General features: G+C 46.2%; 5 protein-coding genes across 6 annotated transcripts in view; 3 read left to right on the forward strand and 2 right to left on the reverse strand.

The window, feature by feature from the left end:
• Window positions 1-8803: 8803 nt before the first annotated feature.
• LOC138661648 (uncharacterized) lies at window positions 8804-13020 on the forward strand. Its single transcript, XM_069746485.1, has 6 exons — window positions 8804-10053; window positions 10209-10523; window positions 10754-10886; window positions 12131-12162; window positions 12376-12449; window positions 12557-13020. Exons 1-6 carry the CDS (start codon window positions 9984-9986, stop codon window positions 12650-12652), a joined length of 720 nt encoding a protein of 239 aa, XP_069602586.1. The 5' UTR covers window positions 8804-9983; the 3' UTR covers window positions 12653-13020.
• Window positions 13021-15331: 2311 nt separating this feature from the next.
• On the reverse strand, window positions 15332-24174 carry DDAH2 (DDAH family member 2, ADMA-independent). Its single transcript, XM_069746486.1, has 7 exons — window positions 24038-24174; window positions 22559-22975; window positions 22349-22448; window positions 21718-21791; window positions 18311-18430; window positions 18043-18186; window positions 15332-17329 (listed from the first exon to the last, which is right to left on the reverse strand). The coding sequence occupies exons 2-7, from the start codon at window positions 22820-22822 to the stop codon at window positions 17213-17215; spliced, it is 819 nt and encodes a 272-aa protein (XP_069602587.1). The 5' UTR covers window positions 22823-22975; window positions 24038-24174; the 3' UTR covers window positions 15332-17212.
• A 5519-nt stretch (window positions 24175-29693) lies between these two features.
• Window positions 29694-43428, forward strand: LOC138661650 (CCN family member 1-like). 2 transcript variants are annotated; one of them, XM_069746488.1, is made up of 6 exons: window positions 29694-29831; window positions 29911-30115; window positions 31220-31399; window positions 31735-31887; window positions 33013-33212; window positions 42912-43428. In XM_069746488.1, exons 1-6 carry the CDS (start codon window positions 29766-29768, stop codon window positions 43230-43232), a joined length of 1125 nt encoding a protein of 374 aa, XP_069602589.1. In that variant the 5' UTR covers window positions 29694-29765; the 3' UTR covers window positions 43233-43428. The 2 variants fall into 2 exon arrangements, with proteins under 2 accessions (XP_069602589.1, XP_069602588.1); XM_069746487.1 differs by having other exon boundaries at window positions 31735-31890; window positions 42912-43361.
• A 3548-nt stretch (window positions 43429-46976) lies between these two features.
• LOC138661653 (ly6/PLAUR domain-containing protein 2-like) lies at window positions 46977-51539 on the forward strand. Its single transcript, XM_069746490.1, has 3 exons — window positions 46977-47089; window positions 50877-50999; window positions 51169-51539. The coding sequence occupies exons 1-3, from the start codon at window positions 46999-47001 to the stop codon at window positions 51366-51368; spliced, it is 414 nt and encodes a 137-aa protein (XP_069602591.1). The 5' UTR covers window positions 46977-46998; the 3' UTR covers window positions 51369-51539.
• Window positions 51540-52970: 1431 nt separating this feature from the next.
• Window positions 52971-70737, reverse strand: part of CLIC1 (chloride intracellular channel 1) — a 35740-nt gene continuing 17973 nt past the window's right edge. The window contains exons 2-6 of the mRNA XM_069746489.1: window positions 70437-70546; window positions 62068-62193; window positions 60356-60462; window positions 56661-56842; window positions 52971-55363 (exon numbers count right to left, since the gene is read on the reverse strand). Coding sequence (XP_069602590.1) covers window positions 55202-55363; window positions 56661-56842; window positions 60356-60462; window positions 62068-62193; window positions 70437-70546 — 687 coding nt within the window. The 3' untranslated portion in view covers window positions 52971-55201. The remainder of the gene's footprint in view (window positions 55364-56660; window positions 56843-60355; window positions 60463-62067; window positions 62194-70436; window positions 70547-70737) is intronic.

The following is a 70737-nucleotide window of genomic DNA, read 5'->3' on the forward strand; positions in this document are numbered from 1 at the left end:
CAAAGCTTGTACCACGCTTACCAGCCCCTCTCCCCCCGACCCTGATGACCCACCTTCCTCCAGCTGGGCACTGTTCACTGACCCCTCGGGAACATAGGCTGATTTCTCTTCCCTTTCCACTGCAGCTCGGTAAATCTGCCAGAAAGATAACTCTGGTGCAACCCGGGCCATTTCCAACAGTTTGTCCCGGAGAAGTCTATTGGCTAAACCGGTGATGAATTGGTCCCGGAGCAAGCGGTCTACCTCCCGGAACGCCCCCATGGCCCCCGGGTCTAGTCGCTGCATCTCATTCAACATCTCTTGCAAAATATTAGAGTACTGCATCAGGGACTCACACTCTCTCTGGGGACGATTAAAGAATAGGGACCGAAGCTGGGCCACACGCGCTCGGCCCCCCAAACTCCCCTCTAACAGTTCCAAAATCTTTTCTAATGTATCCCTCTCTGATTCTGGGCGCACCATCACCATACGCCTAATATCACCCTCCAGTGCATTTAATGCCAGCTCAGCGCGTAACGCGGGGGTCAAATTACACATGCGCAGAATACTCCGGATTCTCTCAGCCCAATCTTGCAACGCCATATTGCGCCCATCGTATTTCGGCATGTGCTGAAGTAAAGCCCCTACAGGCACATACCCTCCCGGGGTCGCCGCGGCTGCCAGGGGAACCCCAACCCCCGAGGAGGATGCGGATACAGCGGGGTCATTTCCACCCTCGCCCTCGTCCATGACAAACACTGGATCCTGCCGACTACGCCAAAAATGTAATGACCAGAGGTCCGAATATGATCCAGTGAGTCACAAACCAAGACCAAGGCAGAAATCTCCAACGGTATTTACTCAAAGGCAAAATAATCAAGGTAATATGGAGAATATTAAGGCAGATGCACCCCAAAGATACACTAGCTCAGCAGCAGCTGAAATCACTGTGCCACTCCAAGGTCTCCTGAGAACTGTATACTACAACAGACTAGTAAGAAATTTACCTAACAGGCAACTAAAAACGGGAACAAGTGTAAATTGAATGTAGTGTTATTAAGGGAGCCCCTGGAATGGCACATTGAGTATAACTTACACAACTCTAATATAAGATACACCTCTAAAGTAACAACTTAACACTCTGAGCAGAGATACCCGGTTATGTATAACTATGGTACCGTATCCTGAGATAGATTTCCTCTCAGGCAGGAATCCGCACAGGCTGTAGCCAGTCCATATCTTCAGCGCCAATAAGTTACAGCAAGCTCCTCTTGTCTTGTCGGCCGATGCCGAGCCCAAACGCCGGGGACTTAGTTAGTGGTCTCACGATGTTGTCTCTGCTTCTGTAGCTCCTAGGAATGCTTCCACGACAATCCGTCCGTCTCTGTATCAGCCGTCTGTCCAGACTTGTTTCTCCACTCAATGCACAGGGAATCCACAGACTTCCAAATTCGTACTGGGTTCTTAGTAAAGTCTCAGTCTTTTCTTAGATAAAGGGTTAGCTCTTCTCCAGGAAACGTTAGCAACACAAGTCTCTCACAGAGTTAAACAAAAGGTTAGCTCTTCTCCAGGGGAACGTTAGCAACAAAAAGTCTCTCAAAAGCTTCTTTTCATCCAAAAACACTTGCAAAAAATCCACACACAGTCTCTTTTTTTAAGATCTCACAGCAGCTTCTCCTTTGCTTCCCGCCTTTTCTCTCTCAGCTCTCACTTCCTAGTTTCACGAGACACTGGACCCCACCCCCCAGCACACATTGTCTTTGGGAGTTTTGCACTGTCTGTCTTCTGCTGCAACAGGCAAAAACCACAGAGTCCTAGTGCCCTCTCAGTGGGACTACAGTTCACCCTCTTACATGCCACCTCACTAGAGGTTGGCGTCCTCGACATACCTCCCCACTCAAATTCATCTTGAGCATATCGCTGAGGCGGTATTCCTGCCGTAGATCGTGTAGTTCTCCTGAGTCCTACATCAACAGGTGCGACCTTAGAGGGAGCTAGAGTCTCTTCCGTGGTCGTGTTAGTGGGCGTAAGTGGAGTTGTCTCCTCCTGCGGCTCGATGTCCTGTGATACAGCGTCAGGACCAAGCAGTTGACCTGATGCACTCTCCTCAACAACATCCTCCATATCCCCAACATTCTCATCACCCGAGGCCAGATCGGTCACAGGGGGCAAATAAGCAGGCGCAGGAGTAAACACACCATCAAACTCAAGATCATTCAGAGCTTCCGCCCCTTGAAACATGGCCTCTGGCTCTAGGGGGGTAGGCGCCGAATCTTCAAACCAGCACCGCTGTAACATGTTACGATGCAAATTACGGGTTGGCCCCCCTGTCCCCACCGGTTCGACCTCGTACACTGGAATCTCAGGGTTCACCTGTTTTTTTTATCAGATACGGTATCGCCTCCCATCGGTCACTCAGCTTTCCTGACCGTCGTTTTGTCCTCACCAACACTCTGTCTCCCGGAGAGAACAGCTCTGTTTGTACAGGTCGCGTGTCCTTATGGACCACCTGGCGAAGGCGGTCGCCCACCACCTGATGCACCACCCTCAACCGCCGCCGATGCTCTCGTACCCACTCGGATGCAGTCCGAAGGGGGGCGGAGGAGGGATCTGGCATGTTCAAATCCTCAATGTCTCGGCCAGGTCTACCAAACATCAACATGTGTGGTGAGTAACCAGTAGTACTGTGCACCCTGTTATTGTAAGCCCACATCAATTCGGGGAGATACTCAGGCCAGCATGTCTGTTGCTGACTCTCTAAGGACCTCAACATTTGCAACAGGGTCCGATTAAAACGCTCACACGCCCCGTTACCTTGAGGGTGGTAAGGCGTTGTTCTCGACTGCTCGATACCATAGAGCTGGTGCAACTCTTTCATCAGCGTCCCCTGAAAGCAGGCCCCTTGATCTGAATGTATTCTCTGCGGACACCCGAACACTTGGAAGAAATGTCGGCACACTGCCTCAGCCGCCGACTTGGCCGTCTGATCTCTTGTCGGCACCGCTACAGCATACTTGGTAAAGTGATCTGTCATCACCAGGCAATAGGAGTACCCTGACGTAGAGTACCCTATCAACACGTAGTCAATCATGAGTAGTTCCAGTGGAGCTGAAGTCTTAATAGACTGTGTGGGAGCCCGCTGCTCAGGGCTTTTGTTGAGCCCACAAATTCGGCACTGCCGACACGCGTCGGCCACCATCCCTCCCAACTCAGGGCAGTAGAGGACTCGCTGCAACCACTGAAGTGTCTTTTCACTTCCAAAATGGGCCCCCTTCTCATGCGCCTCACGAGCGACCACTGGCCCCATCCCCACAGGAATTATCAGTTGGTACCGATGCTGCAGCTCCGATGGCAGGTACACCTTACGATACAAAAGACCTTGTTCCACACACAATTTATCCCATTGTCGAAGGAGTTTCATTCCTTCCATGGACAACTGAGCCTTGTCCTCTGCACTGGGCCAGGCCTTGTTTTGTACCCAACGGCGCACAAGTGCAACGTCCGGACACTCATCCTGGACTCTTGTCCAATCTGAGGGTGTTTTACCCAGGACACAGGGCATCCCGGTGGCCACCCCACTTGAGTGTACCACACTTTGGAAGATAGGTATTTGCCCCAAAGCTGGAGTTTCAGTATCCTCAAGTTGTTCATCAACATCTTCCCCGGATGACCCAAGGGGCACTCTTGACAATGCATCTGCATTGCCGTTCTCTCGACCAGAGCGAAATTTAATGCGGTAATTGAACTTGGCCAGTCTGGCGACCCACCGCTGCTCCAACGCCCCCAGTTTTGCATTTTCTAAGTGAGCTAGCGGGTTGTTATCTGTCATGACTAGCACCTCAGCTCCTGTTAGATACTCGGCGAAGCGTTCTGTCATTGCCCACACCAGGGCCAGCAATTCCAGCCGGAATGAGCTGTAGTTAGCCGGATTTCGCTCGGAGTCTCTTAAAGATCTGCTGCCATAAGAAATCACTCGTTCTCGGCCGTCCTGCACCTGTGCTAGTACTGCCCCCGTGCTAGTACTGCCCCCAACCCATGAAGACTACCATCGGTATACAACAAAAAAGGGGTGTCAAACTGGGCGTAGGCCAGCAATGGGGCACTCGTTAGGGCGGTTTTCACTCCATCAAATGCCTTTTTCTGTAGGGGCCCCTATGGAATGGGGCGATTTCGAGGACCCAGCGCTGTCCCTCTCAAAAGTTCATTCAAGGGACTCACCACTTGTGAGAATTTAGGCACAAACCGCCGATAGTATCCTGCTAGGCCCAGGAAGGCCCGCACTTCTCGCAGGTCACAAGGAGGTGGCCACTCTTGTACCGCCTTAATCTTACTGGCTAAAGGTAGTACCCCATCCAGGGTCACCAGATGCCCCAAATATTCAATCTGGTTTCGTAACAGTTGACATTGTTTTTGCCTTTATTTTCAGGCCGTAGCTCTTGAGCCGCCGGAGAACTTGACGCAGCTTCTCCAGATGATCTTCAAATGAGGTTCCGAACACCACAATGTCGTCTAGATATATCAGGACTGATTCAAAATTTAGATCGCCCAAGCAATGTTCCATCAGGCGTTGGAAGGTTCCCGGGGCGGTAGCGAGGCCAAAGGGCATCCGGTTGAACTCAAAGAGCCCCATTGGCAAGACAAACGCCGTCTTGGCCCGATCTTTTTCAGCCATTGGGACCTGCCAGTACCCGCTTGCCAAATCCAAAGTTGAGAAATACTTGGCCCGACCCAGGGCCGACAGGGATTCTTCAATACGGGGTAAAGGATATGCGTCCCGTACGGTGTGGGCATTCAATTTCAGATAGTCCACACAAAATCGGAGTGTCCCATCCTTCTTGCGGACCAAAACTACAGGGGCCGCCCAGGGACTCCGGCTCTCTCGGATCACTTGGTTGTCCAGCATACTGGCCACCATGCTCTTCACCTCTTGATAGAGCGCCGGAGGAATTTGACGATATCTTTCTCTAATGGGTGGAGTATCCCCCGTTGGAATCTCATGCTCAATCATCTGGGTACACCCGAAGTCCTCTCCATGTCGGGAAAAGGTCTCTTGATGTTCCCACAAAACTCTCTCCATCTGCACGGGGGTTAGCTTCTCCCGATCCACTCCCATCTGCTCCATGATCACATGAACATTCCATTCCTCCGTAGGAGGTTCAGTCCGGCCTACCTCGACCGCGAATGTCCAGGATGACTGTTGGTCTGGTCGCAATTCGAACCCTGCATTTTCCGGCACCTTCTCTGCTGGCACGAACAGTTCAGCCAGTATGGTCCCAGCGGGAATTGCAACAGCTTCATCTAAAACATTGATGCATCGGACCGGCACTCGTCCATTCTTCACAATCGCCAAAGACCGGGCCACATGTACCTTGGCAAATGAGGAACCCTCTCGGGCGGGCTCAAGTAGCACTTCAAGCCCATTCAATCTCTGTGCAGCTCCCACAGGCAGCATTAAGAGTTCCTCTTGTCTGGGTCCCAGCAGGATCGGGGCCCTCGAAGTCACTCGGACCCGGCCCACCCGGCCACCTGGGACCGCACTTTTCAGCAAGTCGCAACTCAGCACTAGACGGTGTAGAATTCTCTGTGTGGGTCGGTGTCTGGTCGCACGGGCCCAGTATCGGGGTCCTTCACTGGCATACATCTGGTGATTCAAATCTCGCAGCACGTTCATTCCGAGCGTCACTTCCATCCCTCTTCTAGGGGGGTGATCCACCAGTACTACCCCTTTCTGCCCCAGCTCTTGACCAAAAATTTTTAGTTGCATCCACACGATCCCTTTGACTGACAATTGACCATTATTTGCGGCGGTCAGTCGTATCACTCGGCCATCCTCTGGAATCACTAGTCGACTGAAGTATCTCTCATATACTTCTAGAGGCATTATAGTACATTCGGATCCCGTGTCAACCAAGCACCTCATCTTCCGCCCTTCAAACTCTGCTTCTATCACTGGACTACATGCAAAAAAATCTTGTTCATTCCGTCGAGGGCTTTGTGTGGGTGGGGCCGCTGCTGCTTGCCCTCTCATGGCAGCGGCCGGAAGTTTAAAGCCGGTGACGTGGTTTCTGGGGCTGTAAGCGCCCGGCAGTAACGCGAGATGTCCCTGGCGGCCACACTTCCAGCAGGTGATTGTTCCTCGTGGGCGAGGGCTTGACTCATTCTGATAGGACGACCTGGCCATTTGCGGGGTCACCGTTCCAGAGGGTGGGGCAGGAGGTTCCCGTGAGGGGGTAGAGGCGGGATCAACTGTCAGTTGAGACAATTTCAGCTTCAACTCCTTCACCTCAGCACGCAAAGCTTGTACCACGCTTACCAGCCCCTCTCCCTCCGACCCTGATGACCCACCTATCTCCAGCTGGGCACTGTTCACTGACCCCTCGGGAACATAGGCTGATTTCTCTTCCCTTTCCACTGCAGCTCGGTAAATCTGCCAGAAAGATAACTCTGGTGCAACCCGGGCCATTTCCAACAGTTTGTCCCGGAGAAGTCTATTGGCTAAACCGGTGATGAATTGGTCCCGGAGCAAACGGTCTACCTCCCGGAACGCCCCCATGGCCCCCGGGTCTAGTCGCTGCATCTCATTCAACATCTCTTGCAAAATATTAGAGTACTGCATCAGGGACTCACACTCTCTCTGGGGACGATTAAAGAATAGGGACCGAAGCTGGGCCACACGCGCTCGGCCCCCCAAACTCCCCTCTAACAGTTCCAAAATCTTTTCTAATGTATCCCTCTCTGATTCTGGGCGCACCATCACCATACGCCTAATATCACCCTCCAGTGCATTTAATGCCAGCTCAGCGCGTAACGCGGGGGTCAAATTACACATGCGCAGAATACTCCGGATTCTCTCAGCCCAATCTTGCAACGCCATATTGCGCCCATCGTATTTCGGCATGTGCTGAAGTAAAGCCCCTACAGGCACATACCCTCCCGGGGTCGCCGCGGCTGCCAGGGGAACCCCAACCCCCGAGGAGGATGCGGATACAGCGGGGTCATTTCCACCCTCGCCCTCGTCCATGACAAACACTGGATCCTGCCGACTACGCCAAAAATGTAATGACCAGAGGTCCGAATATGATCCAGTGAGTCACAAACCAAGACCAAGGCAGAAATCTCCAACGGTATTTACTCAAAGGCAAAATAATCAAGGTAATATGGAGAATATTAAGGCAGATGCACCCCAAAGATACACTAGCTCAGCAGCAGCTGAAATCACTGTGCCACTCCAAGGTCTCCTGAGAACTGTATACTACAACAGACTAGTAAGAAATTTACCTAACAGGCAACTAAAAACGGGAACAAGTGTAAATTGAATGTAGTGTTATTAAGGGAGCCCCTGGAATGGCACATTGAGTATAACTTACACAACTCTAATATAAGATACACCTCTAAAGTAACAACTTAACACTCTGAGCAGAGATACCCGGTTATCTATAACTATGGTACCGTATCCTGAGATAGATTTCCTCTCAGGCAGGAATCCGCACAGGCTGTAGCCAGTCCATATCTTCAGCGCCAATAAGTTACAGCAAACTCCTCTTGTCTTGTCGGCCGATGCCGAGCCCAAACGCCGGGGACTTAGTTAGTGGTCTCACGATGTTGTCTCTGCTTCTGTAGCTCCTAGGAATGCTTCCACGACAATCCGTCCGTCTCTGTATCAGCCGTCTGTCCAGACTTGTTTCTCCACTCAATGCACAGGGAATCCACAGACTTCCAAATTCGTACTGGGTTCTTAGTAAAGTCTCAGTCTTTTCTTAGATAAAGGGTTAGCTCTTCTCCAGGAAACGTTAGCAACACAAGTCTCTCACAGAGTTAAACAAAAGGTTAGCTCTTCTCCAGGGGAACGTTAGCAACAAAAAGTCTCTCAAAAGCTTCTTTTCCTCCAAAAACACTTGCAATAAATCCACACACAGTCTCTTTTTTTAAGATCTCACAGCAGCTTCTCCTTTGCTTCCCGCCTTTTCTCTCTCAGCTCTCACTTCCTAGTTTCACTTCACACACGAGACACTGGACCCCACCCCCCAGCACACATTGTCTCTGGGAGTTTTGCACTGTCTGTCTTCTGCTGCAACAGGCAAAAACCACAGGGTCCTTGTGCCCTCTCAGTGGGACTACAGTTCACCCTCTTACACCGCAACAACTCAGCCACGAAATGGAGGCCCTGTCACGTTACAGAGTGGGGGGCCGAGTGCTGAGGAGGATAATCCCATAACTGCAAAGTCCATACCTCCTCTGGCATAACATCACCAGAAACACTGCGCTCTAACCATGAGCTTCTTGGCCGAGAAGCTACCTGCAGCCTTACATCACCAAGCACAATGCTGTGCATTGGATGGAGTGCTATAAAGCTTAAGCCGCCACCACAGCACTCTGGAGGAGACGTGTTCTGTGCAGCGACAGATTGCACTTTTCTGTCTGCGCCTGATGGAGGGGCCTGGTTTGGTGATTCCAGGAAGACCCTTTCCTGTGTCCAGTGCAAAAGATCGATAAAGACATGGAGGGGGAATTGGTCCTTCATGTACAAGCATATAATTACTGCAAAACTTCTATAATACTGCTCCTATGTACAAGAATATAACTACTATAATATTACCAGCAATTTAGAAAAAGTCGAAGAATTTCCCTAGCTGGCTGTGCATTATTCCATTTGCAGATAATCCTCTTGCTATAAGAAGTGATGATGAGTCATTGTGGATGTATCTACTTTCCTCTGTTTCTTGGTTTATACCCAAGTATAGCCAGGCTGGCATCCCCAAAGATTAGGGATATAACATGTCGGGTCTGCCTGTCACAGATAAAGCTTCACTTCCTCATCTCCTTCAGTTGATGGGAAATGAGAGTGAGAGAAGTGGACAGACTGACACTGAGGACCCCTCAAATGCAGACAGACTGGCTCACTGAAGGTACAGATACAGAAACTGGCACACTGGAAGGACAGACACAGAGACTGGCACACAGGAGGTATAGATACAGAGCCTGGCACACAGGAAGTACAGACAGAGACTGGCACTGAGAAAGTACAGACACAGAGCCTGGAACACGGGAGATACAGACAGACTGGCACACAGGAAGGACAGACACAGGTACTGGCACACAGGAGATACAGACAGACTGGCACACAGGAGGTATAGATACAGAGCCTGGCACACAGGAAGTACAGACAGAGACTGGCACTGAGAAGGTACAGACACAGAGCCTGGAACACGGGAGATACAGACAGACTGGCACACAGGAAGGACAGACACAGAGACTGGCACACCACACAGGAGGTACAGACACAGAGCCTGGAACACGGGAGATATAGACAGACTGGCACACAGGAAGTACATACACTGAGCCTGGAACACGGGAGATACAGACAGACTGGCACACAGGAAGGACAGACACAGAGACTGGCACACCACACAGGAGGTATAGATACAGAGCCTGGCACACAGGAAGTACAGACACAGACTGGAACACGGGAGATACAGACAGACTGGCACACAGGAAGTACATACACTGAGCCTGGCACACGGGAGATACAGACAGACTGGCACACAGGAAGGACAGACACAGAGACTGGCACACCACACAGGAGGTATAGATACAGAGCCTGGCACACCGGAAGTACAGACACAGAGACTGGAACATGGGAGATACAGACAGACTGGCACACAGATGATGTAGAAAGTAATGTTCAAATAGGTAGAAAAGAAACAAAGGCAGGCTCCACAGATGGTATAGACACACCCAGGTGGCATAAACACAGTGACTGGGACACAAGTGGTGGTAGAGAATTAGTAGCAGGTACATAAGTGGTATACACATAGTAATGATCGGAGGGGTGGTATAAAGAGACTATCAGACAGGTGGTAAAGCCACAGTGAGTGGCACACAGGTGGTAGACACATAATGACTGGCACACAGGTGGTATAGACAGTGACTGGCTGTTGGGTCCTAAAACAAAGTGACGGATAATAATAAACAGAAAAACTAACCCTGAAGAGCAGACGGAAACGATGATCCGGTACGGGATGGATTTTGGGGTCACTTTGAAACTGGCCCTCATGGTGCCCTGTGTCGTGGAAGGTGAGGTGGTCTATATACATTGATAATGGCTGCTCTGATCTGAGTATAATGAGAAATTCTGTGACTTTGTACTATAACTTGTGTATTTAACCCTGAATCTGCTGAAGATGTCCGCTTGCTGTCAGTGAATAATTCCACCATTCCCATTTCTTTAGGTTGCTTGCTTTCTTCGTCTCCTTACCTCTCTCTGTCGTTCCTGATTGGACATAAGACCCCAACTCTGCAATGTCTCCTCTGCCTGGACATGAAAGATTATCCCCGGCAAAATTTCACCTTCACCCTCACCAGGAATGGAAAAGTCGCCCGCTTCAGCCAGATATCGGCCCGGAGGATACTGTTCCCACTGGACACCAAGAAGAACCACACCGGCCTGTGGAGATGTAAGGTGCGGGAGTTCCCCAAACTCAGGGAGGAGTATTACCTGCGACCCCCCATACCTGCACAGGCAGAAGAAAAGACGGAAGACACAGGTAGGTCGGGCGAGGCCTAGACTGGGGGGGGCACTGGGCAAGAAGGTGGTACTGGTATGGGAGGTATGAGCGTCATCAGCTCATCTGTCCCCACATATCCCTCCGTTCTCTCCCGCAGAGCTTACACTCTAATTTCCTGCTGATCTTTTGTCCCAGTGCTGCCCCCTAAGCCTCAAGCCTGTATTACAATCATCATTAATTTTTTTTTTTTTTCTTTGCTTCCGTGGAAGAAAAAACTTCGGTCCCTCCCTCGTCGGCGTCCACCACAGTCCTGCTGACCATCGCGACTGCGGCGTCTCTGCTGCTGATCCTCATCCTCGTGATATCCGTCACATCGGGCATCTGTATAGCGAAGCGATGCAGGTAGGTGAGGAGACCAAGAAGTCTGAAATACAGGGAATCTCGTGTATCTCTCAAGATCTCTGCTTGCTGTCAGCCAATAGCACTATGGTATTTTCACTGCGCTCCTCTCAGCCGATTTATGACCACGTCAAAGGTGAATGTGCCGAAAAAACAAAGAGCCCGTAAGAGGCAAACGGTGCAACATTTTGAAGGAAACCCAATTGCAAAAAGAATTTTTAGCCCAAAATAAATAAGTAAAAAAAAAAAAAATGTCCCGAGGTGGACAACCCCTTTAAAGTTCATTGAATTGTTTCTTTTAACAAATGCAATTAGTGATGAGCGCACGTGCTCGTTACTCGAGTTTGAACAGGGTGCTCGGGTATGCAGAGTTTCGCAGGTACTCGGGTATGCAGAGTTTCGCGGGTACTCGGGTATGCACTGGGTGCTCGGGTATGCACCGGGTGCTCCGGTATGCAGAGTTTCGCGGGTACTCGGGTATGCACCGGGTGCTCGTTTATGCACCGGGTGCTCGAGTAACATGTTCAGCAGCATGTTTCACAGCTATTAGACAGCCACAAAACATGCGGGGATTGCCCGGATTTGTCAGCCGCGAAACACGCGGACGCCTGGTCTCAAATATTTCACCCGAGCACCCGCGTTACCCTGAGAATACCCGAGCACCCAGGGCAAACTCCAGTAACGAGCACTTGCACTCATCATTAATACTAATCCCATCTCTGATGTTTTCTTAGCATTGTCTGACTTACTTTAAGGAGACCAGATGTGTCTGGAGTTTTTATGGCAATTCCGTATGGAAACGAAGTATGTAAATAAGCTCTCTGCAAGAAAGAAGGAAAGCAATCAAAGATATCGTTCTGACTGCATGGAGCCACCACTAGGGGGAGCTCATTACAGTTTCCTGCATGCTTCCAACCACCTTCTGACTAGACGTAAGCGGCTTCGCGCAATTCACTGGTATTGAGCGAGGTCGCGCACGTCTAGTCGGAATGTGGCCAGGATTACCCCTATCACATAATTGGGGTTAATTGCTCCCGACGCAGGCAATGAATCATGACAGCACAATGTGAGGATTCACATAGCGACTGCAGACTTTCATGCCAATCCCGAACAACCCCTTTAAGGGTAGGTGCAGTGGGAAGGAGAAAAACAAACGAGCAAAAACGAAAAAGTGCTCAAAAGGGTTAATAGATTTTATTTCTCCAGTACTGAAACAATCATATTTATGTCTTTTTTTTTTTTTTTAGAAGAAAATCTGCTCACAATCAACATCACAAAGGTAGGATTGAATCATTAGGGGGTTCACTTACTTTCTATGACTGTTTCGCATGACATGCAGTGCATTGTGGGTGCTCAGGTAACAGCAGTTTGGCTCAAACCCCAAACATGAGATTGACTGTTTCCAAGAGCAAAGTAGCAGAGTACATGGAACAGGTAGACTTTTGGGACCTTTAAGTTTGTGTAAGTTCGATATTTTTTTTTTTTTGTACAGCCGGAGAGAGATCTGACAACTTCCCACTCACTGAAAATCTTGGCCCCGACCTAAGCAATCCTAAACTAGAGGCGGTGAGTATTAACGGCTCCAACGTCGCCCTCTTCTGGGGGATACAGGGAATGCCATACTGATTTTTACCAAAAAAAAAAATATATATTTTTTGTGCTAATTTTTCCAGGACACAGAAGTTTCTTACGTGGAGCTAGAGATCATCCGGGATCCTTCTCGAAAACCTTCCAGGAGTCTTAATACGATCTACGCAAACATCATGTGACATTAAAAGGAACGGCGGTAAATGTGGAGGACTCATGGGAGCAGGGACTTGTCAGGATTGCCTTTTCATCATGCTGAAACCCTACAATCATCCTCTGCCGAGAGCGTGGCCGATTGGTGGATCTGCTCCTTCCGCTGTGGAGATCAGCGGTGCACTAGGGGCACGTATGACGCGTATCTCCAGTTTTACTAAAATATCAAACGAGTGAATCTAAATCTTACATTCCATGGTATGATCTTCTGCTTGTGTAATACGGCAATTATCACACATCCCAAGATGTACAGCCCCACAGCTTACCTCATCACCATCAACCAAATGTACATGTAGAATAAAATACAATATTGTACAGAGTCCTGCTACACTAGAGACAAACGTATAATGTGTGAAATGCTTAACTGAGCGAGCACAGCTCTAGAGTATAATGCAGGACCAGTAATGTATGTACACAGTGACTGCACCAGCAGAATAGTGAGTGCAGCTCTGGAGTATAATGCAGGATCAGTAATGTATGTACACAATGACTGCACCAGCAGAATAGTGAGTGCAGCTCTGGAGTATAATGCAGGATCAGTAATGTATGTACACAATGACTGCACCAGCAGAATAGTGAGTGCAGCTCTGGAGTATAATGCAGGATCAGTAATGTATGTACACAATGACTGCACCAGCAGAATAGTGAGTGCAGCTCTGGGGTATAATACAGGACAAGTAATGTACGAGATAAGGTTAAGGAAGAAAAAGAGATGGGAGTACAAGTTGAACCATAACTTATTTTCACTTTATTTAAAAAAAATTTTTTAAGTGTGTGTTAATTCTAATTTTTCACACAAATTACTCATACATTTTGTCCAGACCACCAGTCAAGCACCCAGGGAAACTGGTGTAAAGACGGAGACATTTAGATCCCGATGCATCAAAGCTTTTGCGTCAGAACTTCTACAAAACTCTGTTCCCTAAATTTTGCAACTTAACCAGTTTCTCCTAGCTCTTACAAAATGGAAGGACCTGAGTCTTGGTGGGTCAATTCATGACAGGCAGCATCGTTCACTACTCCACAGATCTTACTCCAGTAGTGTGTGGCGAGGCTTATGCCACTCATGATGCTCCAGATTCAGCAAGCCTCCTAAATCAGGAGCGCCTGACTCCACCTCATCAAGACCATCGTGATGTTTAATTTTGAATGAATACAATGGTTTATGGATTTTATTTTTTTTTTTTACATTGAGGGCCATCACTACAAAATAAGACTAGATTAGTAACTCAATTAGACATATGGTGATTAAAAACTGCTCTTACCACAACCCCATGTAGCTGGTTGCAGAGGTTAGCGTAGCAGCTGTACCCATTGCAGTTTCACATACCCGGAGGCAATTGTCCATCAATATAAATACCAAAAATAAAAAATAAAAAAAAATTGTTCGCACACAATTCTGCCCAGTCTAGAGACAAGAATGGGAGGGATAAAATAAAGCCAATATCACCTCTCAGTTTACACTAATGTATAAATGCTCTACAGTGTATGTGACAAAGTTCTCATGTTACAAGGTGCTTTCTTCATGTTTTGGAAGGATTTGAGTGGTGTCTTGTGTATGATGGTAATTCATAAATAGTCTCTCATTCAGCCACACATTGGTACAGACAATTTGAAAAAAAAAAAAAAAAAAAAAAAACCTTCAAAGAGGACCCTCTCCACTTCCCAAAATCCACAAGACCTCAAGCAATAGGCAAAAACTGAAAAAAGCCCAGTTATTCCCTAGATCTAGAGCAGAGAAGATATGTATATGGATTAGCAGTAGACCGGAGCTACTATGCACAGTCTTAGAGTATTTGAGGGAAGCACCATGAAACATGAATCGTTTTGCCGCTTGTGATCTAGACAGCTCATGCACCAGTATTAATGAGGAGAGGCCAAGTGGCTATTTCCCCCCCCCCCCCCCCCATCTTGAGACTGACTAATACAATATGCACACTATTTGCACTTTGCTTGTTACAATTTAGACTAATGCATAACCACTTACGCCTTGATGGACATTAATAGCTGCAGATATGTGGAACCGCGATGGGAACGGCCATTGCCCCAACTCCTGCAAACATCCATTTGGCTTTATGGGAACCAGAAAGATTTTTTGTTTAAAGTTACTGAAATATCTGGCATAATTTTATTGAGATTAATAGCCACAGTAAACAGTTCATTGTTCATGAGAAACGCTTACACCAAAAAGGTTAGTCAAAAATGTTCCCAAAAGGGAAAAGTCCTCATTTAAAAGACTCAAATGTTAAACAAAAATTGTTAAAGGAAAAAAAAAAAAATAAAAAAAATAAAAAGTAGATCGGAACGAAGAGGTCACTGGAGAGAAACTACTTGTGAAAGGGCAACATTATTGCCCTTAGGTGACAATACCTCACTCCAGTTGGGAAGAGGAGAAAGATTTCAGGTGTGGAGCAGAGGTGCACACCACTCCTAAGACACGCTTGTGCCTCTTACCAAATCAGGAGCTTTTGACTCCTACACAATCTTATCAAGACTGGTGAGAAAAGTCGCCAATCTTGTGAATCGTAGTAAGTGACTGCCTTGTACATTATGTTCTGTAAGCATTCAGAAGGCACTATGAAGTGATATTTCACACCATCCATTCCCCCAATGTTAGAAATTAGAAGAAATGTATCAGACAGATAACGTAGTCTTGAAGCAGTTTATTTATAAATTCAAAAGTGTTAAAAAACAAAACAAAAATAAACTCAATTTCCAGCATATATTAGATGAGAGAACAGAGGGTGACGTAACGTACAAATCCTCCAAACTAATAGAAAATGCATTCAACAAGCAAATAAACAGTCACTTGCTCAAACCACAGGTTTATAGCCTCCCCATACCACGATCCAAGAAATAGCACCAAAAGGCAAAAATCGGCAGATCTCCAGCCAAGATCCAGACAGGCAGGTTGGGTTGGCCGCTGACATTCAAGATGAAGTGACAAGACAAGTGGTGAACGACAGTCAGAATAGGTGCATCGCCCCCTAGTGGTCAACTGGCTCATTGCTTCAGTGCAGTGTTCTCAAACCAGTGCCTCTACAGCTGCAGGAAAACTACAGAGCCCAGCATGCCCTGATGGTTTACAGCTGTCTCGCTAGGCTGCTTTTAGTTTTGAAAGTGGAACTTTCCCTAACCAACATGTATGGAGATCTTTAACTGGCTGAAACAGACCACCATTTTCCCCCCCTTTGCCTAAATTTTAAATAGTATTCTGTACTGAATTAAACCAGAAAAAAAAAAAAAAAAAAATTCAACCTCCCATAAGATAAGTGATAGTCTAAAAAGGTGGCGCATCCCTTTTAAATATACTACAAAAATCTGATGATGAATAGGGCACCAAGAGTGAGATATAACTATGATCACCACTACTTTTGACTTGTCCCTACCTCTTCACCATGAACCAAGCTCAAATCTGACTGTTCAAAAGGCAGAGAAAGGAAACCGTTCCATCCATCCAGTTTGCACTATTAATCAGATGGATTATATGGGAAGGGGGGGGGGTAGGAAGAGTTAGTGGGAGAACAAAATTCTGATTTTTGGCACCACCTTAAAAAATGACCACCACGAAGAGTAGGGAGCAAATTCACATTAGGGCTCTGGGAAGTTTACTGAATATAATAGACCTGACTATGCAGGAGGTCTACTTCACACCAGGAAGGGAAGAAAAAAAAAAAAAAAATGCAGTCAAGTTCTCATTCCCTTTAAGCCACAGTATTACTACATTGCTGCAGAAACTGCTTAAGGAGATTCCCATCTAAAACCAGAAGCTGATTAAAGCAAAAATTCTAGAAAAAACGAATTAAACACTGAAAAGTCTATGAAGTGGAAACCTAGAAACTCACAAAACTGGGACAGACTCATTGCTGAGAATGTGCTGAACAACCACTTTAGTCATTAGGCCCGGTATTGGAAAAAAACAAAAAAACAAAACAAAACAGTTCTTAACACTTGGCGGTAATTAAGCCACATTATCCTCCATCACAGCTGACTTTTAACCATAGAAATACCAACAGTTTTAACCGTAGAGTAGATTGCATTCTTCAGGTGCTCATGAGCACCATCTAGTGGTCATATAAGACATTACAGCGATGTAGGCTTGAGTGAGATATTTGTAGAGAAAAAAAACAAAACAAAACAAAAAACAGGCCTTGAAAAAGCCCCGAATGTTCAGATATGGGTGTATTTTTGCAGGAATGTTTTATTTATGAACTATATAAGCCACTAAAGAGTAGACATCCCACAATAAGCAGATTCAGTTATCCCAGGTGGGTATGTCCATGTCCTGTCTATAGAAGAGGAAAGAAAAAAAAAAAAAAAAAAAAAAGGATGTATTAAGTAATTCCATATAACTGCTGAAGTCTACAGGCAGCCTCTGACTGTTCCTAGATATGTAGAAGCACACAGCGCTGCAGGCTGCGCGCGTCGGGGTAACATGTATGAGACCAGTAAAGCCAGAGACGGATAGGTTTTGCTGTATGATGCTGTAGGAGGGGAGGCTGCCCCTATACTACCAGCGGGCCGACCACTCAGAATTCCGGCTTGCGATTTATCAGTATAGAGCAGGAGGTCAGACATCCTCCGATCTTCGACACTTCTGTGCAAGACGCTGGGACCAGCGTATAATCTGTCAGCTTCTGAAAAACCTAGAAGTAAACATACAAGTATTACACCTAGTAGGCCAGGCCTGCATTAGTAATCATATTTATCTATGCCATGTACAGAAACACCTGCAGTAGCCAATACGGCGTCATCTATACATGTATGACAGTGTCCAATGCTCAGCAACCTCTGCCACGCCAGCTGTTCCGGAACTACAACTCCCAGTATAGCGTGACCACCTCCAGGTCATTTTAATGTCAGATTAAAAATTTAGTGTCGATTAGTTAATAGAATTTATGTTAAGTAATAAAATGATGTCTGATGCCGCCACTAGGTGGCGCTCACCGCGTACAGCTCCCATTGATCCCCAATTGTCTACTGTGTGACGGGAGCTCCCCTAGTGGAGGCAGAAGGAATAGATTGTGCTTTTCTGATACAATGCTAGAAATATCGAGTACAATAGGATTGTACCATGAAAAATGAGTGCAGAATACAGCACCCATCTACAAAAAAAAAAAAATTGTAAGGCTTTTTGGGAGACACATTACAAAGCACAGTGGTGTACATAGAGAAATAGGGGTCATATAGCAAAGGTAGAAATTAGAGTCTGATTGACAGCACCTCCCATGATGACAGTACAGTGCCTCTATTAATACCTATTAAAAACAGTCGGGACCAATCTGAAAAGCCCACCAGTCACCTGTGGACGCACAGCAGCTGCATCTATGGCACGGTCGCCCAAGGACGGGACACTCACCTGAACACTGTTCGGATATTCCTCCGCGCTGCGATGAACCAAGACGTTGGATTTGGGCCCCACGCGAGCATAGATGCAGTTGGCGGCAGCGTCGTCGGGCACAGTCAGCGTCTCGTAGTGATGATCCGTCAGCTGCTCCATCATCTGATACAGAGAAAGGTCGCCATTACGTTTCCTCATTGCATTATTTATACAGAGCGGGGAGGCGAGCAGATACTTCTACCAGGGGAACGCTGACTGTTTCCACCTGCTGACAATCCAGACTTGCCTTCAGAGCTCTTTTCGCTGTGTTGCTGCTGCCGATCACCAGGGTGTCAGGGCCGGCCATACTGCAGAAGCTTTTCAGGTGTAGTTCTCCTGTAACTGGTACGATGGAAACTGCATAATCCTAGGAGAAAACAGTCCAGACATCTTTACAGGAGTTCTACGGGTCACCAGGTTCTTCATGAACAGTGAAAGTTTGGTTGGAGATCTCAGTTCCAGGGCCGGACTGGCCATCGGGCAGTTCTGGCAAATGCCAGAAGGGCCGGTGCCAGTAGTGGGCCGCTGCACACCGACTCACCCTTCCCCCCCTTCAGCACCGCATTCAACTATATCAGCGTCTATGATGCCAATACAGTTGAATGCAATGATGGAGGAGAGAGCATCTACTGACGCCCCCTCTCCCATCATTCCCCGCTCCCATCATTCCCCTCTGACACTGCGGGTGCGTGCGTACTCTGTACCAGGCAGTGCAGCGGCAGCCCCCGAGACAGGAGCACGATAAGGTGAGGAGTGTTTTTTTTTTTTACTGGACTGTGGGGCCATTCTAGGGGGGGGCTGCATTATACTGTATTGAGGACTATGGGAAATACGTTATACTATATGAAGAACTATGGGGTACATTATACTATGGGAAGTGAATTGTACTACATGGATGACTATGGTGGTGCATTATACTATATGGAGCACTATGAGGAGTGTATTATACTAAATGGAGGACTATGAGGAGTGTATTATACTGTGTGGAGGACTGAGCAGTGTATTTTAATACATGGCAGACTAGGGAGTGTATTATACTATATGGAGGACTGTGGTGCAAATATATGGAGGGCTATGGGGTGTATTTTACTAAACAAGTAGAATGCTGCATATTCAGATGATTTTTGTTCCAGCAAAAACAATTATTCTCAGCAGGACATCGCCGGTGTAAACTGTAGATTTGCTGCTGATAACACGATACTGTATGGGGATCTGTTAGTGATCTATTAGTGATCGTTCTGTCCCATCATTATTCCTCAGCTGGTGGAAAGAGGCCGGGAAACAAGTGTTGAAAAACTTCAGTATTGTAGATCAAACTCATTTAGTGGCATGAACTCAGCGCTTGTAAATACAACCGAAATGCTTTTGTAGGATGTGCAATATGTTAGCATTTGGGGCCCCATTTTAAACTTTGCCTAGGGCTCCACTTTGACTAAAACCGGCCCTGCCTACAAGTGTACAAAGATATTATACAGTCCCCATGTGACAAGTGGGCCTGTGTAACTTCAAATGCCAGGGCTGAGTTTTAGTCCCAGTCCAGCCCTGCTCAGCTCTGTTGCCTCCAGGAAGCTTGAAGAAGGGACAGGTCTGAGCCAACAGGAAGACAGCAAGCCTAAATGTCAGCGGGGTATAAGGCAGTGTACAGGTCCTTCTCAAAGAAATTAGCATATAGTGTTAAATTTCATTATTTACCATAATGTAATGATTACAATTAAACTTTCATATATTATAGATTCATTATCCACCAACTGAAATTTGTCAGGTCTTTTATTGTTTTAATACTGATGATTTTGGCATACAACTCCTGATAACCCAAAAAACCTGTCTCAATAAATTAGCATATCAAGAAAAGGTTCTCTAAACGACCTATTACCCTAATCTTCTGAATCAACTAATTAACTCTAAACACATGCAAAAGATACCTGAGGCTTTTATAAACTCCCTGCCTGGTTCATTACTCAAAACCCCCATCATGGGTAAGACTAGCGACCTGACATGTCAAGAAGGCCATCATTGACACCCTCAAGCAAGAGGGTAAGACCCAGAAAGAAATTTCTCAACAAATAGGCTGTTCCCAGAGTGCTGTATCAAGGCACCTCAATGGTAAGTCTGTTGGAAGGAAACAATGTGGCAGAAAACGCTGTACAACGAGAAGAGGAGACCGGACCCTGAGGAAGATTGTGGAGAAGGACCGATTCCAGACCTTGGGGAACCTGAGGAAGCAGTGGACTGAGTCTGGTGTGGAAACATCCAGAGCCACCGTGCACAGGCGTGTGCAGGAAATGGGCTACAGGTGCCGCATTCCCCAGGTAAAGCCACTTTTGAACCATAAACAGCGGCAGAGGCGCCTGACCTGGGCTACAGAGAAGCAGCACTGGACTGTTGCTAAGTGGTCCCAAGTACTTTTTTCTGATGAAAGCAAATTTTGCATGTCATTCGGAAATCAAGGTGCCAGAGTCTGGAGGAAGACTGGGGAGAAGGAAATGCCAAAATGCCTGAAGTCCAGTGTCAAGTACCCACAGTCAGTGATGGTGTGGGGTGCCATGTCAGCTGCTGGTGTTGGTCCACTGTGTTTCATCAAGGGCAGGGTCAATGCAGCTAGCTATCAGGAGATTTTGGAGCACTTCATGCTTCCATCGGCTGAAATGCTTTATGGAGATGAAGATTTCATTTTTCAGCACGACCTGGCACCTGTTCACAGTGCCAAAACCACTGGTAAATGGTTTACTGACCATGGTATTACTGTGCTCAATTGGCCTGCCAACTCTCCCTGTCTCTCCTGACCTGAACCCCATAGAGAATCTGTGGGATATTGTGAAGAGAAAGTTGAGAGACGCAAGACCCAACACTCTGGATGAGCTTAAGGCCGCTATTGAAGCATCCTGGGCCTCCATAACATCTCAGCAGTGTCACAGGCTGATTGCCTCCATGCCACGCCGCATTGAAGCAGTCATTTCTGCCAAAGGATTCCCGACCAAGTATTGAGTGCATAACTGAACATTATTATTTGTTGGTTTTTTTGTTTGTTATTAAAAAACACTTTTATTTGATTGGATGGGTGAAATATGCTAATTTATTGAGACAGGTTTTTTGGGTTATCAGGAGTTGTATGCCAAAATCATCAGTATTAAAACAATAAAAGACCTGACAAATTTCAGTTGGTGGATAATGAATCTATAATATATGAAAGTTTAATTGTAATCATTACATTATGGTAAATAATGAAATTTAACACTATATGCTAATTTTTTGAGAAGGACCTGTAACTGTTGGCTAGGACCTTTGTGGGTCAATCCAGTACTTACTGGCCATACACATTAGATCAACCCGGGAACTGGCCAGACATCTGATGTGTACAGAGACGTCCAGACTTTTTACCCCATGACAACATGTCAATGAAGAATCAGGTTGATGATTTCAATATGCCCCTCCTTTTTAATTCTTAGGGAAAACAATCTGCCACCAGAGCTTTGGCAGCTGTTTATTCCTTCCCTCTATTTCAGGACCCATGCACATTGGGCTGAAGTGAGCGTGCGTAAGTATAGAGCTGAGGACAACCATCGCCCAGTGAAGTGACAATTCACATTAAATACGGACGTCAGGGGAATCCATATAGAAGTGGTACCAGAAAGACGAGAACATTTGGTTTACTACCTGGTAGGTTTTTGCCACAACCTCAGCACCTTGGAGATTGGTCCACTTTGACAAGCCCACGAAGATTTCTGTACCTGCAAAAAAAAAAAAAAATTTGAATTAAAGTTATTCAAACCATAGATCGAATGAAGCCAAGCAATACCAGAGATAGCCAGTGGTCAAGTGTGGCACAGTTTCTGGCAACAAACCCTGAACTTTTCTGTTTTGAGAGTTCACCTCTAGATGACCAATATTACATGCAGTTTCACATTTAAGGGATTCATATACTTTCGTATCCACTTGTCTAGAGCTCCAGTGCCCATGTGGAGAATTTTTTTTGTGTATACAGCTCCTACACATACCCATGGATTTCCATGGGTACAGACTACAAACGTGGCATCTGCACAGTATGGAACAGGCAGAAACATTGCTTATGGAGGGTGGAAGTGGGTAACTCACCAACACAAGTTTAAACCCAAGGTACTATCACTTTTCAATACTTCTACGCATCGTCTCCCCCCCCCCCCCCAATGATAACATTTCTATATTTTTTTGTAATATATCTACATCTTACTACCTGACCTTAAAGGTTTTCCCTCATGCTGCACCAGTCTTCTCCAACCTTCTTCCCAAGGCTCAGAGCATCTCTCACCTGTAAAGAGGACATCGCTGGCATCCAATGTGGCACTTTCGTCTGTAAGTTCATAAACTCGAAATTTCAACTCTTCGAACAACTTCTGCAAACCTTCTGTCTGAGGGGAAAACAGGACAGCGAAGGGTGAGGGACAAAAACAGATGGCAGATTATGAAATCAAGATGGGCTGTGTACATACACACAGACAGGCAGACAGACAGACCTCACCTCTTTTCTTCTGGCGGGGTTTGCCGGACGGGTGATTAGAGCTGTATCTGCTATTACTATGGCCATGTCGCCAATTAGTTGCCCTCGGGGTAGATCTTCATTTGGAGGAAGCTCCATCACCTGGAGCCCTAGTTTCTGTCTTAAGATGCCAGAGAAGACACCACTTTCCCTCTGTGCCTTTGCAAGGTCCACCTTCCCGTCCGCTTCCTGAGCCAGAGAGGAGGGCACCCCTCTGACCACAGCATGGGTGTATCTACCAGTCATTTTTATTTTTTTAAGCCCCAGGTAGGGGAACACCAAGAGATCTGTTCTTCAGCCCTTTTTTTCTGCAGTTCCTATTGGTTTTCCTCACGATCTCCTATGTGGATGAGTTTCTCTTGTCCCTGCACCTTCTTGTTTCCTTCCTGACTTCACTTCCTGCAAGAAGAAGGAATGACAGCAGTGTCCAGAAAAGTATACATTGACAAACACTCAGCGGTCACCAAGCGGGTGACTCACTAAATGCACGGTCCGAGCAGCCGTAAGGCTAAATTTGGTACCAAAACTTAGGAGGTGATAAAAGCTTCTGGGTAACAGCAAAGCCCCCGGAAATATCGGGACATTCCAGCACCATGATAGAAGCAGACAGTTATAGATGACAGACCGGACCTCAGATCTGAGCAAGTGGCAAATTTTAGAAATACCCGGCCTCTCGGCCTTGTTGTCTCCGGACACCACCCTCTGGGGCCACTTACTGTTCCCCTAATGGCAAAGCCTCTGCTACCCAACCTTATGCTGAACCTGCTCTGGACCCCCATCCTGAGCTTAGGTGGGTTAAGAAAACCACTTGTATTCTCTTTTTGAACCTTTTAACCCATTGACTGCCGATATAGTGCCATGCGATACCCTTCCAACAAGTCATGGGGAAGGCAAGATGTATTTGGGTACACGCAATGTAACCCTTTGCCATCATCATGCAAGGATCCTGTACCTCCCAGAACTAAACAGGTCAATCATGGCCATACAACGTGGCAACCCAAGGGTTACACGATTATTATGGACTTCTAAAAAACAGCTGCCATGTCTTCCAGAGGGCTCATAATGACTATATAACAATAGATGTGAGTGGTCCCAACTCCGTTATTGTAAGTCCCGGACCCACTGGATCACAAGGATATTAGGGATTGCATCGGGCTGGTCTTATTTTTAACCCTTTATAGAGCAGATAAGTGAACTTGAAGCGGATGGCAACAAAAAAAGAAGGGAGGGATGGAGGAAGGGAGGGATAGGAGAAAGCACGCACTGGACATGAAGTCACAGGGTGGAGAGACCCCACCAGACAAGCGGGTCACCTCCAGCAGAGACGGGGCTGGGAGCAGGACAGGGAGTGTGTGTAGGGGGTGACATGCAGCAGGGCTGAGGGGCTGTGACAGCAGAGAGGAGGGTGACAGGGTGAGGCGCACAGCAGGGCCAGAGTACAGGGAGGGAAGGGGCACTCACCACAGGGAGGACAGGGTCCAAACACGTGACAAGTCCTTGTCCCCAAACCGCAGAAAGCTGGGGGGTCACCCAGCCCAGATCGTCCCTGCTGCTCCCCCCTTCATCCCTCCCCTCTGTCTCTCTCCATCCCTCCAGCAGTCCTGGCTTCCTCCTCCTCCCAGAGCAGCACTCACTGGAAATAGGAGGGAAACCAGCACAGACTCCAATGTATCTCACACACATACCCTGGGGTTGTGCAAGGGTGGCAGTCACATTAGGCCCTGGTGCCCAAGAAGAACTCCAAGCACAAAGAGACAAATACTATTAAAGATCCACAATAGTTGGGGTCCATTTAGTGTTTTTGCATTGGGGCCCACAAGCTTTAAGTTACGCACACAGCACCTCTAGAAGTAGACAACGCTTGCAAGGATGCCCCTCCAGACATGCACACACCTCTAAACACGCATGTACATACGCACCTGTAAACACACATGCGCGCTCCTCTATGGACAAGCACTCTAGACACACAAACCTGCCCCAATGGCCCACTGTGGAAACATGCATGCACACCCACCCCTTTGTAGACAAACATGTAAAGACACTGCACACCCCTCTAGAAATGCATACATGCACTTATGCCCCTCTAGACACACACCCACCATGCCCAAATGCACTTACAGTAGTCTTTTTGCTGTCAGTGTTAGATGCCCCTACAGTCAGTTTCATCTATAGCTCCTACTTTTTGATAGAAGCTTATGACAAATGTTACCTCTGCACTCACAAACCCCAAAATTCAGTATACCACCTGTACTAAATGCTAATCATCCACATTAGGCCTCAGTTCCACAGCGACCCTCCACATAACCCACCTCTACCAAACCACCACCACACTCCCATGATGCCCAACTCACCTTTCACAGACCTCCACACAAGAGCAACTACGCTCATTAACTTTATAACCTACCCGGCCTGTAATTAGGGAGGGGGGTGATTACAATTAACCCCTCAATTACTAAGCACGTCTGCACTAGTCTATGGCTAATTCTTGCTCAATAGGAGTTGTATCCTCTGAAAGCTTATAATCAGGTTACTTTATGCAAGATCCTCCAAAACTGTCCTTGCTCAGGGTTTTCTGTAAGGACACTGCATGGCCACAAACAGCGTCCCTATGGGTCTTCGCTATGGTCATCAGGTGATGCAGACATTTTTAATTTTTGCATTTTTGTTTTTTTTTCTCTCTCCCTTTTCAAAGAGCCATGACTTTTTTTTTTCATGACCACATCAGGGCTTTATTTTTTGTGCCTTGAGTTGTAGCGTTGAATGACACCAATCACTTTGTCATATAACATGTTGGAAAAAAATTAGAAAAAAAGTTGTGTGGAGAAATGTTAAAAATCCCTGCAATTTAATCATTGTTTTTTTATTTTTTATTTTACTTATGTCATTCTTTAAGTAGTAAAAATGACACGATTCTCCAGGTCATTGTGATTATAGCGATACCAAACTTGTACATTTTAATTTCTAAGGCTACTTTCACACATCAGGTTTTTTGCATCAGGCACAATCCGGCGAATGTTGGAAAAAATGGATCCGGCGCAGATTGTGAAAAACTGATGCGACGGATCCGTTTTTTTCGACGGATCTGACTAGCATATTCAGATAATTGGATAAAAAAAAATTTGGAGCATGCTCAGTTTAAAAAACTGTAATCCGGAGCCGGAATCCGTCATTTTCCGGATCCGGCACCTTCTGGCTCCCATAGGCTTCCATTCTAGCAAACAGCCATAAGCGCCAGATTCGGCGCTTTCGGATTTTTCGCCGGAGACAACAAACGTTGCTATGGACGTTTCTTCCAGAAACCGGAAACGGCAGAAACGCAATGTCATCCGGCACTAATACAAGTCTATGGGGAAAAAAACGGATCCGGCGGCAACATTCGCCGGATCCGTTTTTTTTAAATTTAGCCTGATTGAGCCTGACAGCGAAAACCTCATGTGTGAAAGTAGCCTAATTTAATGGTAAACAAAATCAGACCTTTTGTCTTTAAAAAAAAAAAAAAATATATATATATATATATATGTATATATATATATATATATATATTGTGTCACTATTTTCTGAGACACATATCTTTTTAATTTATTTTTATTTTTCCATCGATTTAAACTGTACGCGGGTCTTGGTCTTTGTGTAACAAGTTAAAATGTTTTCATTGGTACCATCTTGGGACAAATATGGCGTTTTGATCGTGTTTTTTCTTTTTAAATTGCATTTTCTTTAGGCAGTTCAAGATGCAAAAAAAGGGCATTTTTTGTGTTTTTCTTTTTTTTTATCTCTCTTTTGACAGATTAAATAATTTAATATTTGACAGACTGGACTTTTATGAGCATGACGGTAGCAAATGTTTGCTTCTTTATTATGTTTTTTTTTTTTTTTTTAAATTGGGAAATAGGTTGAGATAAACTTTTATATGCTTTAAAATTTGTTAAACATGTTTTGATGAATTTTTAAATGATCATTTACTCCCCATAAGTGGCTTGAACATGTGATTATTTGATCGCTTATACTATTAACTGAATTAATCCATTATCCCGTAGAATCTAAGTCGGCAAGGACAGGGTCCTCTCCCCTCTGTACCGGTCTGTCATTGTAAATTTGTTTACTGTAAATGATATCTATAACTCTGTACGTAACCCCTCCTCATGTACAGCACCATGGAATTAATGGTGCTATATAAATTAATAATAATAATAAAAACAATAAAAAAAATGAAGGACCCCACAGAAGAGCCAAGATGGCTGCTGCCTCCGTTACGGCCATCTTGGCTCCCCTATGGGGACTATCATTTTCTCTATATATTTCAGCAGGCCCCTGGCAGCCATAACACTCCATTGGCGCTGGTATGTATGCGAACAGGCAAAATTACGAATTAATTTCTGCTTTCAGTGATTAACTGTGATGAATAATTACATCCAGGTCTACAAACAGTCATATAGACCAATGGGACCCTTCAAGCCCCCCCTTAACTCCAGTTCCAGGGCTGCGTCTGCAACCCCTGTACCCATATACAGATGTACTTGAATGATTTACTGTATCACTGCATTTCATGGAGCTGAATTCCATGAAATTATCAAGCTCTTCTCACCTAGAAACATTGTAGGCCTCACTGATCACAGCCATGTTGCCCATAGCAACCAATTAGAGCTCTCCTTTCATTTCTAAAATAGCTCTGTTAAAATGAAAGCTGCGATATGATTGGTTGCTATGGGCAACAGCCAGATATTCTTTTTTTTAATAAAAATTGGCCCAATAATTGCCTCTAGAGGAGAATAGCCCCATATATAAGGGGCACCTGAACCCTTCATTACTCATAATATCCAGCAGACAGCTTGTAATGCGCTGTTCTTAGACACATCTATATACTCCCATAGTGGCGTGTACACACGATGCCTTATTATCTGTATATACCAGATTTCCTGTGACCTTTATTAAAGGGATGTTGCACTTTCCATTTTAATGTGTTTTTTTTCCCTTTGTGGCTGTATATCAATAAACAAGGGGAATGCTTCAAAATGGGGTCAGACTATGACATATAATTAGATTTTATAGCCACTTTTTACAGCTTAGCTCCATATTTTATGACTCCATGTGTCAGAATATTGTCATATATACTATATATACAAACAGATAGAGGCTAAATAGGGACAGGAAAATTATAAACATTCAAGTGACCCTGTCTCAAAGTAAAGAAATTCAATATAGGTTATAGTGCAAGGAATGGCGATATAGAACATATAGAAGAAAACGTGCCCAAAAAAACGAGTAAAATATAAAACATAATGTTTATTGGCTATACAATAAAACACTGCTGAATAGCAAAGTATTATTTAAAAGTAGATGACATGATGTCACAAAATGAGGTGAAAGGAATGATGCACAGTATAAGGGCTCCTTCTCACTTGCGAGGAATACGTCCGAGTCTCGCAGGTTAAAACCCAGCTCAGGCGCCGCCGCGCCGGCACTCCAGAGCGGAGCGTGCGGCTCCATGTATTGCTGTGCGGCCGCACGCTCCAATCTGGAGTGCCGGCGCCAGAGCAGGGTTTTAACCTGCGAGACTCGGCCGTATTTCTCGCAAGTGAGAAGGAGCCCTAAGGCCGGGGTCACACTTGTGAGAAACTCGCAAGAGTCTCGTGCATCAATACCCGGCACATCCGCCGACACTCAGACCGGAGCGTGCGACTGCATGAATTTCTCTGCAGCTGAACACGCCGGTTCGAGTGCCAGCGGCAGTGCCGGATATTGAGCCTCATGTGAGTTTCTCGCAAGTGTGACTCCGGCCTAATAAGGAAAAATGTGAAGAAATAAATAATGATGTGTCAGTGGAAAAAACCCAATCAATTGCTGGTGAGTAGTAACTCAAAGTACCAAGGGGAAAAAACACATACATAAGGTAAGATAAGGGTAACTTTGTTATAGCCTGTGCACAGCATAGTTACCTGGTAACGGTGGTGCCACCACCCCAACGTGCGTTTCGGCAACCGTGCCTTCTTCTGACTCACTTACATTAATTCTGCAGCGTTTTACAGACATTATCATCACCGTCCCCGTTGGGGCGCACAATCTATATTCCCTATCAGTATGTCTTTAGAGTATAGGAGAAAACCAGAGGAAACCCACGGAAACACAGGGAGAACATACAAACTCCTTCCTCCTTGGTGGGATTTGAACCAGCACCCCAGCACTGCAAGGCTGCAATGCTAGCCACTGAGCCACCGTGCTGTTAATTACTGCGTATCGTACAAATCAAACCCTATGGAATTAAAAGGGTTGTCTAGATTTATCACAAAAGTCTTCAGTCACTCTACACATTGTGAGGAATCTCCGATGCTGGCGAGCAGTCATGTAGAGGCTCAGTATTGCTGCCGACACCAGAGAATCTTCACAGCTGACACTGCACACAATGTGAGGATTCACACATGCCGTTGCATATCAAAATCTGGACAACCTCTTTTTATAGTAGCACCGAGATGGTGGCCATTCATCTGCCATGGCAATGCATCAGCACCCCGCAATCACATTGCGGATGGGTGGTGATGGGCGCCCAAACGGAAGACCACTTATATGCCACTCTCAGATATTGGTAGTGCATCTAAATAGTTAAAGTGAAAGCAATGGCAGCTATCTCCCATCTGTGCTATAAGAGGCAGATTCTGGCTGTATATCACAACCAGCGTCTAACCTGTGTGGAACGGGCAGCTACTAATTTCCCAGAAACTGGGCAATTGGACATCAAGCACATAACAACAGTATAATGTAAGTGTAGGGGCGTCAAAATGATTTTGCATCATGTAATGCTGCATTACCCCTGCGGGGGAGCTGCAGGGGGAGGGGACACTTTGATATCAGGCTTTTCTTCAGATTGTAATTGATTGTTGAGGTTCTAAGCAGTAGGACACCCTGTACTTGGCTTATAATCAGTAAAGTGGGAGCAGAAATACTTAATAATAACTTCATCTTTAAGTACAAGAACTTCTGAAAATAAGACATGACCATCACCCTTCCTTCCTATTTCATATCAGCCACTATCTCCTGGCACAGGCATCCTATTCTTGGTGCAAATACTAAACCTCAGGCCCTGTACATTATGACTCAAGTATTTGTCTGGCCAATGGCAGGAGGCCATGTTGATGCATATAGAGTGGCGGCTTCTTGTGGGATTCCCTGCAGACGTCTCTGCTAATGCTTGGAAATGGCCTCATATATTGAATTCGCCTTGATGTTATTATGTGGGACATGTACATTAGGGAAGAGACTGGTAGGGTTTTTCTCTGTGCCCCATTAAGTCTGCATTACTCTATATGTACTAATGTATATTCTTGTTTCTTGTCCTTAAGGGATGTCCTCTAACTTGTGAGTGCTCGGAGGTCCCTACATGTCCCCAAGGAGCAACACCGGTGCTGGACTCTTGCGGTTGCGGGTGCACAGTTTGTGTCCGAGGCCTTGGCTCTGTATGTGATGGGCTTAGACCGTGTGATGTTGCTAGAAATCTGATGTGCGACTATCAGGAGGACCCCAGCTGGCAGCAAGGAGTTTGCAAGGGTTTGTCATCTTGTCTTCTATTACCACAGTCAATGAGTTGGTCACCTCAACAATTAGGCTGGACTATGTTGTCCTGTGCCCATATGTCAGAGAGGAGTGTGGGTCCTAAAGGTGCATTTATGACATATCCATAAATGTTTAAAGGTGAGAATATCCCTTTAAAGAGATTAAGTCAGCAAAAATGACTGTTTGATATAAAACAAGTGGATGGGAAGGTGCAATGTTGTGTTTGGCCACACCAAGGGTGCACCAAGCGCCTGTGCTTGGTTTGAACAGTCATTTTGTACTGACAATGTCTTTTAAATACATAAGTCTATTAACTCTATAATGAACACTTTTGCAACTTTTTAATATATATTGACCCTGATTCATCAATTTTATTTTTTCTAGTGCACTTTTCTAAATGCATCAAAATTCATGTAAAATATTTGATAAATTTGGCACAAATTAAAATATCCCTTTTCCCCCTTTTGCCATCATTTTGTGCCCTTAATGAAAAGTTGCTTGATCCCTTTAATAAGTTTGAAAAAGTTGCACATCAGTCTTCAAATTGGCAAATGAAAAAAAATAGATTTTGTCTCATTGAGGCCAAATTTTCGCAAATGACGAATTAGCCGAGAACATCTGAATAATGACATTTGTAGCCAACCCAAAATATGGCCAGGACTGAAATAACCAGAGTAAAAATGTTGCAAAAAGCCATCATAAATTCAGTGCTATATTAAAAATGCCTAAAAATGGAACTTTCACAAAAAAAAGTGTATAAAAAAAAAGTAATAAATTCTTGCGTTTGTGTTCAGCTCTTCCCTGGAAACTGCTTCAGGAAACTCCCTGTTTTGGGGGAAGAATTTTTTTTGCTAAAGTGGTTTTGAAAAGTTTAGGGAAAAAATGTTTCTTTAGTGTTTTCTTATTTTTTTGCAGCCTCCATAGAATGAAGTGACTGCAAACTTGTAGCTTAAAGCTGGACATCCCCTTTAAGATTTGACATTGTCTAGTTTGGAGCAGATTCCGTCATGATCCACTTGAAAAAGCTATAAAAAAAAACCTTCTCATATGAAAAACAAAATGGACCTGACCTATAATTTGTTTTTCACCCCTTTTTAGTCCATCATGAGCGACGATCTTGCCTCCACAACGGCAATGAGATTCTCCATGGACGAGAGTTTGAGCTGGGCTGTGAAAGTTACTGCAAATGTGAGGATGGAAATATCAACTGTGCCCCTCTGTGCCCCCCACTGGAGAAACCCACCAACCCCAACTGCAAAGAAATGCGATTAGTGACTGGTAAGAACATAAGTGGTATATAGACAGGGGTAAATCATTTTTGACTGGTAAGAACATATGTGGCATATAGACAGGGGTAAACCGTTTTTTTCCAAAAAGTGTGTTGCACCTTTTCAAAGGTTGTGTATGGGATTGCAGGTCAGCCCTACTCACTTTAATGGGGATGAGCTGTAATACGAGACACAACCCATCGGCAGGTTTGGTCCCATTCTTAGAAGAAAGCCACCATGTCTTGTCTGTACAACCTTATGACTGAGGGGTTTGTTTGTGTTCTCTACATTTCACACTTCGATCATTGTCAAGGACGGTTCATTACATACAGACTGTTCTCGTAGTTCCTGGTCAGTGCTGTGCCCAATGGAGATGTCTGGAGGAGTCAAGTGGGCTTGAAGACTCAAATGAAACCCGTAATGACTACCCAACTCTAGAAGATAAGTCTACAGATGAAGAGGCAAATATCAGGACCAGAAGAGATGCCCCTGATTCAGGTGGTGAGATGGATCTGAGTGTGGAGCTTTGTATGGGGGGTGGGGAGCAATATATGGGTGGTGGTGGCAGAGATGGTGCATGGACGTCCGAGTGACTGCCCAAAAGATGGATGACGTAAGGAAAAGGTTCTATGAATTAGTTAGTACATCTATGCTCCCTAAATACCCGTTTTGCCCCGATCTTTTAAAAAGGAGGTCAGAAAAGTGCCCTTCAAGTATGTACCAGTCCCTCTACGTCTTATGAGTTACTTGATTTCGCCATCTTATTCTATAAATGCAAAAACTTTTCTATTGCCCAAGACTTTAAAAGTAGATAGACCTGTTTTTCTAGTCTTGGACAAGATTTGAACCCCATTAAAGGTATTTTATTTGTCTTTAATGGATGAATTTTTGGCTAAAAATAATATTGGCAATTGGGTTTCATTCAAAATCTTGCCCAGTTTTCCTCCTACGGCCCTTGTGTTGCATTGTCTTTTGCCGGTTGCAGAATGTGTTACCCGAGAACCTGTCAGTGAGCTCGTTCTGACAGAATCATTTATACCTCTCATCTTCCTTCTCATCACAGCTCATTTCTGACCAAGGGAAAGTTATGTTGAACCATTTGGTCCTAAATCTGCCGAGAGGAGCTCAGAAGACCAAAGATAAGAGTTATATAAACTCTCCTGTTAGGAGAAGTTAACTGACAGATTCTTGGTTAACGCATTCTTCAGCCATCAATAAGCAAAGGATATTGGAGTTAAAAGGTGTAACTTGTTTTTGTTTTTTTTAAAAGAAAATCCAGATATAAAAATTATTTTTGCATCGAAATAAAAAAAAATTAAGGTGAAACGCTGAAGGTTTCCATCGCCCTTTAGAAGTGTAATATAAAGGGGCCTATCCAAGTAACAGGTTCCCAGTATGGATTATCTTACTGGTTTCTCTCAATAAGAAATAAGTAAATGAAGTAAGGATCAGGGTATGTGGATGCCTGAGTTAAAGAGCCAAAAATCGGTCTCTCCCATTAGCCAGAAGCTTCAAAAGGGCGTAATTACCGCCCCACCCTCCGGATGAAGTCTTTACCGGAAGGATTTCCATACTTGCTTTTGACCGACAATGGCGACATCTCATTTCCAATATGTTCCACAGATCCAGAACAGGATGAGGAGCTGCCGGAAGAACCTCAGCCCTGCAAACCCGATACTGAGTGGACACCATGCTCCCGCACGTGTGGCTTTGGGAACTCGCTGCGAATAGTCTACGAGAAGGAAACTTGTATCCCTAAAGCTGAGAAGAGGATGTGTATGATCAGACCCTGCAAGGGCCAATACCCCAACGCCAACTACACGGTAAGAATAGAGAAGGGTCACAAGCAAATTTGGGCAAGTTCCGTGAAGCCACGTGTATACTGCGGGCTCCGGAGGTTAGCCCTCTCCATAAACTGCAGGTCCTGACAGTGTCATACAGCCGGCACCTGAGTCTCACTGCTGTCGTTATAGCTAGATTCTGTCTTCAATTGTGACAGTGGCATTTAAGAGATTGGAATTGGGATACGGGGCATCTCTTCCAACTCTTGCACCATCTCCTCCCCTCCCCCCACAACAACATTATTGGGAATCTATGGCGTTTTAATGGCTATCAGGAGCCTACTGAATGCTCCGGTGACTGCACACCTATAAAACCTGTGACTGGACCTCATTGAGGAAAGATAATTGTACAATGCACTGCAATTATAACAATATATTGTATGTATGGAAAGTTCCCTTTGGGGACCAACAAAAATCTATTTGTTTTTTAAGAAAAGTTCATATCACAGCCCACGTTTACTGTAATGTAAATAAAATATATATATAAAAAATTTACCAAAAAACAAATTTTGTATAAATATATAGCGCTGGGGTCCTCAGTTCAAATCCTATCAAGGACAACATCTGCAAGGAGTTTGTATGTTCTCCCCATGTTTGTGTGGGTTTCCTCCCACATTCCAAAGACCTACTGATGGGGAATTTATTTAGATTGTGAGCCCCATTGGGGACAGTGATGATAACGTCTGTAAAGCGCTGCGGGATGAGATAGAGCTATATATATATATATATATATACATATATATATATATATATATATATATGTATATATATATATATATATATATATATATACTGTATACATTTAATATTCCAGTAAAAGTGGGTTGTGATATGAATATATATATATATATATATACAGTACAGACCAAAAGTTTGGACACACCTTCTCATTTAAAGATTTTTCTGTATTTTCATGACTATAAAAATTGTACATTCACACTGAAGGCATCAAAACTATGAATTAACACATGTGGAATTATATACTTAACAAAAAAATGTGAAACAACTGAAATTATGTCTTATATTCTAGGTTCTTCAAAGTAGCCACCTTTTATTTTGATGACTGCTTTGCACACTCTTGGCATTCTCTTGATGAGCTTCAAGACGTAGTCACCGGGAATAGTTTTCACTTCATAGGTGTGCCCTGTCACATTTAATAAGTGGGATTTCTTGCCTTATAAATGGGGTTGGGACCATCAGTTGTGTTGAGCAGAAGTCTGGTGGATACACAGCTGATAGTCCTATTGAATAGACTGTTAGAATTTGTATTATGGCAAGAAAAAAGCAGCTAAGTAAAGAAAAACAAGTGTCCATCATTACTTTAAGAAATGAAGGTCAGTCAGTCCAAAAAATTGGGAAAACTTTGAAAGTGTCCCCAAGTGCAGTGGCAAAAACCATCAAGCGCTTCAAAGAAACTGACTCACATGAGGACCGCTGTTGTGAATTCTGTGGCCAAGCTCCCTCCTGTGGATGAGAGTGGTACTGCGGCTTCTGAGTTTCCTTCCTCAGGTGATGAGGTTAAGTCGTTAGGTGCTGCTCTATTTAACTCCACCTGGTGCTTTGATCCTGGCCTCCAGTCAATGTTCTAGTATTGGTCTTGCTTCCTCCTGGATCGTTCCTGTGGCCTGTCTATCCTGCATAAGCTAAGTTTTGCTTGTGTTATTTTTGTTTGCTATTTTTTCTGTCCAGCTTGCTATATTGGTTTTTCTTGTTTGCTGGAAGCTCTGAGACGCAGAGGGAGCACCTCCGTACCGTTAGTCGGTGCGGAGGGTCTTTTTGCCCCTCTGCGTGGTTGTTTGTAGGTTTTTGTGTTGACCGCAAAGCTATCTTTCCTATCCTCGGTCTATTCAGTAAGTCGGGCCTCACTTTGCTTAATCTATTTCATCTCTGTGTTTGTGTTTTCATCTTACTCACAGTCATTATATGTGGGGGGCTGCCTTTTCCTTTGGGGAATTTCTCTGAGGCAAGGTAGGCTTATTTTTCTATCTTCAGGGCTAGTTAGTTTCTCAGGCTGTGCCGAGTTGCATAGGGAGCGTTAGGCGCAATCCACGGCTGCCTCTAGTGTGGTGTGTTAGGATTAGGGATTGCGGTCAGCAGAGTTCCCACGTCTCAGAGCTCGTCCTTTGTTTTTGGTATTTGTCAGGTCACTTTGTGTGCTCTGAACTTCAATGTCCATTGTGGTTCTGAATTACCTGTTCATAACAGTACTGAAGGCCCAAAGTACTAATGCTTCTCAATAGAGGGAAAAGAGAAGTTCTGAGACCATTTTTTTTTCTTTGCACTGTATTCTGTCTTTCTTTTCCCCTTTACATCAGGGTGGTTCAGAACACAGGTGTGGACATGGACATTCAAGGTCTGTTCTCTTTGATGGATAATCTCGCTATAAATGTACAGAATATTCAAGATTTAGTGGTTCAGAATCCTATGTTAGAACCTAAAATTCCTATTCCTGAGTTATTTTCTGGAGATAGAGCTAAGTTTTTGAATTTTAAAAATAATTGTAAACTATTTCTGGCTTTGAAACCTCGCTCCTCTGGTGACCCAGTTCAACAAGTTAAGATCATTATTTCTTTATTACGTGGCGACCCTCAAGACTGGGCATTTTCCCTTGCGCCAGGAGATCCTGCATTATGTAATATTGATGCGTTTTTTCTGGCGTTCGGATTGCTGTACGACAAAACAAATTCAGTGGATCAGGCAGAGAAAAATTTGCTGGCTCTGTGTCAGGGTCAGGATGAGATAGAGATTTATTGTCAGAAGTTTAGAAAGTGGTCCGTGCTCACTCAATGGAATGAATGTGCGCTGGCAGCTATTTTCAGAAAGGGTCTCTCTGAAGCCCTTTAGTATGTCATGGTGGGATTTCCTATGCCTGCTGGTCTTAATGAGTCTATGTCTTTGGCCATTCAGATCGGTCGGCGCTTGCGCGAGCGTAAATCTGTGCACCATTTGGCGGTATTATCTGAGCATGAACCTGAGCCTATGCAGTGCGATAGGACTTTGACCAGAGCTGAAAGGCAGGAACACAGACGTCAGAATGGGCTGTGTTTCTACTGTGGTGATTCCACTCATGCTATCTCCGATTGTCCCAAGCGCACTAAGCGGTTCGCTAGGTCTGCCACCATTGGTACGGTACAGTCGAAATTTCTTTTGTCCGTTACTTTGATCTGCTCTCTGTCTTCCTATTCTGTCATGGCATTTGTGGATTCAGGCGCTGCCCTGAATTTGATGGACTTAGAGTTTGCTAGGCGCTGTGGGTTTGTCTTGGAGCCCTTGCAGTGTCCTATTCCATTGAGAGGAATTGATGCTACGCCTTTGGCCAAGAATAAGCCTCAGTATTGGACCCAGCTGACCATGTGCATGGCTCCTGCGCACCAGGCGGATATTCGCTTTCTGGTGTTGTATAATCTGCATGATGTGGTCGTGTTGGGGTTGCCATGGCTACAAGTCCATAACCCAGTATTAGATTGGAATTCAATGTCTGTGTCCAGCTGGGGTTGTCAGGGGGTACATGGTGATGTTCCATTTCTGTCTATCTCATCATCCACCCCTTCTGAGGTCCCAGAGTTCTTGTCTGATTACCGGGATGTATTCGATGAGCCCAAGTCCAATGCCCTACCTCCGCATAGGGATTGTGATTGTGCTATCGATTTGATTCCTGGTAGTAAGTTTCCTAAGGGTCGACTGTTTAATTTATCTGTACCTGAGCACGCCGCTATGCGGAGTTACGTGAAGAAGTCTTTGGAGAAGGGTCATATTCGCCCGTCATCGTCGCCATTGGGAGCGGGGTTCTTTTTTGTGGCCAAGAAGGATGGTTTGCTGAGACCTTGTATTGATTACCGCCTTCTAAATAAAATTACGGTCAAATTTCAGTACCCCTTGCCGCTGCTGTCTGATTTGTTTGCTCGGATTAAGGGGGCCAGTTGGTTCACCAAGATAGATCTTCGTGGTGCGTATAATCTTGTGTGTATTAAACGGGGCGATGAATGGAAAACAGCATTTAATACGCCCGAAGGCCATTTTGAGTACCTGGTTATGCCATTCGGACTTTCTAATGCTCCATCAGTGTTTCAGTCCTTTATGCATGACATCTTCCGAGAGTACCTGGATAAATTCCTGATTGTATACTTGGATGATAGTTTGGTCTTCTCGGATGATTGGGAGTCTCATGTGAAGCAGGTCAGAATGGTGTTCCAGGTCCTGCGTGCTAATTCTTTGTTTGTGAAGGGGTCAAAGTGTCTCTTTGGTGTTCAGAAGATTTCATTTTTGGGGTTCATTTTTTCTCCTTCTACTATCGAGATGGACCCTGTTAAAGTTCAGGCTATTTATGATTGGACTCAGCCAACATATCTGAAGAGTCTGCAGAAGTTCCTGGGCTTTGCTAATTTTTATCGTCGCTTCATCGCTAATTTTTCTAGCATTGCTAAATCGTTGACTGATTTAACCAAGAAGGGTGCTGATGTGGTCAATTGGTCTTCTGCTGCTGTGGAAGCTTTTCAGGAGTTGAAGCGTCGTTTTTCTTCTGCCCCTGTGTTGTGCCAACCAGATGTTTCGCTTCCGTTCCAGGTCGAGGTTGATGCTTCCGAGATTGGAGCAGGGGCTGTTTTGTCGCAGAGAAGTTCTGATTGCTCGGTGATGAAACCATGCGCCTTCTTTTCCAGGAAATTTTCGCCTGCTGAGCGAAATTATGATGTTGGCAATCGAGAGTTGCTAGCCATGAAATGGGCATTTGAGGAGTGGCGTCATTGGCTTGAAGGAGCTAAGCATCGCGTGGTGGTCTTGACTGATCACAAAAACTTGACTTATCTCGAGTCTGCCAAACGGTTGAATCCTAGACAGGCTCGTTGGTCGCTGTTTTTCTCCCGTTTTGACTTTGTGGTTTCGTACCTTCCGGGCTCTAAAAATGTGAAGGCGGATGCCCTGTCTAGGAGTTTTGTGCCCGATTCTCCGGGTTTGCCTGAGCCGGCGGGTATTCTCAAAGAGGGGGTAATTTTGTCTGCCATCTCCCCTGATTTGCGGCGGGTGCTGCAAAAATTTCAGGCTAATAAACCTGACCGTTGCCCAGCGGAGAAACTGTTTGTCCCTGATAGGTGGACGAATAAAGTTATCTCTGAGGTTCATTGTTCGGTGTTGGCTGGTCATCCTGGAATCTTTGGTACCAGAGATTTGGTGGCTAGATCCTTTTGGTGGCCGTCTCTGTCGCGGGATGCGCGTTCTTTTGTGCAGTCCTGTGGGATTTGTGCTCGGGCTAAGCCCTGCTGTTCTCGTGCCAGTGGGTTGCTTTTGCCCTTGCCGGTCCCGAAGAGGCCTTGGACACATATCTCTATGGATTTTATTTTGGATCTCCCCGTCTCTCAAAGAATGTCGGTCATTTGGGTGGTTTGTGATCGCTTCTTTAAGATGGTCCATTTGGTGCCCTTGTCTAAATTGCCTTCCTCCTCTGATTTGGTGCCGTTGTTTTTCCAGCATGTGGTTCGTTTACATGGCATTCCAGAGAACATCGTTTCTGACAGAGGTTCCCAGTTTGTTTCGAGGTTTTGGCGAGCCTTTTGTGCTAGGATGGGCATTGATTTGTCTTTTTCCTCGGCTTTCCATCCTCAGACAAATGGCCAGACTGAACGAACCAATCAGACCTTGGAAACATATCTGAGATGTTTTGTTTCTGCTGATCAGGATGATTGGGTGTCCTTTTTGCCTTTGGCTGAGTTTGCCCTTAATAATCGGGCCAGCTCGGCTACTTTGGTTTCGCCGTTTTTCTGCAATTCTGGGTTCCACCCTCGTTTCTCTTCAGGGCAGGTTGAGTCTTCAGACTGTCCTGGTGTGGATACTGTGGTGGATAGGTTGCAGCAGATTTGGACTCATGTAGTGGACAATCTGACTTTGTCCCAGGAGAAGGCTCAACGTTTTGCTAACCGCAGGCGCTGTGTGGGTCCCCGACTTCGTGTTGGGGATTTGGTTTGGTTGTCATCTCGTTATATTCCTATGAAGGTTTCCTCTCCTAAATTTAAGCCTCGTTTCATTGGTCCATATAGGATTTCTGAGGTTCTTAATCCTGTGTCTTTTCTTTTGACTCTTCCAGCTTCTTTTTCCATCCATAACGTGTTCCATAGGTCATTGTTGCGGAGATACGTGGCACCTGTGGTTCCATCTATTGATCCTCCTGCTCCGGTTTTGGTTGAAGGGGAATTGGAGTATATAGTGGAGAAGATTTTGGATTCTCATGTTTCGAGACGGAAACTCCAGTATCTGGTTAAGTGGAAAGGTTATGGTCAGGAAGATAATTCCTGGGTCTTTGCCTCTGATGTCCATGCTGCCGATCTGGTTCGTGCCTTTCATGTGGCTCATCCTGGTCGGCCTGGGGGCTCTGGTGAGGGTTCGGTGACCCCTCCTCAAGGGGGGGGGTACTGTTGTGAATTCTGTGGCCAAGCTCCCTCTTGTGGATGAGAGTGGTACTGCGGCTTCTGAGTTTCCTTCCTCAGGTGATGAGGTTAAGTCGTTAGGTGCTGCTCTATTTAACTCCACCTGGTGCTTTGATCCTGGCCTCCAGTCAATGTTCTAGTATTGGTCTTGCTTCCTCCTGGATCGTTCCTGTGGCCTGTCTATCCTGCATAAGCTAAGTTTTGCTTGTGTTATTTTTGTTTGCTATTTTTTCTGTCCAGCTTGCTATATTGGTTTTTCTTGTTTGCTGGAAGCTCTGAGACGCAGAGGGAGCACCTCCGTACCGTTAGTCGGTGCGGAGGGTCTTTTTGCCCCTCTGCGTGGTTGTTTGTAGGTTTTTGTGTTGACCGCAAAGCTATCTTTCCTATCCTCGGTCACTTTGCTTAATCTATTTCATCTCTGTGTTTGTGTTTTCATCTTACTCACAGTCATTATATGTGGGGGGCTGCCTTTTCCTTTGGGGAATTTCTCTGAGGCAAGGTAGGCTTATTTTTCTATCTTCAGGGCTAGTTAGTTTCTCAGGCTGTGCCGAGTTGCATAGGGAGCGTTAGGCGCAATCCACGGCTGCCTCTAGTGTGGTGTGTTAGGATTAGGGATTGCGGTCAGCAGAGTTCCCACGTCTCAGAGCTCGTCCTTTGTTTTTGGTATTTGTCAGGTCACTTTGTGTGCTCTGAACTTCAATGTCCATTGTGGTTCTGAATTACCTGTTCATAACAGACCGCACCAGGAAAGGAAGACCAAGAGTCACCTCTGCTTCTGAGGATAAGTTTATCCGAGTCACCAACCTCAGAAATAGAAGCTCAGATTAGAGACCAGGTCAATGCCACACAGAGTTCTAGCAGCAGACACATCTCTACAACAACTTTTAAGAGGAGACTTTGTGCAGCAGGCCTTCATGGTAAAATAGCTGCTAGGAAACCACTGCTAAGGACAGGCAACAAGCAGCAGAGACTTGTTTGGGCTAAAGAACACAAGGAATGGACATTAGACCAGTGGAAATCTGTGCTTTGGTCTGATGAGTCCAAATTTGAGATCTTTGATTCCAACCACCGTGTCTTTGTGCGACGCAGAAAAGGTGAACGGATGGACTCTACATGCCTAGTTCCCACCGTGAAGCATGGAGGTGTGATGGTGTGGGGGTGCTTTGCTGGTGACACTGTTGGAGATTTATTCAAAACTGAAGGTATACTGGACCAGCATGGCTACCACAGCATCTTGCAGCGGCATGTTATTCCATCTGGTTTGCGTTTAGTTGGACCATCATTTATTTTTCAACAGGACAATGACCCCAAACACACCTCCAGGCTGTGTAAGGGCTATTTGACCAAGAAGGAGAGTGATGGGGTGCTACGCCAGATGACCTGGCCTCCACAGTCACCAGACCTGAACCCAATCGAGATGGTTTGGGGTGAGCTGGACCTCAGAGTGAAGGCAAAAGGGCCAACAAGTGCTAAGCATCTCTGGGAACTCCTTCATGATTGTTGGAAGACCATTCCCGGTGACTACCTCTTGAAGCTCATCAAGAGAATGCCAAGAGTGTACAAAGCAGTCATCAAAGCAAAAGGTGGCTACCTTCAAAGAACCTAGAATATAAGACATAATTTCAGTTGTTCACACTTTTTTGTTAAGTATATAATTCCACATGTGCTAATTCATAGTTTTGATGCCTTCAGTGTGAATGTACAATTTTCATAGTCATAAAAATACAGAAAAATCTTCAAATGAGAAGGTGTGTCCAAACATACTGTACAGTATATACAGGTGCTTCTCACAAATTCTCTAATGTTGATGATTATGGCTTACAGTCAGTGAAAAACCAAAAGTCGTTATCTCCGTAAATTAGAATAATTAACAAAAAACACCTGCAAAGGCTTCCTAAGCATTTATAAAGGTCCTTTAGTCTGTTTCAGTAGCTCCACAATCATGGGGAAGACTGCTGACTTGACAGATGTCCAGAAGGCGTCACTGACACACTCCTCAAGGAGGGGAAGCCACAAAAGGTCATTGCTATAGAAGCCGGCTGTTCACACAGTGCTGTATCTAAGCATATTAATGGAAAGTGGAGTGGAAGGAAAAAGTGTGGCAGAAAAATGTGCACAAGCAACCGGGATGACCGCAGCTTTGAAAGGATTGTTAAGAGAAGGCCATTCATAAATGTGGGGGAGATTCACAAGGAGCGGACTGCTGCTGGAGTCATTGCTTCAAGAGCCACCACACACAGACGTGTCCAGGACATGGGCTACAAGTGTCACATTCCTTGTGTCAGCCACTCATGACCAATAGACAACGCCAGAAGCGTCTTACCTGGGCCAAGGAGAAAAAGAACTGGACTGTTGTCAGTGGTCCAAGGTGTTGTTTTCAGATGAAAGTAAATTTTGCATTTTATTTGGAAATGAAGGTCCCAGAGTCTGGAGGAAGAGTGGAGAGACCACAATCCAAGCTGCTGGAGGTCTAGTGTGAAGTCTCCACAATCAGTGATGGTTTGGGAGCCATGTCATCTGCTGGTGTAGCTCCACTGTGTTTTATCAAGACCAAAGTCAGCACAGCCGTCTACAGGACATTGTAGAGCACTTCATGCTTCCCTCTGCCGACAAGCTTTTTGGAGATGGAAATTTCATTCTCCAGCAGGACTTGGCACCTGTCCGCACGGCCAAAAGTACCAATACCTGGTTTACAAACAACAGTATCTCTGTGCTTGATTGGCAGCAAACTTGCCTGAAGATGAGAGACACAAGACCCAACAATGCTGGTGAGCTGAAGGCTACTATCAAAGCAACTTGGGCTTCCATAACCCCTCAGCAGTGCCAAAGGCTGATCGCCTCCAGTAATTGATGCAGATGGAGCCCTGACCAAGTATTGAGAGCATTTACTGAACATACATTTCAGATTTTAAAATCATTTTTCAAGCTGGTGTTATAAAGTATTCTAATTTACTGAGATAATGACTTTTGGGTTTTCATTGGCTGTAAGCCATAATCATCAACATTAACAGAAATAAACACTTGAAATAGATCACTCTGTTTGTAATGACTTTATAATATTTGAGTTTCACTTTTTGTATTGAAGAACTGAAATAAATTAACTTTTTGATGATATTCTAATTTAGTGAGAAGAACGTGTGTGTATACCGCTTGGTGGGCTGCTAGGAGTTGTTCAGTGATATCAGACACAACTCCAATGTGGCCGAGCTTCATGCTGTGGAACGTGCTGGTTTATATTATTTCCATCCTCTTGTCTTTCGGGCAGGTTCTGAAGGCAAACAACGTTTGCAGTCATGTCATGCGCTGGTCCCATCCTTCGCATCTCCGTTTCCGTGACTGCCTGTCTAGCCGCCCCTTACTCCCCAAATTCTGTGGCCTTTGCTCAGATGGACGTTTCTGTACACCGTTACTGAGTGAGACGCGCCCTGTGTTATTTCGATGTTCTCACCTCAACCGGAAGGTCACCCGCCAGGTTATGTGGGTGCAGAGGTGTCAGTGCGGGGGTAAGAGAGGAAAGAACAGGAAGAAGGACAAGGATGCGAGAAAGCCAAGCGAAGAGATGACAAACAGGGTGACAGATGATTAAATCAATGCCAGGAAGGAGCCGCAAAGCTACAGTGGTCGTTCCTCGTTCCTACAAATGAGCCCTGAAACTGACGGTTCCATAAAAGGAGTCGGTGTCTGCGGGCGTCCGACGTAATCATACTCTGCCTCTCTGCAGAATCACTTATATGTTCTTCATCCACCAGTGAATGAAATAAAATGCTATCACATGTTTCCGCCATCAGCCTTACCAATTATTGCCCCTAATGAAATGCAGATGATCGGTGGGGGGGTGGAATTCAGAATGGAAATGATTGTTCGAAAGTCTCACAGGATGCTGTGATCGTGCATGATTTGTATAGCACCAACACAGTCTATGGCTTTGTATTCATTCACATGGGTCCATGTGCACAGACGGTCTCAGCTCCTCTGATCTCGGGTAGCTAGATGGACATTAAAACCAAGGAGTAAAAATGAAACCAGAAGAAGCAGATGTCATCCTGGTAGGATTCTTACCCAAGGCGCAAGTTTTACATTGGTTCCATGCTGCAGGAGTGTTGCATGTTCTTAATTTTCCACAATCGCAGCCAAAACACATCACTTTGCCACAATCTTCCCAAACATTGTGGTTCTACCATGATTGCAAGAAAAAAAGTAACGCACCTTTGTGAACGCAGCCTTGAAGCTGATGTATTGTGGTGTCTGTGTGGGTGGATACAGACATGCTTCCTACTCTTAAAAATAGGATGGTGCAGGATGCCTGCTCGCCTAGGACAACACTAGGACACTGCTCGCCTAGGACGACACTAGTTGTCCTTGCACGATACCTGCTGGCCATGTATCTGCTGATGTTGCACGACACCAGCTGGCCGCCACGATACGTGCAGGCTGTTCACCACAACATCTGGCCTTGCATGATGCCTTCTGGTTGTGAACGATACCTGCTGGTCTTACACGATAGCTGCTGTCCTTGTGCAATAGCTGATGGTTGTGCACAACATTAGCTGTCCTTCCACGATACCTACTGGCCATGTACGACACTGCCTGTCCTTGCTCGATACCTGCTGACTTTGCACAATACCTGCTGGACTTCCACGACACCAGCTGGCTGCCACAAATTCTGCAGGTTGTACACACCTGCTGGCCTTGCAGGATACCTGCTGGCCTTGCATGATACCTGCTGGCTTAGGCGATACCTGCTGGCTTAAACGATACCTGCTGGCTTAGACGATACCTGCTGGCCTTGCATGATACCTGTTGGCTTCGCAGGATACCTGCTGGCTTAGACGATACTTGCTGGCCTTGCATGATACCTGTTGGCCTTGCAGGATACCTGCTGGCTTAGACGATACCGGCTGGCTTAGACGACACTAGTTGTCCTTGCACGATACCTGCTGGCCATGTATCTGCTGATGTTGCCCAATACCTGCTGGCCTTGCACGACACCAGCTGGCCGCCACGATACCTGCAGGCTGTTCACCACAACATCTGGCCTTGCATGATGCCTTCTGGTTGTGAACGATACCTGCTGGCCTTACACGATAGCTGCTGTCCTTGTGCAATGGTTGTGCACAACATTAGCTGTCCTTCCACGATACCTACTGGCCATGTACGACACTGCCTGTCCTTGCTCAATACCTGCTGGTCTTCCACGACACCAGCTGGCTGCCACAAATTCTGCAGGTTGTACACACCTGCTGGCCTTGCATGACACCTGCTGGCTTAGATGACACCTGCTGGCCTTGCATGATACCTGCTGGCTTAGATGACACCTGCTGGCCTTGTAGGATACCTGCTCGCTTAGACAATATCTGCTGGCCTTGCATGATACCTGTTGGCCTTGCATGATACCTGCTGGCTTAGATGATACCTGCTGGCCTTGCATGATACCTGCTGGCTTAGACGACACCTGCTGGCCTTGCATGATACCTGTTGGCCTTGCATGACACCTGCTGGCTTAGATGACACCTGCTGGCCTTGCACGATACCTGCTGGCTTAGATGACACCTGCTGGCCTTGCAGGATACCTGCTCGCTTAGACGATACCTGCTGGCCTTGCATGATACCTGTTGGCCTTGCATGATACCTGCTGGCTTAGATGACACTTGCTGGTGTTGCACGATGCCGGTCGGCCGTTCACAAACCCTGGTAAGTGGCAGACAGATGCCAAATCAGCAGCACCTCTCACCACTGCAGAAATAAGAGGCGTCTTCAATGCAGGACCATACACAGGATGAAATCAGAGCCTGCAGCTGTTAAGTGGCCCTCGGATTTTGCTCTTCCACCAATTTTATTTTTTCATAGGAATGTGATCTCTAGACTTGCTGCAAAGAAAAAAAAAGTGGTGAATGCTCTAGACAGAGTGCTAGTGTCAAGCAGCTCCTGAAAGGGACTTCATTTTTATCGTTGCCAAGGAGCCATCCTCTATTCGCCTCATTGCCCAATTTTTAAAAAAAAATCCTCCCCAATTTCTTAAGAAAAAAATGAATAGATAAGAACCAGAGTCGCCGGACAAAGAATCAGTGTGAGATGTCACCCCTGCCCCCTCCGCACATCTTATAATGGGAGGTCCCATTCCTTGTGATAATCACGAGGATGTCCACACACGGTTATTGTGAGTCACTGAGGAGCTATGTGCGGCCTGAACACAGCGGCTCATTATCCTTCCAGAGTATCACAGGCCATCTGTCATAAAGTCCCCCACCCTCCTAGTCCTCCATCTCCATGGGGTATCGGGAACTCAAGCCAGAAAATTCTTAAAGGGGTTCATTGGAATTTAGTAAAGAGTGTAAAATGTCTGAGCACATGCTCCGACTTATTAATATATCTGTCTAAAAGTTAGTTCCTCTGTGTTAATCTTGGGGAAGATGCGGTGAGAGGCAGGAGGAAGAGCAAGGTCCATATTCCTGTACCTGGTCCATACGTGACCATCCATGGTTGGGATGTTACAGAACGTTCTAGAGAGGTTCCTGACGTATCCCGCTCATTAACACAACCCTCATGGTTCTCAAGGACCAGCTCCACCTTTCATGTTCCATAAAACATCCCTACTTAGCAGACATGCCATCATTTATCTTGCAGGTCAAAAATTTGGGTCTCGAGTCATCATTTACAGGTTTGGTTTTTTTAAGTTTTTTTTTGTCTCCTGCTATTCATTACCATTTTTTTCATCAAATTCTTCAAAACGGCGCTCGCGGTTCATGACTTTTGCGCAAATTTGAAAATGCTCTTTATTTTTTTTTTTTTAAATGTTTGAAATCGGTAAAAAATATCTGGAACCCTCAACCTCATCCCACAATGACAATTAAGAACCCAAATGCAATACTGAATCGGGCCTCTGATCTAGAATGTTCAGGGTTGAAGAATATGAAGATTGAAGAATATCTAGGATCGTTGACAGACTTATCCACCAGAGGACCTTGAGGTTGTCTCATAACTATAGTGTCCTTAACACTCAGCCCCATCTGAATTTCACTTTGAAGAAGCTTGAAGGTCAATCCCAAGTTCCTGATGATGACTTTCTTGTAGCTCCAATAGAACTTTTGGATCAGTTTCCATTCAGTAAAACTCTCGGCAACAGAGTTGTACTGTTCCGACTCTTAACAGTTTACATCAGGCCGCCCGGGCAAACTTTTTAATATTAGTGTTGGTTGGAAAATCCCTTTACGAAACATCACCAGATCCTCATCATCTCTATGTTCCATGAATCTGGCGTAGAACCAGCTCAGATGCAAAACAGAGTGAAACAAATTAAATTATAGTTAATTAGAAGAAGGAGGTTGGTAATAAAGGAAACAGATATAAAAGGGATGGACATAAGATTCAAGCGGCACACAAGGAAGGGATCGACCATGAAGATCTTCATTCTCGCTCTGACCTTGGTCTTCCTCATACAGAGTGGTAAGAATACAATGGTATATGTCAGAGGCGTAGCTAGGGTTTTGGTTCGGGGGGCTAAGCTTCTGAGTGGGCCCCTAACCAGGTAACCTTGATTACAACTGGGTGACGCACCCTAATAGTGGAGGAGAACCTCAGCAGATGACTGCGCTGTTACTGAAGATAATCTCTATATAAAGACCAATATTGATATTATCACCATATGGGCAGTGGTAAATAATACCGGTCCTACGGCACATATAAGAGATTACCGCATAGTTACAGATAATGAGTTACCGCTGACGTTCTTTCTGATGGAATCGTTCACTTTTCCCGTCTTTTCCATCTGGCCCAGACCGATATGACAACTTCTTCCAGCCAGGACTCGGCTGCAGAGAATACAACAAAGTCACATTTCACTTCTCACATTTTCAGCACTGTCACCAATGGGACTATTCCCAACCTGCACAAACTCCTCATCCTACTGATACCCCAATACTGAGCCGCTGCTGCCATATGTGTCCCTATTACTGCCCCTGCTGTGTGGTTCTCTGTACCCTCTAAATTCTAAAGCACCCCTCTATAATATAGTAATGTCGGGTGCAAGTGTCCCAGAAAACAGTGCCCATATTTTGTCCCCTAAAAAGTAATAGTACCCTGTGTGCCCCTTTAATAGTCACAGTAACCTGCATTCCCCTATAACAATAAGTGCCCACTTTACATTTACCAGTGTTCCGAGTCTGCACCCTGTACAGCTCCCCTATACACAGCGTGATGCTCTGTTATACACAGTATACTGACCCCTCATTGTATATATATTGACCCTTTAATATTCCCCAAACTATTTAATGGCTCCAACGCTGTATGATGGCCCCATCACTATAATCCCCACACTGTATGATGGCCTCCTAGATAGCCTCCATATAGTATAACACACCAGTCCTCAAAACAGTATAATGTTCTCCCCATAGGCCTCCACATAGTATAATGCACTCCCCATAGACCTCCTGGAAACTTGGGCTGAAAGATGGCAGATGAGGTTTAACAATGATAAATGTAAGGTTATACACATGGGAAGAAGGAATCAATATCACCATTACACACTGAACGGGAAACCACTGGGTAAATCTGACAGGGAGAAGGACTTGGGGATCCTAGTTAATGATAAACTTACCATGTATAAGTATATAAGGGGACAATACAAATATCTCGCTGAGGATCTGTTTATACCAAGGAAGGTGACGGGCACAAGGGGGCATTCTTTGCGTCTGGAGGAGAGAAGGTTTTTCCACCAACATAGAAGAGGATTCTTTACTGTTAGGGCAGTGAGAATCTGGAATTGCTTGCCTGAGGAGGTGGTGATGGCGAACTCAGTCGAGGAGTTCAAGAGAGGCCTGGATGTCTTCCTGGAGCAGAACAATATTGTATCATACAATTATTAGGTTCTGTAGAAGGACGTAGATCTGGGGATTTATTATGATGGAATATAGGCTGAACTGGATGGACAAATGTCTTTTTTCGGCCTTACTAATATGTTACTATGTTATATAGTATAACGCACTCTCCATAGGCAGTCTATAATATAATGCAGCCTCTGTATTATTTTGCAGCCCCCTCTCTTAAGCAGCCTCTGTAATATAATGCAGCCCCCCTCTCATAGGCAGCCTCTGTATTATAATGTAGCCCCCCCTCTCGTAGGCAGCCTATTATAATGCAGCCCCCCATAGGCAGTTTCTCTATTATAATGCAGCCCCCCATAGGCAGTTTCTCTATTATAATGCAGCCCCCCATAGGCAGCCTCTCTATTTTTTTTAATGGGGCTGCATGATAATAAACAAATACTCACCTCTCTTCCTCCTGCTTCCACCCGCTCCTCTCCTGACAATGGGCGCCGGGTAGTGACGTCATCGCGCCCGTTGTCAGTGTCTGCATCAGAGAGAGGAATGATGGGAGAGGGAGTGTAGCGCTCCTTCTCCCATCAATGCGGTCAGCTGCATCGGCTAGATGCCCATACAGTTGACCCTGCAATGACAGGCGGGGACCCACTGCTGGCACCGGCCCCTCCGCCTGCTCAGGGACCCTATATGGGCCGGGCGACAGAGCAGGGAGATAGATTCTCCCTGCTCTGACGCAGAATGTGACTGTATCGGCGCGCTGTGCACGCCAATAGTTACATAGCGTGGCTCCGGGTGGCCCCTCAGAGCACCGCTCTGCCCCCCACAGTAGCTACGCTAATGGTATATATTGAACCGGAGTGGGAGGATATTTTATAAGGTCTGTGATATGGACTTAAACTGTACAGTAAGGATCATCGGTCCCTACACTTACTATATGGCCTCTTCCATCTATATAAATCTAGTTTTGCTAGCGAAGTGGGAGTGGTCCTCAACTAGGTCTTCTTGTGGACCACGCCTAGTTGGCTAAAAATATTACATTTATAATTATGCAATAGGGGGTCAAATCTCAGGAACAGAGAGGGGCAAGAACAATATAAAAACATAGCGGGATTCAAGAGAACAGTGACAATTACACTAGGTAACAAAAAAAAAACCATTTACGGCAAGTAACAGATTTATTTTTAAAAAAGGTAGTGTCTCTAAAATTTCCATTGGTCCAATGCTCTTAGATGTAATAGGGCTATTGTATGGCTGCGTGTATCATCTCTTGAGTGATCAGTCATTGTACAGGAGGAGGAGGTGAGCTGTGATATCACCTATTGTGAATGGTGGATCCTGTGTTATCTACTGTATATAGAGGTGTTATCAGTCATTGTACAGGAGGAGGAGGTGAGCTGTGACATCACCTATTGTGGATGGTGGATCCTGTGTTATCTACTGTATATAGAGGTGTTATCAGTCATTGTACAGGAGGAGGAGGTGAGCTGTGACATCTATTGTGGATGGTGGATCCTGTGTTATCTACTGTATATAGAGGTGTTATTAGTCATTGTCTAGGAGGAGGTGAGCTGTGACATCACCTATTGTTAATGGTGGATCCTGTGTTATCTACTGTATATAGAGGTGTTATTAGTCATTGTACAGGAGGAGGAGGTGAGCTGTGATATCACCTATTGTGAATGGTGGACCCTGTGTTATCTACTGTATATAGAGGTGTTATCAGTCATTGTCTAGGAGGAAGTGAGCTGTGACATCACCTATTGTTAATGGTGGATCCTGTGTTATCTACTGTATATAGAGGTGTTATCAGTCATTGTACAGGAGGAGGTGAGCTGTGACATCGCCTATTGTGAATGGTGGATCCTGTGTTATCTACTGTATATAAAGGTGTTATCAGTCATTGTACAGGAGGAGGAGGTGAGCTGTGACATCACCTATTGTGAATGATGGATCCTGTGTTATCTACTGTATAGAGGTGTTATCAGTCATTGTACAGGAGGAGGAGGAGGTGAGCTGTGACATCTACTCTATATAGAGGTCTTACCTTTCATTTTAATCCTATCTGTGATGATGAGACTGCTGCAAAGTCATCTGTACAGTATAAGGCCTGGTGGTCAGTGTAAAAATCTCAAGCTTTCAGAATATATACATTTGAAAAACAAAGGCCCAACAACAACAAAATTTAACATTATAAACCGGATTTAAACCATAGGTCATTTTCTGACAATACAATCTCTTTAATGGTTAACTCCACTTTTCTGGAAGCGACTCTGAAAATAGAAACCCGATTACCCTTCTTTATGCAATGAACGTCTCCCTTTGCCAAAGCAGAATTGTGCGCTGCGATCAGACATGACCAGAAGCGACGTAACCGGGAGAGACACCGAGGAGTAACGCTGCGCTTAACCCTACAGGGGACGGACTGCGATGCTACACTTGTCTGTTTCCAACCCTTTCCCCAATGGACTGCATTAAATTCCCAGTGAAATGTCCTCCCAAAGAAAGATGCCTGTACTCCACCGCCTCCGGCAAAACAAGTAAGTGCTGCCAACTGGTGGTCATGGGGGGCATTACAGCTCAGGGTTGTTGTTTTTTTCTGACACAGGTGTTTCTTTACTGACCCTAACTGGAGAGCGCCCCCTTGTGGTAAGTGTGGGGATTGCAGCATGGAAACTTCTGTACAGTGATGCTCCCTTTCTCCCACAGAAAACTTTCCATTTATCCTGCATGAGATGAGCTGCGCTGTGAACAGTCTGTGTGGGATCAGTGGTGAGAAGAGCACGCTGGGCGTCAACGTGACCTATCACAATGTTTGCTGCGACACCGACCTCTGCAACTCCGGCCCGGGGTCCAGATCATCCCTAAGCATCGCCCTTATACCGGCACTACTACTGCTCCTGTCATAACCCTTGTGTGAGGGTCCGCGCATTCACCTGCACCCGCTATTCTATTATATACCCCTAATAATGTATTTATATATTACTGTTCCATACAGAGAATAATAAGTCAATAGAAATGGTGACAGTATGCTGATGATCAATAAAGAGGATGTTAATCCAGAAAAAAAAGTTCTCAAATTTCGACATTATACGTTTTTATTTAGAGAAGTAATATCCCGTTATTTTTTTACTCCCTACATCCGCCACTAGAGGGCGCTGTCAACAAATGCATGTGTACAGGTAAGGGATATATGAAAAGGGCTCCCCCTAGTGGCAGCAGCCAGTAGGTGCTAGGACAAGGTCACAACAAGCAGTTAATGCAGTTCTGCCCCAGGGTAAGAGGTATGTAGGGGAGGAAAGTGGAATGTGAGCCCTATCAGTGCCCCAGGGGGTGCAAAGAGACGCCTAGGCAAAGAAATAGCAATCTATGCGATAGCAGCCTTACACGACAAACTCAACCGTCTCATCTGTGTAATGTTTCTATATTATGGCGTGTATGTATATATGTGTGTAAATATATATTTTACAGACTGATCTATACATTATAATATATATTTTACATATGCTCAGACCTCACTAGACTGTATCTCGCGGGTATATGGAGCGTGCAGCAGCATGTTCACAGGGTTCTGCTAGACGACCATTCCTCCACGTGTCATGTGGAACCTCAAAGGCTCCTGTTCCGGAGCAAAACTCCACCCAAAAGCCATAATCGCCCCATTATCTCACGTCCTTTGACTAGACATGCTCCCATTTCTTCAGATCCAACATGTTCACAGTCAAGAGACGTCTCCCAGAATCACGGAATATTAACATTTACTTATAGCGACTTGCAAAAATATTCTTACCTTTGGCCCACCAAAACTCTCCGCCCGAGCAAGGAGGGCATTAGTCAGAGAGGCAGCAGCAACCAAAAGGTAACCCTGAAGGAGCTGCAGAGTTCCCAAGCAGAGACTGGAGTATCTGTCCGTACGACCACAATCGGCCGTACACTCCATAGAGGTGGTCTTTATGGAAGAGTGGGCAGAAAAAAGCTTTTATTTACACACAAATATTGTAAGGCTCAATTTCAGTTTGCCAAAAGACACGTGGGAGACTCCACAAATGTGTGGAGGAAGGTGCCGTGGTCAGAGGAAATCAAAATTGAACTTTTTGGCCACCAAGGTAAACGCTATGTCTGTCACCAAACCAGCACAGCCGATCACCCCAAGAACACCATCCCCACAGTGAAACATGGTGGTGGTAGCATCATGCTTTTTTGGCAACAGGGACAGGGAAAATGGTTTGTGCCAAGGGGGAAGACCGATGGTGTGAAATACAGGGATATTCTAGATCAAAACCTGTTTGAGTCTGTCAGTAATTTGAGTCTTCACCCCCTCCATTCCCACAAAGTCCTCCAGCTGAGTGCTGAAGGGGATATGTATCTGACATTAGGCCTGGAGAGACGCTGTAGTGTGCAGCCATGGCGGATCGGCGGAAGCGAGAGACGCTGCATTTACCAATTCATATGGGAAATTCACAGGCTTTAGATTTTTTTTTTTACTTGTATACATAGACATCACTCATAGATAGGGTTTTCAGGTTTGTTTTTTTAATATAAATGTGAATATTCAGGCTGTTTTATTAATAATATTAAATATACAACTTCTATGTCGGGGGTTTATAAAGTGAGAATGAGTCCTATAGCCAAACTATTGCAATAAACAAAAAGTTAAGACTCTAGGGGGGCGCCATTGTCATCTGCTAATCACAAACTAAGGGTCAGCGTCTGCTATTGGAGGGGTAGGTTGGGGTTGTCATGTGTGTTAATCAAAAAACCAAAAAATGCATCTTAACATTAGAAATATACAACAAAAATAAAAAGTCTATAAATGGCAGGTATTGTGCCCGGATCCTTGAGGGCCCCTGTGCGGTCACACAGGAACATAACTAAGCGGAAGTGCGGTGAACTAGAAAAAGAGGTTCTCCGCCTATGATCAAACCCTCCTGTGATTACTATTACGGAACTACATGGAATGCTTAATATCATAAGTGATATACTCCCCGCAGACCCGTTATCTAAAAAAGGTAGAAACTTTTTTGTTACAAGGTTCCTCTGGCATACTAATGACAGAGCTCTCCACTGCCGACACCACAAGTGATCACCGGTGATCGCTGCTGGAACCTGCCAGTAAGTGTTCCGTTTCCCTACAGCACTACCGCAGGAGAAATAAAGTATTACACCATTCCGATTAAAATTAACGGGCAAGTCACTGCACATGTCCAGTCTTCCACACTTTTGGTAGTTGCCTTTGCTCTGATTGATAGACGAGGGGCTTTAAGTGCACCACACCCCCCCTCTATTAAAGAGGGTCGACTCAAAGATCATTCATTACCTATGTCAGTGTTCCCCAAGTCCGGTCCTCAAGAGCCACCAGCAGGTCATGCTCTCAGGATTTCCTTAGTATTGCACAGGTGATAATTGCATCACCTGGACAGGCAAGCATTCAATGACCTGTGCAATACTAAGGAAATCCTGAAAACATGACCTGTTGGTGGCTCTTGAGGACCGGAGTTGGGGAACACTGACCTATCTGTAGAAAAGGTTATAAATAGGTCACTCATTGGGTTCCAAATTCCGGGATCCCCTAACGAACTCATGGATGGGGGTGGCGGGGGGGTGGGGGGTGTCACAAAATCCATTGGGTGGGATCCTTGGCAGCCAGACCCACAAGGATCATGCATATTTGTTTGTGGGACAACCCTTTTAAAGTATTTAAAAAAAAAAAAAAGGTCTAAATTGGACAACACCTTTAATTGTTTAAGGTGGGGGAGGGGCAAAAATGCAAGAAGAGGCCAGGTAGAATTTTTATATCAGTAAAATATTAATTTGGGGTCCCCTACGTAATATTGGTCCCTCATCATATTTACAGCCGGACGGGTATAATCAGGCACTTGTGGCGGATGTGAGTGACCTCAGGATGTGATCCCATAGCCCTTATAAAGATTTGTTTTTTTCTGCCTATATGGACTACTGTGTATTATGGGAATCTCTTCCAGGAAGAGGTAGCAAGAATTGTATATTTTGATTGTCTCAGCCCATCTAGTGGAATATTGCCATTGATTAGAGAAAAAAAAATAAATCATACATTAGTTGACCACAATCTGTATAAAAAAAAAAAATAATAAAATAAGTAGCTGTAAAGAGGACCTGTCACTAGGCCAAAAGTGACCTTTTTTTGCTCTTACTTTAATCCTTCCTTTTTTTTTTTTTTTTTAAATCCGCCATATGGTTCCAGAAATATGGATGTTCTTATCTGGTGATCCTTTATATGGATCTTTACTGAGGAGGCGTGGCTCACAGGGTAATTATGCAGGCTACGCCCCCGAGGATCCTGGGAGTCACATTTCTAAAGACCATACAAAATTTGTATTAAAAAAAAGATCCATATAAAAAACAAAAAAAAAACAAAATACTCAGGGGAGAGGAGTAAGTAATACCTGCCCACTTTTGGCTTGGTGACGGGTCTTCTTTAAGGCACAGTGGGAACATCTCCTTTCTCTATATGATATAAAAGAGGCGCAGGCAGTTTAGCCTTTACACTGCCACCTAGAGGCAGCCTATGGGAACTACACTGGTCCCGCTCCATTATAACAGTGCCCCCATTTAGAGGAGGAGCTTTTCAGATTTATTAAGTGGCGGTCGGACAGGCCAATCAATGTTCTGTCCTCCTTAAAGGAACATAAGCCATTTTTTTCTTCTTTTTATCACAAGGAGTTTAAATAGGAGGAGTTCCTCTTTCTCTTGAAGAGCGGTCTTGCTACTTGAGGGGTCTGGACACCGGGGCGTATGCAAGTTCAATTTCAACTTTGGCCGGGCACGTGCTAACAAATTCTTCCCGCTTGTAGGCGTTTGTCAGGTAGCGATGGATTCCACTGAACTCTTCTGGGATCTTAAAGCCTCGATACTTCTCACAGACCACCTGCAGAAAAAGAGGGGCGAGACATGAGATTTCAGGAAGCTGAAGGCATAGAAGCAGAGAAGGGGGCGAGAGGCGCCACTTCAGGGAGCCGCAGGCAGAAAGGGGGTGAGAGGCGCCATATCAGGGTCCAGTAGCAGAAAGGGGGTGAGGCGACATTTCAGGGGTCCGGCAGGGAGGGGGGGCGAGAGGTGCCATTTCAGGAGCCCGGCAGACAGGGAGGGGGGTGAGAGGCTCCATTTCAAGGACCCAGCAGACAGGAGGGGGGGGGGGGGGGGCGACAGGTGCCATTTCAGGGCCCAGCAGGCAGAGAAGGTGCATGAGGTGCCATTTCAGGGGCCCAGTAGGTAGGGAGGGGGCAAGAGGTGCCATTTCAAGGACCCAGCAGACAGGAGGGGGGGGGGGGGGGGCGACAGGTGCCATTTCAGGGCCCAGCAGGCAGGGAAGGTGCATGAGGTGCCATTTCAGGGGCCCAGTAGGTAGGGAGGGGGCAAGAGGTGCCATTTCAAAGACCCAGCAGACAGGGAGGGGGCGTGAGGTGCCATTTCAGGGGCCCGGCAGGCAAGAGGTGCCATTTCAAGGACCCAGAAGGCAGAGAGGGGGCGAGAGGTGCCATTTCAGTGGCTCAGCAGGCAAGAAGAGGGCGAGGGGTGCCATTTCAGAGGGCCAGCAGCAGGGAGGGGCGAGAGTTGCCATTTCAGGGGCCCAGCAGGCAGGGAGGGGGTGTGAGGTGCCATTTCAGGGGCCCGGCAGGGAGGGGGTGTGAGGTGCCATTTCAGGGGCCCGGCAGGGAGGGGGTGTGAGGTGCCATTTCAGGGGCCCAGCAGGCAGGGAGGGGGGTGAGGTGCCATTTCAGGGGCCCAGCAGGCAGGGAGGGGGGTGAGGTGCCATTTCAGGGGCCCAGCAGGCAGGGAGGGGGTGTGAGGTGCCATTTCAGAGGTCCAGCATGGAGGGAGGGGGTGAGAGGTGCCATTTCAGGGATTAGAAAGACATATTTCCTATAAACTGGCAGAACATGGATGAGGGGGATGGAGCTATTGCTTACAATGAGGGTTGGAGGAGCCCCTTCATATTTTGGTCCATGCTCACAGATGTTTTTTTACCTACCATTTTTACCCGCTTTGATCTCGATTCTTCACTGACTGTACTTTAGCTGTGTAGGAGTCTAAGCTAAGAAAGGAACTCAGACACCATCTCTCTATTCTACAGCTCCCACTGCCCTCCCCCCATGCTTTATCCTGCAGCTCTGCTCCCCAGGTCCATATCACAGATGATACTGGAAGGCTCTGGCGCCTCTCACCTGGACTATGTGCAGCTTAGGGAGGAGGTTGCAGTCCGCTAGCGTCAGCTCGTCTCCATCCAGAAACTTGCGGTGAGACACGGTCTCGTCCTCGGCGCTGTTCTCATCTATTTCTTCCGGGAGGAGAGTGTTTAGGTACGAGTCCAGAATCTGCAGGGCCTTCAGGAGGCCTTTCTCCAGAGCTGGGGAGTAGAAGGACCGGTTACACCAGGAACGTATACAGATACGGAGAGAGCATACAGCACACCTAGCATACTATACAGTCAGTAACTAGAGTCTGGAGAAGTCTCCCTTCTCATTTAAAGCTCAGGTTGCTGCTCTGTCCACCATGCTTTACTCTGCAGCTCTGACAACTTTTCATCAAGACTGGAGCCTTGTGTCTCTTGTTGCTTCTGCAACAGAGGAAACTCCCCTGGGGCGAGATATGACCTCATGCACAACACAAACCACGGAAATCATGTGCAGTCAGCAAGTGGCGGCGGAGGGAGGAAGCTGTGGTTGTGACCGATAGTGACGGGGCCTCCAGACTTCTGGAGAGCAAGCCAAAAAGTGAAGCTTCCCCCTTCCCAGACTGCTGAGGACTTCTATTGCATCAAGCCATAGAGGGCGAGGTGGGGCCGTAGGAAAAGAAACCCTCCTGAATATAGAAGGAGACCATCAATCATGGATCTCATATCCACCGCGGCTCCGTAAGAGATCGGGAAACAGCCGGGCACCCAGAAGACAAGCGTCGTGAGGAGCGGTAAAGGCCTGTTCTGGATCCGAGGGGCCGACGGACGGTGAGTATATAACTATTTTTTATTTTTCAAATTATTTTTAACATTAGATAGGCATCATCAATAGTAAAAAGTTGGTCACACAGGGTTAATAGCAGCGTTAACGTACTTCATTGGTCGCGGCCTCTGTTTGTCATGGAATCCAAGTCACTGATTGGTCTCGCCAGCTGCCTGTCATGGCTGCCGCGACCAATCAGCGACGGGCACAGTCTGGCCGAGAATTAGTCCTTCCCTACTCCCCACAGTCAGTGCCCGCTCCGTACTCCCCTCCAGTCAGCGCTCACACAGGGTTAATGGCAACGTTAACCGCGGTGTTACGCACTCTGTTAACGCTGCTATTAACCCTGTGTGACCAACCAGCATGAATAGTAAAAAGATCTAATGTTAAAAATAATAATAAAAAAAAAATAGTTACATACTCACCTTCCGGAGCCCCCGGATCGAAGCGGCCGGTTACCGATGCTCCTCGCGACACCCCGGTGACCGCTTCATGCATTGCGGTCTCACGAGGAGATGATGACGTGCGGTCTCGCGAGACCGCAATGCACTCTTCAGACCGGAGCGCGCGATGAGCATCAGTAACCGGCCGCCTCGATCCGCTCCGGAAGGTGAGTATGTAACTATTTTTTATTTAAATTTTTTTTTTTTTTTAACAGGGGTATGGTGCATACTACGTGACTGGGCAATATACTACGTGACTGTGCTGTATACTACGTGGCTGGGCAATATACTACGTGACTGTGCTGTATACTACGTGGCTGGGCAATATACTACGTGACTGGGCAATATACTACGTGACTGTGCTGTATACTACGTGGCTGGGCAATATACTACGTGACTGGGCAATATACTACGTGGCTGAGCAATATACTACGTGGCTGGGCAATATACTACGTGGCTGGGCAATATACTACGTGGCTGGGCAATATACTACGTGGCTGGGCAATATACTACGTGGCTGGGCAATATACTACGTGGCTGTGCTGTATACTACGTGGCTGGGCAATATACTACGTGGCTGGGCAATATACTATGTGGGCTGTGCAATATACTACGTGGCTGGGCAATATACTACGTGACTGTGCTGTATACTACGTGGCTGGGCAATATACTACGTGACTGTGCTGTATACTACGTGGCTGGGCAATATACTACGTGACTGGGCAATATACTACGTGACTGTGCTGTATACTACGTGGCTGGGCAATATACTACGTGACTGGGCAATATACTACGTGGCTGAGCAATATACTACGTGGCTGGGCAATATACTACGTGGCTGGGCAATATACTACGTGGCTGGGCAATATACTACGTGGCTGGGCAATATACTACGTGGCTGGGCAATATACTACGTGGCTGGGCAATATACTACGTGGCTGGGCAATATACTACGTGGCTGGGCAATATACTACGTGGCTGGGCAATATACTACGTGGCTGGGCAATATACTACGTGGCTGTGCTGTATACTACGTGGCTGGGCAATATACTACGTGGCTGGGCAATATACTATGTGGGCTGTGCAATATACTACGTGGCTGGGCAATATACTACGTGGACATGCATATTCTAGAATACCCGATGTATTAGAATCGGGCCACCATCTAGTACACTATATAATTGTTTAAGGGTCACTTCCGTCTTTCTGTCGAAAACTTCCGTCCCAGAAATCCTACGTCGCTGATTGGTCTCGCCAGCTGCCTGTCCTGGCTGCCACGACCAATGAGCGACGGGCACAGTCCGGCCGAGAATTAGTCCCTCCCTACTCCCCTGCAGTCAGCGCCCGGATACTCCCCCTCCAGTCACCGCTCACACAGGGTTAATGACAGCGTTAACGGACCGCGTTATGCCGCGGGTAACCCACTCTGTTAACGCTGCTATTAACCCTGTGTGTCCCCAACTTTTTACTATTGATGCTGCCTATGCAGCATCAATAGTAAAAAGATCTAATGTTAAAAATAATAAAAAAACAAAACCTGCTATTCTCACCTTCCGTAGTCCGCCCAGGCGCGCGCGGCTGCCCTCAGCTTCTGTTCCCAGAGATGCATTGCAAAATTACCCAGAAGACTTAGCGGTCTCGCGAGACCGCTAAGTCATCTGGGTAATTTCACAATGCATCCTGGGAACGGAAGATGGCGGCAGCCGCGCGCGCATCGGCACAGCTTCGCTGGTTCCCGGCGGGTGAGTATATACCGTAACTATTTTTTATTTTAATTATTTATTTTTTTAATAGGGATATGGTGCACACACTGCTATATACTACATGGGCTGTGTTATATACCGCGTGGCTGCTATATACTATCTGGCCAGTGTTAGATACTATGTAGGCTGTGCTATATATTACGTGGCCTGTGCTATATACTATGTGGCTGCTATATACATACATATTCTAGAATATCCGATGCGTTAGAATCGGGCCACCATCTAGTGTAAAATTTATATATCTATAGATAGAAAGATAGAGATATATATATTTTAATATGGTAAGTAACAAAATAAACCTGCATAATGAAATTTCTCACCAGTCATTTTTGTTTTCGGTTTCTTTTTCTCACTTGAGTAAAGATTCAGTATATACGGTACCCATGTAAAAGTATATGGTAGTTTTACTTATTTTTCAAGCAATTAAAAAAAATTATCCTACATTACGGTATACAAAGATAGATAATAGATAGAGAGACATATACCGTATATCTATATATACCGTATATCTATCCCTCTATAAAAAGGTTAATGAGACTACTTCCGGACTACATTAAGCCTGAATTTCACGTTAGTGTGGTTTATTCCCACGATTGGATAAGGTCTGCAGACTGGATCCCTGCACTTAAATATGCTGCTCTGGTTTGTGCTCCCGAGTTTCAGGCTTTTGGGTGCGGATTACCATTTCTCGGGTCTTCGGGCGATTTGCACTTACTTTGGTTCTGAGACGGGTTGGGATTCTTGATGTAGGCGGAGAATTTGGCAAAGACATCAAGTCCAGCGGTGTTTGATTCTGGGTTTTTGGCAGCCAACTTTGGGTATCTGATGAAGAGACGTACAGTGGGTCAGATGAAGGAATTCCTGCCTCGCGGCTCAGTAAGCATGCCCTAGTTTTCTTCTGTGCTCCATTATGTCCTGTCCACTCAACCGGATTCAAAAATCGGTCAGTAATGGCCAAAGTTTCCTCACTAGTTCTGTACAGGACATAGGGGACCTTCCAGGCTGCACTATACCCAATTTGTTGGTGACCCCCGGACTCCTAGCACCCAGGGCGCACACCTTACCAGCCCCACCTGACTGACGCTCCTGCTGGACTTTGCTGAGCTATTTTGCAAAAACAAATTTTTTTCTTTTGTTCTCAAATTCGGCACACACAAAAAAATAAGTACATTGTGCAGTTTGTGAGTCACAAGGATGGCTGCCCTTAGCCAAAGTTAGGTAGAACGAGCCAGTCTTACACCCGCGGCCTACCATCACCACAGTACAGCAGCAAGAGCCGAAGGAGACGTTTATTACTGTCCGCAGGCTCATGATTACTTAGGAGTAGCTACTGGGCAAACATTCACACACCCTGTGTCTACACCACCGTGTATAACTGTACCCATCTTTATAAATAATCCAACCATAGCCACAGGAAGAAGAGACACCTCAATCCTGGATAAAACATCCTGCATTATACTCCAGAGCTGCACTCACTATTCTGCTGGTGCAGTCACTGTGTACATACATTACATTACTGATCCTGAGTTACATCCTGTATTATACCCCAGAGCTGCACTCACTATTCTGCTGGTGCAGTCACTGTGTACATACATTACATTACTGATCCTGAGTTACATCCTGTATTATACCCCAGAGCTGCACTCACTATTCTGCTGGTGCAGTCACTGTGTACATACATTACATTACTGATCCTGAGTTACATCCTGTATTATACCCCAGAGCTGTACTCACTATTCTGCTGGTGCAGTCACTGTGTACATTACATTACTGATCCTGAGTTACATCCTGTATTATACCCCAGAGCTGCAGTCACTATTCTGCTGGTGCAGTCACTGTGTACATACATTACTGTTCCTGCGTTACATCCTGTATTATACCCCAGAGCTGCACTCACTATTCTGCTGGTGCAGTCACTGTGCGCATACATTACATTACTGATCCTGAGTTACATGCTGTATTATACCCCAGAGCTGCACTCACTATTCTGCTGGTGCAGTCACTGAGTACATACATTACTTATACTGTACTGATCCTATTGCAGAATATGAAGGTGAACTTTCACTTATGTTGAAAACTTTCACAAGGTGGTATCTGGTAGAGGCGGAGTGTTGTGGTGCAGGTTAGCGCTTTCATAGCCTTGCCACACCCCGCCCACTCTGTCCCCACCTCCACAAGGCGCCAGGGCGTAAAGGAGATGCCTACCAAGAAAATCTTGGCAAATGTCACCAATCTTTTCGGCTGGGTTGGTTGGCAAGTATGGATATTACCAAAATCTAAGAAAATAATATAAGCCATATGACAAAGTTCACCACGCGGATTCAGTCCATAATATGGTGGCAATCGCCCAACGCTAGAGGTTAATGGGGCAGAAGTATGACCTCTGTCTACAAGAACATTTTTCCCGCTTGTGACCCATATACATACTTTGGGGGGGCCAGGGTCTCCTCCAGGAACTCTTCTATCTTATTGGTGTCTGTTCGGACCTCTCCTCGGAACAATAGGAAAGGCGGCTGAGCTCCGGGTGCGATATCTTTTAGGATTTCTGGTTTCCTAAGAAATAAAAAGGGCAAATTAGAATTATACTGAGCGCGTTGTACGAGTGCGATTATACCACTGCATACTTCGTACAGGCCGCCAAACCTGTAAAACTGGATCTCTGAGCATTAAAGTATAATTTATAGAACAGGTTGTGACAGTAACATTGACAAAACGAAGAAGGATCCGCATAATATACCGTAATGGCGGAGAGATGGGGGAGGGTCCAACCTCTGGGCCCCCATTTATCTGGATAAAGGGCTCTCCAAGCTTTTCCTCTTGCTGCATACTTAATATACCTTTTACTCACACAGTTGTGGACATTTTGCAGTCCGTTTCTTGAACTGTCCCGGCAAAATAGGGACTGTGGACAAGTGAGCGTTCTGTAACAGATCTGAAGGATGAAATCCATACAAGTCATCTCTTCATTTACTATGCAAAAATGGACAGACGCCTCCCCATTCTTCCACAGATTGGGGAAGGTCTCACAGGTGGCTCCTCTTACTCCAATAGATAATGGTAGCACCTGCGAGACCTATATATATAGAGGGGCCCATCTCCGAGACCTTGCCCGTTTCCCCCATACCTAGAGGTGCAGCCTGTGAGACCTTCCCCATTCTCCCATAGTTGTGCCGCCTGTGAGACCTTCCCCATTCTCCCATACATAGAGGTGCCACTTGTGAGACCTTCCCCATTTTCCCATACATAGAGGTGCCACCTGTGAGACCTTCTGAGACCTTCCCCATTCTCCCATAGAGGTGCCACCTGTGAGACCTTCCCCATTTTCCCATACATAGAGGCGCCACCTGAGGGACCTTCCCCTATTCTACCATACATAGAGGCGCCACCTGAAGGACCTTCCCCTATTCTACCATACACAGAGGAGCCGCCTGTGGGACCTTCATCATTTCCCCCATACCTAGAGGTGCCGCCTGTGAGACCTTCCCCTTTTTTCCATAGAGGAGCCGCCTGTGGAACCTTCCCCATTTCCCCCATACATAGAGGTGCTGCCTGTGAGACCTTCCCCATTCTCCCATACATAGAGGTGCCGCCTGTGAGACCTTCTCCATTCTCCCATACTGTTATGATGCAGTGGTCTAGGAGCAACATGGAACGAGCTCTGAGGGAAGTGGTAAGTGTACTGACCGCAGACCCTAAGCTCAACACAACACTAGAAGCAGCCGTGGAATGCTCCTAACTCTCCCTAGGCATCTCGTCACAGCCTAAGAGCCAACTACCCCTGAAGACAGAAGCAGGAAAACTATCTTGCCTTAGAGAAAATCCCCAAAGGATAGATTAGCCCCCCACAAATAATGACTGAGTGGAGAGGAAAAAGACATACACAGAATGAAACCAGGATGAGCACAGGAGGCCAGTCTAGCTTGATAGATAGGACAGGATGGAACACTGTGCGGTCAGTATAAAACACTACAAAAATCCACGCAGAGTAAACAAAAAATCTCCACACCTGACTAAAGGTGTGGAGGGTCACTCTGCTTCCCAGAGCTTCCAGCAAGACAGAAAATAATTCAAACTGATAATGCTGGACAAACAAAGAAAGAACAGAATGGATAAGTCCACAAACTATGGACAGAAAAAGTAAGCAAAAACTTAGCTTTGCTGAACTGGTCAGGATAACAGGGAACTCCAAAGAGATGTGAATCCAACCAGGAACTATTTACAAGTGGCACTAGCTGAAGGAACAGCCAGGCTAAAATATGCGAGAGAGGAGACGATAAGTGGAGGCAGCTGAATACAGCTAACTCCAAGGAGCAGCCATACCACTTGAAACCACAAGAGGGAGCCCAAGAGCAGAACTCACAACACATACATACTGTAGATGTTCCACCTGTGAGACCTTCCCCATTTCCCCCATACATAGAGGAGCCGCCTGTGGAACCTTCCCCATTTCCCCCATACATAGAGGTGCCGCCTGTGAGACCTTCCCCATTCTCCCATACATAGAGGTGCCGCCTGTGAGACCTTCCCCGTTTTCCCATAGAAGAGCCGCCTGTGGAACCTTCCCCATTCCCCCCATACATAGAGGTGCCGCCTGTGAGACCTTCCCCATTATCCCATACATAGAGGCGCCACCTGTGAGACCTTCTCCATTCTCCCATACATAGAGGTGCCGCCTGTGAGACCTTCCCCATTCTCCCATACATAGAGGTGCCGCCTGTGAGACCTTCCCCATTCTCCCATACATAGAGGTGCCGTCTGTGAGACCTTCCCCATTCTCCCATACATAGAGGTGCCGTCTGTGAGACCTTCCCCATTCTCCCATACATAGAGGAGCCGCCTGTGGAACCTTCCCCATTTCCCCCATACATAGAGGTGCCGTCTGTGAGACCTTCTCCATTCTCCCATACATAGAGGTGCCGTCTGTGAAACCTTCCCCATTATCCCATACATAGAGGCGCCACCTGTGAGACCTTCTCCATTCTCCCATACATAGAGGTGCCGTCTGTGAGACCTTCCCCATTATCCCATACATAGAGGCGCCACCTGTGAGACCTTCCCCATTCTCTCATACATAGAGGTGCCGTCTGTGAGACCTTCTCCATTCTCCCATACATAGAGGCGCCACCTGTGAGACCTTCTCCATTCTCCCATACATAGAGGTGCAGTCTGTGAGACCTTCCCCATTATCCCATACATAGAGGCGCCACCTGTGAGACCTTCCCCATTATCCCATACATAGAGGTGCCGTCTGTGAGACCTTCTCCATTCTCCCATACCTAGAGGTGCCGTCTGTGAGACCTTCCCCATTATCCCATACATAGAGGTGCCGCCTGTGAGACCTTCCCCGTTTTCCCATAGAGGAGCCGCCTGTGGAACCTTCCCCATTTCCCCCATACATAGAGGTGCCGCCTGTGAGACCTTCCCCATTATCCCATACATAGAGGTGCAGTCTGTGAGACCTTCCCCATTCTCCCATACATAGAGGTGCCGCCTGTGAGACCTTCCCTATTCTCCCATACATAGAGGTGCCGCCTGTGAGACTTTCCCCATTCTCCCATACATAGAGGTGCCGCCTGTGAGACCTTCCCCATTATCCCATACATACAGGATCCGCCTGTGAGACCTTCCCCATTCTCTCATATATACAGGAGCCGCCTGTGAGACCTTCCCCATTATCCCATACATAGAGGTGCCGTCTGTGAGACCTTCCCCATTCTCCCATACATAGAGGTGCCGCCTGTGAGACTTTCCCCATTCTCCCATACATAGAGGTGCCGCCTGTGAGACCTTCCCCATTATCCCATACATACAGGAGCCGCCTGTGAGACCTTCCCCATTCTCTCATACATACAGGAGCCGCCTGTGAGACCTTCCCCATTCTCCCATACATACAGGAGCCGTCTGTGAGACCTTCCCCATTCTCTCATACATACAGGAGTCGCCTGTGAGACCTTCCCCATTCTCTCATACATAGAGGTGCCGCCTGTGAGACCTTCCCCATTCTCTCATACATACAGGAGTCGCCTGTGAGACCTTCCCTATTCTCCCATACATACAGGAGCTGCCTGTGAGACCTTCCCCATTCTCCCATACATACAGGAGCCGTCTGTGAGACCTTCCCCATTATCCCATACATAGAGGAGTCGCCTGTGAGACCTTCCCCTATTCTCCCATACATACAGGAGCCGCCTGTGAGACCTTCCCCATTATCCCATACATAGAGGTGCCGCTTGTGAGACCTTCCCCATTATCCCATACATACTACAGGAGCCGCCTGTGAGACCTTCCCCATTATCCCATACATAGAGGAGCCGCCTGTGAGACCTTCCCCATTATCTCATACATAGAGGTGCCGTCTGTGAGACCTTCCCCATTCTCTCATACATAGAGGTGCCGCCTGTGAGACCTTCCCCGTTTTCCCATAGAAGAGCCGCCTGTGGAACCTTCCCCATTCCCCCCATACATAGAGGTGCCGCCTGTGAGACCTTCCCCATTATCCCATACATAGAGGCGCCACCTGTGAGACCTTCTCCATTCTCCCATACATAGAGGTGCCGCCTGTGAGACCTTCCCCATTCTCCCATACATAGAGGTGCCGCCTGTGAGACCTTCCCCATTCTCCCATACATAGAGGTGCCGTCTGTGAGACCTTCCCCATTCTCCCATACATAGAGGTGCCGTCTGTGAGACCTTCCCCATTCTCCCATACATAGAGGTGCCGTCTGTGAGACCTTCCCCATTCTCCCATACATAGAGGAGCCGCCTGTGGAACCTTCCCCATTTCCCCCATACATAGAGGTGCCGTCTGTGAGACCTTCCCCATTATCCCATACATACAGGAGCCGTCTGTGAGACCTTCCCCATTATCTCATACATAGAGGTGCCGTCTGTGAGACCTTCCCCATTCTCTCATACATAGAGGCGCCACCTGTGAGACCTTCTCCATTCTCCCATACATAGAGGTGCCGCCTGTGAGACCTTCCCCATTCTCCCATACATACAGGATCCGCCTGTGAGACCTTCCCCATTCTCCCATACATAGAGGAGCCGTCTGTGAGACCTTCCCCATTCTCCCATACATAGAGGAGCCGTCTGTGAGACCTTCCCCATTCTCCCATACATAGAGGAGCCGTCTGTGAGACCTTCCCCATTCTCCCATACATACAGGATCCGCCTGTGAGACCTTCCCCATTATCCCATACATACAGGAGTCGCCTGTGAGACCTTCCCCTATTCTCCCATACATACAGGAGCCGCCTGTGAGACCTTCCCTATTCTCCCATACATACAGGAGCAGTCTATGAGACCTTCCCCATTATCCCATACATACAGGAGTCGCCTGTGAGACCTTCCCCCATTCTCCCATACATACAGGAGTCGCCTGTGAGACCTTCCCCCATTCTCCCATACATACAGGAGCCGCCTGTGAGACCTTCCCCATTATCCCATACATACTACAGGAGCCGCCTGTGAGACCTTCCCCATTCTCCCATACATACAGGAGCCGCCTGTGAGACCTTCCCCATTATCCCATACATAGAGGTGCCGCCTGTGAGACCTTCCCCATTCTCCCATACATACAGGAGTCGCCTGTGAGACCTTCCCCTATTCTCCCATACATAGAGGAGCCGTCTGTGAGACCTTCCCTATTCTCCCATACATACAGGAGCAGTCTATGAGACCTTCCCCATTCTCCCATACATACAGGAGTCGCCTGTGAGACCTTCCCCTATTCTCCCATACATACAGGAGCCGCCTGTGAGACCTTCCCTATTCTCCCATACATACAGGAGCAGTCTATGAGACCTTCCCCATTATCCCATACATACAGGAGTCGCCTGTGAGACCTTCCCCCATTCTCCCATACATACAGGAGCCACCTGTGAGACCTTCCCCATTCTCCCATACATAGAGGTGCCGCCTGTGAGACCTTCCCCATTCTCCCATACATAGAGGTGCCGTCTGTGAGACCTTCTCCATTATCCCATACATAGAGGAGCCGTCTGTGAGACCTTCTCCATTCTCCCATACATACAGGAGCCGTCTGTGAGACCTTCTCCATTCTCCCATACATAGAGGTGCCGCCTGTGAGACCTTCCCCATTCTCCCATACATACAGGAGCCGTCTGTGAGACCTTCCCCATTATCCCATACATAGAGGTGCCGCTTGTGAGACCTTCCCTATTCTCCCATACATACAGGAGCCGTCTGTGAGACCTTCCCCATTATCCCATACATAGAGGTGCCGCTTGTGAGACCTTCCCTATTCTCCCATACATAGAGGTGCCGCTTGTGAGACCTTCCCCATTCTCCCATACATAGAGCAGCCGCCTGTGAGACCTTCCCCATTATCCCATACATACTACAGGAGCCGCCTGTGAGACCTTCCCCATTATCCCATACATAGAGGAGCCGTCTGTGAGACCTTCCCTATTCTCCCATACATACATACATACAGGATCCGCCTGTGAGACCTTCCCCTATTCTCCCATACATAGAGGAGCCGCCTGTGAGACCTTCTCCATTATCCCATACATACAGGAGCCGCCTGTGAGACTTTCCACGACTCCACATACACATTCATGATCCCTATGACAGTGATGTAACCTCTCTCAGGGAACACAGGACTGCTGCCTACAAGGCTCCTAGACCCCCGAAAAAACTTTGTAAGACCACCCATCTTCCATTTATAATACTAGGATCCATATTGGTGTGATGTGGATGAAAGACCTACAGACCCCTAAGGGTGTGCGACTGCTGCCCTCTAAAGATCATCTACATTTTTATAAAGAGACTTTGGTTGCAAAACTCTACATACCCCACAATAACTATCTTTTATTGTTTTAGGTATACAGCCCCTATGCAGACCAGTGTGTCTCTAGTTTTATCCTGTAGCCACGCATTAGCTCCCTTTTCTCCATCTTGTCTCCTACCATCTGTAGAGGGGGCAGATGCAGGAGCATAACCCGACTACAGGTTTTGTTTGTAGTCTGTAACCAGGGTGACATACAGGTCTGCATAAGAGCTGTATACGTAAAACGATAGTCTGAAGACAAATTAAAAAAAAAAAATTTTTTTTGACAAGCTTGTTTTAGGATGCATTGGACACAAGGCACACGTGGTTGCAAAAGTGTACACGCCCTTTAACTTTTCACAACTATACTTCTGTTTCTTTACTGATTTTGCAAACTGAGCGTGGAAAGGAAAACAGCAGCAGGGCCAAAAAAGGTTTCCGATGATTGAATGAATGGCTTTCGCTGATGGCAGGCAGCCACCATCTAATGGGGACGAGGGCAGAGACAGGGGTGACTCACGGCAGCGGCTCATCACACAGCACATCTCAGGGACCTGCTCTGCGCACTGCCTTCATTTCTACTGTTATTATTGCTTTTAGGCAGGTTGACCGCTCATAAAAGTGCAGAGCTGCAATGTATGCAAAAGGTCAGCCTCTCCCCTATCCAAAATGGCTGATAACAGGGAACAATAGTTTGTATGCAAACAAACCACATAAAGCCCGAGGAAGGCCTTAAGTCAAGATAGAAGCAAATCATTCTTGCATTCTTGCATCAAGGAAGCCAATGCATTCACCCCCTTAGTGACGTAGCTAATTTTGACCTTCCTGACCAGGCCAAATTTTGAAATCTGACCAGTGTCACTTTATGGGGTAATAACTCTGGAACACATTCAGATCCCACTGATTCTGAGACCCCATCACTGATCGAAGGGGAGACCAGCGCTCACTGGGCACCGCCATCACGTGTCGTTCCACCGCATCACAGCCCCGAGACTAGGGGACTGGAAAATATGGCCCCGATTGTGTTTTCCAGGGCATCAGCTACCTAGCAGAGATCCCGCAGATTTTTTTTTAACTTTGGGCGGGGAAGGCGATATACCCTTATTCCTGGTTGCCGTTTGAAAACAGCGATGAGGGAATAAGGCTCCTTAGCGGCTGCCGTTTTAATGTGTATCAGAGGTCGTTTAGGGGTTAATTAACTCTCCTCTTTACGCAATTTGCGATAATCATTTAACCTGATTTTCATAAGTGCAGCTCTTACTAGCGCCTCTCGGTGGTTCTTTCGTAAGCCTCTACAGCTCCTTTTGGTACGGTTCCTCTTCGGGGAATGGGTATAGGAAGCGCAGCAGAACTCCTTGGTGGATACCTGCTGCTTGTTTGGTGTTATTCCTGCAGCGCAAAAAAATGTACCACCAACTCTCGTCATATCCCTGTGGTACCACAACTGGAAACGCTGCTTGATTTAGTTTATCGGAAAAAAAAAAATTGGTGGGAGGCTCCCATATTGGTGCCATATTGCAAAGGTTAATTGGAGCAGGGCACAACCAAGTCCGTGATTCCCTTAGTTTTCAGTAGGCTGCCTTTCTACTTATTGGTTGGATACGATTGCCAAACGGTCATCGGTGACCCCTTTATTCCCGGCTATAGAGTTGGGACCTCATCCAGCGTCCAGTCTGGTGTTCCACAATGGCCGGATCAGGGCAGTTTTTACATCTGTGGCTGGCATCTAACACTTACAAGCCCATGCAATGTCATGACGTCGCAGAGTGTAATAAGTGAGGATGCCAACTGGAGACGTGAGGACTACCCTCATCTAGATGGCAATGAGGACCGAACATGACTTAAGACCAGAGCAGAACAAGTCTTTTTTGTTCAGCTCTACTGGCCAACCATTTCTGCTCCACATACCCGGATCACAAGGTCTGGCCAGGGCAGTAAGGGTGAAGGGTTGTGCCCACTTAGGTTCCTAAAAGTTCTTGATTAGACACCAACAGTTCCTCACCTTTTCATATCGACAGTGGTGACATTGAACGTGACTCCTTTCAACCAGAGGACCATGAAGAGACGCTGGGAAAAGGGACAATTTCCAATGGTCTGTCCATCAGAGCCCGCCTGGAGGAGGAAAAAAAAATTGGGAATTTAGAAGAAGTGGAAACATGGAGATATCTGCTCTACGTTACACATTAACAATAACCCTGTTGTGCAAGAGAAGAACAGAGAAAGCAGAAAGGGAGGAGGGGGAACAGAGGTTTCGAGCCAGAGAGAGCAAATAATGAGGAGAAATAATGAAAAATGAGGAATGT

Source organism: Ranitomeya imitator, chromosome 2 (genome assembly GCF_032444005.1).
Source record: "Ranitomeya imitator isolate aRanImi1 chromosome 2, aRanImi1.pri, whole genome shotgun sequence".
Classification (NCBI taxonomy): Eukaryota; Metazoa; Chordata; class Amphibia; order Anura; family Dendrobatidae; genus Ranitomeya; species Ranitomeya imitator.

Coding starts and splice junctions, on each gene's coding strand:
- LOC138661648 (XM_069746485.1), top strand. CDS start 9,984: ATGATCCGGTACGGGATGGATTTTGGGGTCACTTTGAAACTGGCCCTC. Junction 10,887..12,130: donor TGTATAGCGAAGCGATGCAG/GTAGGTGAGGAG, acceptor TTTTTTTTTTAG/AAGAAAATCTGCTCACAATC. Junction 12,163..12,375: donor TCACAATCAACATCACAAAG/GTAGGATTGAAT, acceptor TTTTTTGTACAG/CCGGAGAGAGATCTGACAAC.
- DDAH2 (XM_069746486.1), bottom strand. CDS start 22,822: ATGACTGGTAGATACACCCATGCTGTGGTCAGAGGGGTGCCCTCCTCT. Junction 22,449..22,558: donor ACCCCGCCAGAAGAAAAGAG/GTGAGGTCTGTC, acceptor TTTTCCCCTCAG/ACAGAAGGTTTGCAGAAGTT. Junction 18,187..18,310: donor CAGCGAAAAGAGCTCTGAAG/GCAAGTCTGGAT, acceptor TCTCTGTATCAG/ATGATGGAGCAGCTGACGGA.
- LOC138661650 (XM_069746487.1), top strand. CDS start 29,766: ATGGCCTCATATATTGAATTCGCCTTGATGTTATTATGTGGGACATGT. Junction 30,116..31,219: donor GCAGCAAGGAGTTTGCAAGG/GTTTGTCATCTT, acceptor ACCCCTTTTTAG/TCCATCATGAGCGACGATCT. Junction 31,891..33,012: donor AGATGCCCCTGATTCAGGTG/GTGAGATGGATC, acceptor TATGTTCCACAG/ATCCAGAACAGGATGAGGAG.
- LOC138661653 (XM_069746490.1), top strand. CDS start 46,999: ATGGACATAAGATTCAAGCGGCACACAAGGAAGGGATCGACCATGAAG. Junction 47,090..50,876: donor GGTCTTCCTCATACAGAGTG/GTAAGAATACAA, acceptor TTAACCCTACAG/GGGACGGACTGCGATGCTAC. Junction 51,000..51,168: donor CACCGCCTCCGGCAAAACAA/GTAAGTGCTGCC, acceptor TTTCTCCCACAG/AAAACTTTCCATTTATCCTG.